The 72,089-nt window shown below is 41.8% G+C and overlaps 1 protein-coding gene across 1 annotated transcript; it reads left to right on the forward strand.

The window, feature by feature from the left end:
• The first annotated feature begins 32,154 nt into the window (after window positions 1–32,154).
• SUB1 (SUB1 regulator of transcription) lies at window positions 32,155–54,640 on the forward strand. Its single transcript, XM_030843606.2, has 5 exons — window positions 32,155–32,253; window positions 34,742–34,814; window positions 36,947–37,069; window positions 49,283–49,391; window positions 51,596–54,640. Exons 2-5 carry the CDS (start codon window positions 34,743–34,745, stop codon window positions 51,673–51,675), a joined length of 384 nt encoding a protein of 127 aa, XP_030699466.1. The 5' UTR covers window positions 32,155–32,253; window position 34,742; the 3' UTR covers window positions 51,676–54,640.
• Window positions 54,641–72,089: the final 17,449 nt, after the last annotated feature.

Here is a 72,089-nt window from a genome sequence, read left to right on the forward strand (position 1 = left end):
CTCCACCTCTTGCTTTCTATTTCTGTACTCAAATCTCCCTCTGCATTCCTCTTCTATGGACCCTTGTGATTACCTTTAGGACCCGCCCAGATAATTCAGGATAACCTCTTCATCTCAAGATCCGTAACTTAATCACACCTGCAAAGTCCTTTTCCTTATGTAAGGTAAGATTTACAAGTTCTAGGGATCAGATCATGGATATCTTTAAGGTATCCTACTTGAACACTCAGTCTGCCACAGTTGTTAAGCACCCAGGCTCTTCTCATTTTCCGGCTCTGCCATTCTCAGTGTTTTGGTGCTATCTCCCTTCGTGGTTTTAAAATCACTTTGGGTTCCAAGCATCACATCCTCACCAGGCCTTGTCTCCAGCAGCAAGGCATTCCCATCCTGCCTCTTCCATTATTAAGGAGGACCTGCTTTCTCAGAGCTTCTCAGCAGAAGCCACAGCAGGTCCCAAGACTAGGTCACCTGCCTGTGATCTAGCTGCAAATGAGCCTGACAATTTGCTGGCCTGGCATGTTTAACATCTACAGCAGGACATGGGTGCTGCTTCCAAGAGGGAGAATAACAGCTGGAGAGGCAACTACTCACTCCTGAAAGTCCTGCACGAGTTTCCACAAGCATGAGCATCACCAAAGAGCCCTTGTCTCTGGGCAGCCATGAAAAGCACATGTGCCCAGAAGATAATCACGTTTACTGTATTTACAAAAGAATATTCTATTTAACCGTCAACAATGAATGGAAGGAAAGATGTTTAATATTGGTGTGTGTGTGTGTGTGTGTGTGTGTGTGCATATATGCAAAGCACAAACATAATGTCTAACAATTTTGGTCACTAAACGCAAGGATAAAGTGTGACAATCAAGTTGTCCTTTTATTGATTCAACCAGCATTTGAATCACCTTCTCTGTGCCAGACTTCTCCTCAAGGGCTGAAGTTACAAATATGAATAAGAAAAGATCCCTGGTGTCAAGGAGGTCCTGGATCATTGTGAGAGAGACAGACGATCTAAGTGAAGGAAGAGCACAGCTCTGATGGAGACAGAAGACGCTGGGGTGATGCACAATGATGATTTGTGGAACCCAAGTGTTGTCAAACTTCAAGAAGTATGGAAGCAGGAAATGAAGTATCAGGAACCAGGACTGGAGGGTCATTTCTCACTTTCCCATTTCATGGGTTCTTCCCTCCATGCCTTCTTTCCCTTTCTCTTTCTCTGTCCAGCCGCCTTACAACTAATGGGCCCCCCTACAGTGGGCTGTCCCACTATAGTGTGGTGAGGTCATACTATACTACAGATGCTACAGCCAAAGCAGGAGGCTTGAAAGGCACCCACAGGTACCTCTCAGAGATGATGAAAGGGGAAGAGGAAGTGGAGGACAGGCAGAGGCAGGGGTTGTAAGCTGAGCCACTTAAGTTAGCTGTCTGTACCCACTTTCAGGCAGCTCGCTTCACTTCTTTGAGCCTGGAAAAGAGTGAAAAAAGACCTTGCTGGGTTTGGAGGAGGAGGGAGCCGCCCACTGCTCTCTCTAGGGGGCACCAACAGAGGCTGCCATGTGGAGGCTCAGGGCCAGTGTAGAGATGGGGGCTGGCACAAAGCCAGAGCCTGTGGTTTTTTTTTGGATCCAGTAGGAAAAGTTCCTGCCCAGAAATAACAGAGACTGGAGAGTGTGTGTGGGATTTTCTCTTACCCTCAGCACGTCTCTACCTCCACCCTGGCCTCACTTCAGGAAGGAGGAGGTTGCAGTACTGTTGCTGCTAGCAGGCCACTGTTATTTCTGGAGCTTGTGTACAAGTTTCACTTCCAGGACCAATTACAAGGCAAATGCTTTTAGTAGGAATTAGTCTTTTGTGGGTAGACATTTCAGGTTGCAAAGGCCCTGAATCTTTAGGAAAGCTGACCTTTGTCATTGGAGAAGGTGAGAGGGGTAGAAATGGGGACACCATCTTAGCTGTGATTAGCTGGCATTTCTCCCAAAAGCTAACATGTATTTCACCTCAACTTCATTAAAAATGATGTTGGTAAGAATACTTGGGTAGAGTAGATGAGAAAACTTATTTTGTTTTAACATGGAAACATTGCCCCCTTTCTCGGCTGTCAGGAGCATCTCAGGCCCGCCTTACCTGGGAGGGAATTCACAGGGTCTCCTTTCCCCTCCAGGGAGGGAAGGTGAAGCCCTGTGTTTTTAAAAACTGGCTTCTCCCTGCCCTGCGGGGGGAAGCGCTGTTTCTTGCTGTTGTTTAGGATCTTTATTTGAAAGGGTTATGGAGGTCGTTCCTGCTGGGGTGTTAAAGGCAATTTTGAGGAGAATGAAAGAAGGAAAGAAAGAAAGGATGGAAGGAAGGAAGGAAGGAAGAAAGGGAGAGAGAGAGGGAGGAAGGAAAGAAGGAAATAGAAAGAAAGAATGTCTCTATGTGTATAACTGAATCACTTTGTTGTACAGCAGAGATTGGCCCAACATCGTAAATCAACTATACTTCAATTTAAAAAAATTTTTTAAAAGAAGGAAAGAAAGGAAGAGAGAAAGAAAATAAGATGTTCAGGGGGCAGAGTTGGGGATTCGGAGGAGAAAATCTGGAGGTAGTGGTGAGAGGAGTGGCTGTTAAGAGGTGTCACGTGAGGGGCCCCCAGAAAAGGGCCATTTGGAGGCTGTTCTTGAGTTCAAGTCTTGCCAGCCTTCCATGTAGCTCATACAGTTTTCACCACACATTCTGGCTTCCTTTATTTTCTATAACAACTTAATTCTAAGTGCCTAATCCTCTGGGGCTTCACACTTAATACCCCTCCGCTTCTACTGGCGCCCGCCATTGTTTTGATTATTTATTTAAATCTGCATCTGCAGGACTTGTTTTGTTTTGTTTTGTTTTTGTGGTTGACAGGCCTCTCACCATTATGGCCTCTCCCGTTGCGGAGCACAGGCTCCGGACGCACAGGCTCAGCGGCCATGGCTCACGGGCCCAGCCGCTCCGCGGCATGTGGGATCTTCCCGGACCGGGGCACGAACCCGTGTCCCCTGCATCGGCAGGCGGACTCTCAACCACTGCGCCACCAGGGAAGCCCCTGCAGGACTTTTGATGGTGGCAGCGAAGGCCTGTGTGATCTTCAAGGCCTCTGTCCGGTAGGTGTCTGCCCGGACTGTCCCTCCAACATGCAGGTTCATGCAGGTTGCCCCTGGGATGCTCCTCGTTTCTGTCCACTTGGTTCCTTCAAGTCCCAGGGCCTTTTCTATGCTATTCTGTGAAGGAATAGGAATCCCCCAACACAGGAGCTTCCTCTCTGCAGCAATCAGGACACAGAGCCTCAGTCTCTGGGCCTCAGGGACATCTGTCCAGTGACAACTGCTTGTCCCTCCTTTCCCCCAGCATGAAGCAAATTCTTTCTGGTGTGGAGCGTCCCCTTCTCCCCCAAACCCACTTCCAAACATTCAGTATCACCATGAGCTTTAGGCTTTCAGAAGCCACTGTCAGGAAGAAGTCTGTCTGTCTCTCATTCTCTATAGCTTTCCATCCTCTCATATCCCTGCCAGATGGCCATGGGCATGAAATAAATTATCTGCTGGAAATGGGGAAGGGGCAAAAGAGAAAAATATGTGGAAAAATTAGTTAAGGCTTCAAAGTATTATTCTGCACACATGGAGGTGGGAACCTCATGTCCTCATCCCAGGACTAAACCAGTTGGAACCCCTGGAGTCAGAATCACCTATTCCTGAGTTGTACTTTTTCTCAAGCTGGTTCTGAGCACCATTTAATGTGTTCAGATCACGCGGGGGTCTTGTTCAGTTGGGTGATGGGACCTGAGATTCTGCATTTTTAACAAATACTGCTGGTGGTCGGAGGACCACACTTTGAGTGGCAAAGTGCTAGCGTGGAGAGCTCGTGTGTGAGTCTGCGTGGCTCCTCTGTGACACGCCTCAAGTCCCCGGCGGCGGTGGTTTGCTTGCGCTGGGATTGGACATTGCTACACCCTCACGGATACTGTGCTCTGTGGACTGGGCTTTACCGACTGGTCATCTAGACCCACGCTGCCTCCTTGCTTCACCCTCCCCTCCCCTCACCCACGCCCTACTCCCACCCTCACTGCTACCCCTGCGCTGCCTTTAGGGCCAACTCTACTGCTACACCCTGGTCTTCCTCACTCTGTGGGCCTCCTCTGACTGTAGATAAATAACTGAACAGCTCCAGAGAATCTTTAAATGTGCTAACACGATAAAGTCCTTCTTCTTTCTGGGAGAAAAGGGGAAGCGAAACTTGAGCACGCAAGTAAAGGTGAGTCAGGAGTTCTTTTTTTCTCTCTAGGTCCACTGTCAGTGGAAAAAAAATTACAACTTTCTACGCTAGCCTTGGCTTTGAGAGAAGAACTTAGCCTGTAGGGACTCCTGCCCCATTCTGATAGGTGGAGGGAAAAGAGAACTGACCCCATACGTGCTCGCATGGCCTGTGTTTGTCCCTCAAGTCCTTGGGGAGCAGTGGGGAGAGTTATAGAATATAAGTGGTGAGATTCTTTTCTGCAGCCATGGGGAACTTGTGGTGTTCAAAGTAGCATGGCTTTAATCTCTGTTACTTAATAATAAGAAAGCAAGTCTAAAGTAGAGGGATAGGAAAAGACTGACTTGTGGGGCTCTCCAGACATGGAGAATCATCAGTTGCATTGAAAGATCTAATGGTTGGAGTGAAGCCAGCAGTGGCCAGTGGACTGTAATGCCAGTGGATCCAGAAAGAGACCCCTGACATATGGTTGCTGAACTGTGGTCCTGGACCAGAGTGAGAACCCCTAAGGCCTGAGGGGCGGGGTAACCATTAAAGTCACCAGCCCTGTGGCCAGACAAACAAAGAGAGCATTTCTCAGAGTCGAGGCACCCAGACTAGGGTCTTCAGAAATCTCCATCAATATCACCAGGGGAAATTTGATAACAGTGACCTTAGTGCCTACCTTAGAGAGGCTGATTCAGCAGGGCCCAGTAAAGAATATTTTTAAAAATACTGTTTGGGCAATTTTTGACACGCAGTCAGTCAATGCCTTAGCACACGATTTGCCAAATTCTTAGCAGAAAAATTCATTTACTAGATAAGTACTTATTGAATAACTACCGTAAGCCATGTATTGTTCTAAGTCCTGGGCAAGCTGTGAACAAGACAGATTCCTGGAGCTTCGAAATATGAAACAAATAAAAATGAGGAGTGGATTTTTCAGGAATTTGAAATATTCATTGTTTGGCAGAAAATGCTGGTTTTTTGCTGAGCCTCTGGAGCACCGCCAGATTCTGTGACACATCGTCTGAGTAACATTGCCACGGAGGCCCAGGAAGTGGGTTGGAGCAATAAAACTAGCCCAGGTGTCAGTTTCTTGGCCGATTAGGTGGGACACTCTATGGTCTTATTCTGTGCACATAAAGCGTGGGATACAGCACACAGCCTCCAGAGGGCCCTCGTGGCGTTTTTGTTCTCTTTCCCTTCTCTTTGCTTGGGGGCAGGTTAGCTGATCTACAGGGAAACTAGGAGGAGGAAACAAGAGCATAACACCTGGAAGTGTGTTGCAAGAGAGATCTGCAGATCAAGTGGGATGATGAGGGGCACAAAAGGCAGAGGCCAAGAAAGGGCCCAAGTGCTGCCATAGCAAGGAGCACCCACAGAGCCAAAGGGCGCAGCTGCTGTGGGAAACGGTCTGGGAGCTCCTCAGAAAAGTGAAACATAGTGTCACCAAATGACGCATCAAATCCATCCCTAGTTATATATCCAAGAGAAAGGAAGACACACATCCACACAAAAACCCGTACACCAAAGTTCACAGCAGCAGTATTCACAATAGCCCCAAAGTAGAAACAACCTAAATGTCTATCAAGTGATGAATAGATGAGAAATATAACATATCATAGAGTGGAATATTATTCAGCCATAAAAGGAATGAAATACTCATATATGCAAGAGCATGGATGAACCTTGAAAACATTACAGGAAGTGAAAGAAGCTGGTCACTAAAGACCAAATGTTGTATGATTCCATTTATATGAAACGTTCAGAATAAGAAAATCGAAAGAAACAAAAAGTAGATGAGTGGAGTCCAGGGACTGGGGGAAGGAAGGGATGTGGAATGACTGGTATTGGGCATGGGGTTTCTTTTGGGGTGATGAAAATATTCTGAAATTAGTAGTGGTAATGGCTGCACTTCTTGTGCATATACTCAACCCCCCTGAACTATACACTTTAAAAGGATGAATTTTATGGTGTGTAAATTATATCTCAATTAAAAAAAAAGAGAAGAGCAGCTAGAGAGAATAAAGACAACCCATGTTCTGTGGCTAAGAACTAAGAAGATGCTCAGAGCCTTTTGCACCACTGGTAGAACCCACAAGAGGCTGCAGAAAGGGACCCAGGGCTCAGATGACAAAACTGGTGATTGCCTTTCTTTGCTGGGGCTTGAAGAACTTATCAGTCTCTCAGAAAAGAGGGATCAGTGATTCACAAAACTATGCCTGTTATAATAATCATTTTTTTCTGGGCCTACATTGCTTACATATGTTTATATTCCAGTCTTTGGAATGGTTTGTTAATTTTCAAGTACTCAATTTTTCAAAGACCCAGTTCTAGAAGCCCATTCAGGTTGTTAGAGGAGTTGAATGCTGGGTCTGGTGCAGTACAGGTTGGTGGTCTTGGGGACTAGACATAACCTTCAATGCTAGCCCACCAGACACCAGGATACAGGTCTTGATGGTAGAGAGCGCTCCTAGCACAAGTCTCATAGGCTCCTGTTGGGTGGATGAGGAAAGTATCTTCAGGAGAAGCAACTTAAAATTTACGTGCTGTATGAAAATGCGTTAGGAGGACAGAAGGTGTTTTTAAGCATGAAACGTTTGGCTCATTGATGGGAATAAAGGCCTGCCAGTGTGTCGTAATTCCACTTTCTGGCTCCTGATTGCCTTGGGGTTTTCTCCCGTGGTTGGTTCTGACAATGTGCCATTTTACTGAATGTGTCACTGTCACTTCCAAGCTGCCACATATGCTCTGCTACACATCTGGGATTATGGCACAGGTTTGCAAAACTGATAAAACAAAAAAATCTTCTGAAGTTTACCTTTAGTGTTTTGCAAGGAGGTTGCTCACCACCTGCTTGTTTATACTCTCTAGTGATTGTTTTGCACATTATCCATGAGTAGCATGCAATTACATTATTATAATGACAAGTAGTAAACTGAATACCCAGCAGGGTGTTTGTGGGGGAAGATATGTACTCTCTCTCTAGTCCTAGTGCCCTGAGGAGACTCCACAGTTAGACAAGCCAGTGGCTTCAGGGAGATAAGCGTCCTGTGGTCAATTGCTAAAGCCTGGGGATTCTAGAAACCCTCACCAGGCCATTAGGCAGCAAATCTCAAAGGCTGATGGGACTGCCAGACTGCGGTTTGCCAAGAGGACCCAACTGAATGTCTTGCTACCCGTATTTCTGACCCAAATTATTCAAGATAAACCTCCTTTCTGGAATTGACACTGAATTAAAATGATCCCAATGATATGGATATAATTAGAATCTGATTTGTTCATTCATTTTTTAAAAACAGCTTTATTAAGATATAATTCATATACCATAAAAGTCACCCTTTTAAAGAGTACAGTTCAGTAGTTTTTAGTAGTTGTCGTTTTTAGTTTTAGTAGCTTTCCTAACCCCTGGAAACCACGAATCTACTTTTTGTCTCTATGCATTTGCCTCTTCTGGACATTTTAGAAACAGAATCATACAGTAAGTATCTTTTTGTTACTGGCTTCTTTCACTTGGTCTAATGTTTTAAGGATCATTCATGCTGAAGCATGTATCAATACATTTATTCATTAAACCTTTTAAAAAATTGTGGTAAAATACATTTAACATAAAATTTACTATCTTAACCATTTTTAAAAAATGATTGCATGTTTTTTTAGATTTATTTATTATTTATATATTTTATTTATTTTTTGGCGTGTCAGGTTTCGTTGAGACGTGCAGGATCTTTGTTGAGGCATGTGGGATCATTCGTTGCAGTGTGCGGGCTCTTTGTTGTGGTGCACGGGCTTCTCTCTGGTTGTGGCGCGCGGGGTCCAGTGCGCGTGGGCTCTGTAGTTTGCGGCACGTGGGCTCTCTAGTTGAGGCACGCGGGCTCAGTAGTTGTGGCACACGGGCTAAGTTGCCCCACACCATGTGGGATCTTAGTTGCCTGACCAGGGATTGAACCTGTGTCCCCTGCATTGGAAGGCGGATTCTTTACCACTGGACCTCCAGGGAAACCCCCTATCTTAACCATTTTTAAGTGTGTTGTTCAGTACTATTAAGTACATTCACATTGTTGTGCAACCAACCTCCAGAGCCCTTTTCATCTTGCAAAATTGAAAATCTACAGCCATTAAAAAGCAGCTCTTCATTCTTCCCTCCTCCCAGGTCCTGGCAACCACCAGAAGAAACCGACTACCAGAAACCATTCTGCTTTCTGTCTCTATGAAAATGACTACTCTAGGTACCTTATATGAGTGGAATCATCCAGTATGTATCTTTTTGTGACTAGCTTATTTCACTTAGCATAGCGTCCTCCAGGTTCATCCACGTTGTAGCATGTGTCAGAATTTCATTCCTTTTTAGGGCGGGATAATATTCCATTGTATGCACATACCACATTTTGTTTATACATTCATCCACGTTGATGGACACTCGGGTTGCTTCCATCTTTTGGCTATTGTGAATAATGTTGCTATGAATATGGGTGTACAAATATCTGTTTGAGCCCCTGCTTTCAATTAATTTGAGTATATACTCAGAAATGGAATTGCTGAATCAGATTTTTAATTTTTTGAGGAATCACCATACTGTTTTCTATACTGGCTGCACCATTTTACTCTTCTGCCCATATGCACAAGGGTTCCAGTTTCTCTTATATGTCTCCAGCACTTACTATTTTTTTGGTAGTAGCCATCCTAACGGGTGTCAGGTGGCATTCATTCACTCTTAATGAACATCTGACATATCAGGCAAGGTGGGTGGGAAGGGGGCTGTCAGTAAAGAAAACATGTGAACAAGATAGTAAACATAGTCCTTGCTTCAATCTTAGAATCCATTTAGGGAAGTAAGATCATAATTTTAACTTCAACAATTTTAAATGAATTACTATGTGCCAGACACTGTGCTAAGTTCTTAATGTGTTTTCTCTCATTTAGTCCTTTCAACAGCCCTGTGAGGTAGATACGATTGCTGCCGTCTAAGAGGGCAGGAAACTGGGACACCGCAGTGATTTGACAAATGTTTCCAGGCCAGAGTTCAAAGCCTAGGTGAGCTACCTCTCACTCTGGAGCCTCTTTGTTAACCAGAGGATGAGGTTAGCCTGATCTTGCAGGGCTGGAGGGACTGGCCTGGCCTTCAGAGGTAAAGGACAGACAGTGCCAGGGCCCACATTCGACACATTAATTGTCTGCTGTAATACACTTTCATCCCACTATCTAGAACTAGAGCAGAATTTATTTGTAAGTAGGTAGGGATGGAGAATTCACCTAGATGCCCTCCGTTCTCTCCATTGCTATTTTTGCAGAGGAGGGAAAAGGACCCCAGGTCTCTAGCTTGTGTCTTAACCAATGTCATATAGATACACACAGGAGAGGTGGGGAACCAGGACCTAAACGTTGGCCTATTGACAAGGCTGATTTTTGCTTAATCTAGGATTGTATTGTTGATTCACGCTTCTACTGATATATATGTATTTACCCTGTGAGCCCTTTCCTTCCTTCTTTGGTCAGCTATCACAGAGGTACCCAGAGGTGAATCATGATGGAACCCATTTCCCTTTCTCAGGATTAGACTAGGGATGGGAGTGTGACCCAATTCCAGCTGAGAAGATAAAGGGGAAGTCTGTTGATAATTAATAATATAATAAATAATAATAAAATATAATATAAATATATATATTAATAAATAAATTAATATATAATTAAATAAATATATATAATAAAATATAATAAATAATAATAATAAAAAATTTTTCCTTTAAGAAAAATATTGGAGCCTGTCTTGCAAAACTCTTTTTTTTCCTCATGCCTCTACTTTCCTTCTCAGAGCACTAGCGTGAAGATGTAGAGATTGGAGTTGTAGCAGCCACTGCATGACAATGAGGTGACAAACCTAAGGACAAGAAGCCTAAAGGATGTTAGAAAGAGGATGTGTCTTGATGACAGCAGAGATCACTGAGCCCCAAAACCAGCTCCAGGACTGCGGACTTCCAGACTTCTTGTTACTGCAGATAAACCAAGGTCTACAAGGCTTAAGCCACCGTTGCTCAGGAATTCTGTTACTTGCAGCCAAATATATCCTAACTGAATTTTTCCCCAGCTGGGTTTTAAGTTCCTTGAAGAAGGGATACTGTTTTAAATTTCTTTGTATCTGTCATAATACTATGGAAGGTTTTCATCCATAGGGTAGGCACAAATGTATTGAATTAATACATGAATAGACAGAAGAATAAATAATAGCTATCGAAAATGCTCCCTCCTAAAATATGGGTCAGGTTGGGCATGGATTGGGTGGGGCATCCTGTAGTCAGAGGCCACGTGCCAACGCGCTAATGGAATCAAAGAATCTTAGAGCTACAGATCACTGGGCCTACCCCTATCATTTTACAAACAAGGAAACTGAGGCCTAAAGATGTAAAATGCTTAACTGACATTTGTCAGTGACAAATATGGGGCTAGGTTGCCCTGCTCCCAGAATAGCGGTCTTTCTGTTCCACTGTATTTCTTATCTTGGCTGGTGAGCCCAACCCAGACCCCTTCACCCCAGAATAACTCCAGGCTCCTCACAGTAGCACTGCAGTAATTTTTGGCCTAGAATCACTTGAAGGCTGTAGCTGACCCTCCTGACTTTGAACAAGTGAAAAGGCTAGCAAGCCCACATGCAGGAGGGGTTTATGCAGGCTTTGTGAGCACTTGGGAAGGAAATGGGGGGCTCCAGTAGGACTTAAGTTGTAGAGCCGGCTTGAACAAAATGGCAGTGGAGGGACTTCCCTGGTGGCACAGTGGTTAAGAATCCTCCTGCCAATGCAGGGGACACGGGTTCAAGCCCTGGTCTGGGAAGATCCCACATGCCGTGCAGCAACTAAGCCCATGCGCCACAACTACTGAGCCTGTGCTCTAGAGCCTGCGAGCCACAAATACTGAGCCCACGTGTTGCAACTACAGAAGCCCGCACGCCTAGAGCCTGTGCTCTGCAACAAGAGAAGCCACCATAATGAGAAGCTCGCACACCACAACAAAGAATAGACCTGCTTGGGGCAACTAGAGAAAACCCGTGTGCAGCAACAAAAATCCAACGCAGTCCAAAATAAATAAATAAATAAATTTATAAAAAGAAATTAAAAAGATGGCAATGGAGAAGGCATGTGGAAGGCAGAATCTCCCATTTACCCATGGGTTCCCCAAACCCAGACCATTACAGAGAGGCTCCCTAGAGGCAGTTGCCTGTACCTCAGCTCCAATTCAAGTCCTATTGAATCTAGTCCCATTCCACTAGGTAGGATTGTAGGACTGCCGTGATGGTCAGTTTTATGTGTCAACCTGACTAGGCCATGTCTAGGTCAAACACCAGTCTAGATGTTGCTGTAAAGGCTTTTTTAAAATGAATGAATGAATTTATTTATTTTTGGCTGCATTGGGTCTTCGTTGTTAGGTCTTCATTGCTGCACACAGGCTTTCTCTAGTTGTGGCGAGTGGGGTCTACTCTTCGTTGTGGTGTGCAGGCTTCTCATCGCGGTGGCTTCTCTTGTTGCAGAGCTCAGGCTCTAGGCACACAGGCTTCAGTAGTTGTGGCACTCAGGCTCAGTAGTTGTGGCTCGTGGGCTCTAGAGTGCAGGCTCAGTAGTTGTGGCCCATGGGCTTAGTTGCTCTGTGGCATGTGGGATCTTCCCAGACCAGGGCTCGAACCTGTGTCCCCTGCATTGGCAGGCGGATTCTCAACCACTGCGCCACCAGAGAAGTCCCAAGGCTTTTTTTTTTTTTTTTTTTTTGGGGGGGGTACGCGGGCCTCTCTCTGTTGTGGCCTCTCCCACTGCGGAGCACAGGCTCCGGACGCGCAGGCTCAGCGGCCATGGCTCATGGGCCCAGCCGCTCCGCGGCATGTGGGATCTTCCCGGACCCGGGGCACAGACCCGTATCCGCTGCATTGGCAGGCGGACTCTCAACCACTGCGCCACCAGGGAAGTCCCAAGGCTTTTTAAAGATGTGATTAACATTTAAATCAGTAGACTTTGAGTACAGCAGATTACCCTTCATAATGTGGGTGGGCCTCACCCAATCAATTGAAGGCCTTAAGGGCAAAGACAGAAATTCCCCAAGGAAGAGGGGATTCTGCCTGCAATCTGCCTTTGTACTCAAGACTGCAGCATCGGCTCTTCCCTGGGTCTCCAGCCTGCCTTGCAGTTTTCAGACTTGCCAGCCCCCAGAATTGCATGCGCCAACTCCTTAAAATAAATCAATCTCTCTCTGTCTCTCTCTCACTACTCTTTCCCTCCCACTCCCCGCCCCCCCCGCCCCCCCCCCCCCCCCCCCCCCCCCCCCCCGCCACACACACTATTGATTCTGTTTCCTTTGGAGAACCCTGACTAACACAACTACCCTAAAGTCCAAGGATATATGGCTTTTGTTCTCCCTATAACACGGTGTTAGGGAGGATATTTACAGCTGGTGGGAGTGGCTTAGCTCTCAGGCCTGGTCTCACTGGTGACAAGCCTGCAGGAAAAACCAACAGGAGGCATGGAAAGAAATACAATGCACATTGACAGCTCAATTTAAACAGTACCAGGAATGTTTACAGCAGCCTGCAGCAGCCTGCTTTGAAAGAACCTTTTTTTAAAAGTCTTTTTCCCCATTATAGCTTTCTGTCTATTCATCCTTCTGATGCTGTTTTTCCCACTCTTGTGGGGAATCCGCCATATAACACCCCCCCCTCCCAGGCTTATTCATGGGGTAGAGTGTGAAGGCAACAACGGTCCATCTCTGTTCTCTGCTAGAGCTCATCACCAGGCCAGCTGTATAGGAGGCAGCAGGGGAAGTGCTTTAAGGATGCTCAGACGCCTGGCTTAAAACAACTTAAATTGATGTTCCTGAGAGGAGAGCTGCAGAGTGGCAGCTGCAGGCAGAATCAGGGAGGGAGGAGACTGGGCTGGCACAGGGGGCGGGAGGGAGAAGGTGGGCCTGGCAGGCCTGGGCCTCTTTTTGAGCAATGTGATTACGTTGAAAGCCGTGAGACAAGACACAGGGGCTGCAGAGGGGGAAAGTCTGACAGGCAATCTCTCCCCCTGCACATCCTTTCTGGGGATAGAGGCGGTTAAGGAGCCATTATCCCTGTACCATCATGGATGCCAGGTGCACAGAAGTGACACTTTCTGTGTCACTTTCCTGCCTTACTGTGAGCATCTAGTGAAATGACTGTGTCGAAGCACCCGAAGCTATACCAACGCCATCCATTTTACTATTACCTTTGGTACCCCGAGGAAAACTAGCTCCTGTCGCCGGATTGCTATAGCAACATACAAACAATACTATCTATCTATCTAATACTATAAATATAGATATGTACTAATGTATCTATAAAGTTCAGTACTTTAAAAAATTACCACTTAGCTGATGATTTCCATTGAAATTCTCTGATTTATAAATTTTGAAAGATTATTAGTTGTAGCCGTTGACATCATTTTTCAGACAAGAAGTGTAGGATGAGGGAACGTTTGTGGTGCGTTTTTGTGCATGGAGCAGTATGTGGTGTTTGGAGATCTCTCTGAGGGGCTAGCAGGGCCCCTTACTCTTTCCTCCTCCACTCGGTCAAAGATCCCATATAATATGTAAAATAAACACTTGTAATACTCTTCTGGATATCATTTTAGGATGACTAGAATGATGAGTTACTGTTCAGTGATATGTCATCGTCAAGAATGCTATCTCCTTTCTTCGCATCCAGAATTCACAGGAACGTCCTATAATGGGAAAGTCACTTTGCTTAAGTCAGCTGAAGCCCTGACAACCCCCTAAAACTGGAATTCTCAAGCAGGGACTATTTTGCCCTCCCACTCCTGGCGGGGGGATATTTGGCAATGTTTGGAGACTTTGGTTGTCGTGACTGGGGAGGGAAGCCATCAGCGTCCAGGGAGTAGAGACCCGGGACATTGCTGAACATCCTGCAGTGCACAGGACAGCCTCCACAGCAAAGATTCATCCCGCTCCACATGCAACACTGCCGGGGCTGAGAAAACCTTCCCAAGAACAAATCATCAGTCCTTCATAGTGGCCCCTCTTCCCAGTCCTTGTGGGAAACATGAACTTAAAGTGTAATTACAAACTTCCCTGGCTTCTCTCTTTCTCCTGCATTTTTGGCCTCTCTTCTCCTTTCTCCAGGACAGCCTCCTTAGCAGAAACTGCCAGTTTTTAAAAGGAATATAAACAAATACTCCTATTTAGACTTTGATACCTTTAACCCTTATGTCTTTTTCAACTTGCTTTGTTTTGCCACTGAATCAACAAATGAGCCGTGCACAGGCAGTCCGCGGGATCAAGGTCACGTGGGGGTGTGAGCAGCCAGGCTTCCTACGTGCCTCCCTGGGTCCTCAAAGAGAAGTGTGCAAGGGTCCTGCAGGCCCCAGTGCAGGGAGGAATCCATCAGGCTGGGGCTTCCTTTTACCTTTTTTTGGGCTGCGTTGGGTCTTCGTTGCTGCACGCGGGCTTTCTCAAGTTGCGGTGAACGGGGGCTACACTTCGTTGCGTTGTTCAGGCTTCTCATCGCGGTGGTTTCTCTTGTTGCGGAGCATGGGCTCTAGGCACGTGGACTTCAGTAGTTGCAGCACGCGGGCTCAGTAGTTGTGGCTCGTGGGATCTAGAGCGCAGACTCAGTAGCTGTGTCACGGGCTCTGTTGCTCCGCGGTATGTGGGATCTTCCAGGACCAGGGCTCGAACCCATGTACCCTGCATTGGCAGGTGGGTTCTTAACCACCGCGCCACTAGGGAAGTCCCCCTTTTACGTTTTATGAAGGCATTTGAACTTTGAGGAAAGTTAACTTAAAGCAAATGGCAGGAGACATCCAGCTTTTGTTTGAGGGCTCCCCTGGGTGAGGGGATGCCTTGCCTCATTAAATTGTCTAGACTCAGAAATAAAGGCGTCTGTCAGGAGTCATGATGGGGGGGAGGTTGATAAAGTATACAGCTTAAAATATCTTTCTCGACATTGCTCAGGCCTGGGTATACTCCTCAAAGCCTAAGCAAGCCTTGCTTATCTAGAAGTTCCCAGGGCTGGGACCAGGGTAAGAGAAAGTGAGGTGTCTAGGGCACAAAATTAATGGAGGCACTCAGTCTCAGGGTCCTGCAAGTTCAGGTTCAGGGCAGCACCAACCTGAGAGTGCCCCAGGCACCTCTCTTGTTTCATTCTAGTCCTGACCCTGAGGTTCCCCACCTTCACAAGGGGCTGGAGCTGCCTTATGCCATTGGCAGAACATCAGAGGTGCTTATAAGCAGACTTCCCCAGGACTGTGAGTGATCTCAAAATTCCTTTTGTCCAGCTTTGGAGATAAACCCTAACACGGCTCTCAAATTCTTCCTTCCAGCTCTGACACATCCTATTCTTTGTCCAGGATTATTTTACTTGGTTCCCTAAGATGTCTGTATTATCTTTCCATTTCCAAATTGTTTATACTCCTCTTTCTGACTATCCAAGCAGTATTTCTCTTTTGATCTTCTGAATCCCTGTGGTTCTCAGTTTGTTCCTTATTCAAGGCATTTGCCAATGTTGTCATCCTTTTTTTCTGGCACTTATTCATTTCTAACTTACTGTTTGTAGTAGGCTAAATAATGGCCACAAAAAAAAAAAATCTGTGTCCTAATCCCTTGAACCTGCGCATTCTACCTTATGTAGCAAAGGAAGGGACTTTGTGGGTGTGATTAAGTTATGGATCTTGAGATGGGAGGTTATCCTGGATTATCCGGATGGGCTCTAAATATGATCACAGGTGTCCATATAAAAGGAAGGCAGAGGGAGATTTGACTGCAGAAGTAGGAGATGTGATGGTAGAAGCCAGAGGTTGGAGTGACTTGAGGAAGGGGTTTGAGCCAAGGAATGTGGGCAGCTTCCGGAAGCTAGAAGTGAGGAAAACAAGGAAACAGATTCTCTCCTCAGAGCCTCCAGAAGGAAACTGCCCTGCCAACACCTTGACTTTAGCTCAGTGAGAATGATTTCAGACTTCTGGACTGCAGAGCTGGAAGAAAATAAATCTGCGTTGTTTGAAGCCACCAAGTTTACGGAAATTTGTTACAGCAGCAACAGGAAACTAATACGCTCTCCTTGTATTTTAGTAAATGGTTTTACTAGACCGTGAACTCAGTGAAGGAATCAGCATAGTCCAGGGTTAAAAGTACTGGTTTGGAGGCAATCAAACCCGGGTTTAAGTTCTGGCTGACCCCTGTAGTAGACTTTTGCCAATATTTGGTCTACCAGGCTTTAACTTTCTTCCTAAATAAGGCAGACAGTGTTAGTTGTTCATTTTCCACTTTTCATTACAAACAGAGCTCTAATTTTGTATATGGTGGTAAGTGTGACTCTTTTAAAAATAATCACGTTTCACAGTCTCCCCTGAGGCTACAAGCAGCTTCTTGCCAATGGTCATCTCTGGGAGGGATTTCAGAGAAAGCTCTTTAATAAGGGGTTGCGGGTTGATGTATCTGGCATGCTCCTTTGTCCTTATCCTTCTTAGAATGTCACATGCTAAAGATGGTGGAGTGGAAAGGTAGACATATCTTGGGTCCTGAATGGAATCATGGAGACAGTGTTCCAGCCCTGGTCTTCTTACCTCCAGGCGTCTTGCTTCCTGAGAAGAATAAGCTCCTTCTTTGGTTAAGCCCCTGTTTCCATGTTCTCTGTTTCATTAACTCTATGATTCATTATTTCTTCCACTCTTGCGGAACTTATTCATTTCTATCTCTGATTCTAGTATTCTAGTACATTGTGCAGGGGTCTCTCACCAGGTTCTAAACAACTTGGAGGAGGCAAATTCCCAGTGGGTAGGAGCACAGGCTCTGGGGTCCTGTAGACCTGGTGTATCGGATAGGATGAGTGGTGCTAGGTGCCACAACAGGTGAAACTCAAAGTCTTTGTGGTCTCAACAATAGAAGCTCACTTCTTGGTCCTATGAAGCCCTTTGTGGTACACACTGTCACTCAGGGAACTAGGCCCTTACTGTCTTGTAGCTCTTTACAAATGCCTAATCTTGTTAGAGTGGTTTTCTGATGTGTGCGATTAAGAACTTGGATAGATAGAGCTACTTATTAGATTGAGTTGTAAGAAACTGACATTTGAACACAAAAGTAGCCTACAAATGGCAGTTTCATATGATTCTACCCAATTTTACATGTGTGATTTTAAGCAAAAGACTCTCTACATCCATTTCTTTAGCTGTAAAATGAGGCACTAATACTCCCTTCCTCTAGGGAGGTTATAAAGATTAAATAAGAGGGTGAATGCAAAGGACACACAGTAGGAGGCTCAAAGGATTAATTATTTTTTACCCTGTGCCTAGCACAGGATCTCTGGCACATACTAGCTACTCCTTAATTACCTTTTTAAAAATTGAGATATAATTCACATACCATAAAATTCACCCTTTCAAAGTGTACAGTTCAGTGGTTTTTAATTTATTCATAAAGTTATACAGAAATCATCACTAACTCCAGGACATTTTCATCATCCCCCAAAGAAACATTTTAGCCAGTTAGCAGTCACTTTAATTATCTCTTGAATGAATAACCTTTGTCTCAAAATGGCTGAGAATATCTGGCTCATAGGACTCACTCAATATTTATTGATTTTATTGGCACCTACTATAGGGTTAAAGAACAGTCCTTGTTTATTCAACAATTGGGTAACCTAATTTTGTGTGTGTGTGTGTGTGTGTATAATCACAAGCATCCCACATTTAAGCTCAGGAAATCAGATTCTCGCACACCAGAATAATAAAAAGACAAAATAGTAAAAACAGCCATAATAATATTGATAGTAATCCTGGCTGTGGATTGAAGACTACATGAGGAAGCTGTTGTGATGCTGTGAGGCTTCGGGACTCTCCTCCTCCACGTCGGGGAGACAATTCCCCAGGGAGGTTGGAAGGAAGAGCTCCAGTTTCTAGATTCTTCTCACCTGCACTGACCTCCTTCTTATTCTCCCGCTGGCAGTCACTGCAGCTCTTGTGGCTGCAAGAGAAGAAACGGAACCAGTATTCAGGAGGGTACCTCGAAAGCTCCTCAACTGTATTAATCTTTCACTTCAGAACATTTTATAAATAGCTCTGTTTTGGGCACACACAAAGAAGGGCAAGTCAAAGTGAAAATAGCCTACTTCTTCTTCTTAGCTAAGAATGCTTACTTTCCACACCTGTCAGACTGGACAGGATGTGTCACTGGGGGAGTTTGCCTGATTCTGTTCAGAGTGACAGCTGCAGAAGCAGATGCATTTTTGCCAATTTACATTCTTAAAGAAAGGTCATCCTGGAAAACAGCCCGCTTTAGTATTTATGCTACTCTGCTCTGGTGATGGTTCCAAAAGGTTAATCACTGTCCTATACTTATTTTGGAGACGGTTCATTGCTCTTATTTCGAAACAGCCCAGTTCTCTTTTGCACCTGCTGTGGCTACCAGGGCATCGTTCCGGCTTGGGTCCTTCCTTAAAAGTGCGAGCTGCTGTCACCCTAGAAGGAGCAGGAAATACTGTGCACTGCATGAAAATTGAAATATAAGCATACCTCAGAGAGATTTCGGGTTCAGTTCCAGACCATAGCAATAAAGCGAGTCGTGTGAATATTTTGGTTTCCCAGTGCATATAAAAGTTATATTTACACTATACTGTAGTCTATTAAGTGTGCAATAGCACTATGTCTAAAATAACAATGTACATACCTTAATTTAAAATACTTTATTGCTAAAAAGTGCTAACCATCTGAACCTTCAGCAAGTCGTAATCTTTTTGCTGTTGGAGGGTTTGAAATATTGTGAGAATTACCAAAATGTGACACAAAGACGTAAAGTGAGCAAATGTTGCTAGAAAATGGCACCAATAGACTTGCTCAATGCAGGGTTACCACAAACCTTCAATTTGTAAGAAATGCAATATGGGCAAAGCACAATAAAGCAAAGTACAATTAAACTGGTTACGCCCGTAGTTCCATTATCTTAACACCTGGTGCCTGAGAATGAACAGATACAACAAAGAAAACTTTAATTGTGGATGTGACCAATCTAATGGCAAAACATTAAAAAAAAAGGTACAATCAAAATAAAACTTACACACCAAACAAAGAAGCAAAAGTGAAAATAAAAACAGCCCATGGTGGATCCAGCCAACTGGTTACACAGTTGTCTGGAATCACACGGAATATGTCGTCTGACTGTTGACAGAGCAGGAAATTGAGGCTCAAAGGGGTGAAATGACTTGCCCTATCCCTTTTCTGGTCAATATCACTTTTGGCCTCTGGACTCGGCTCTTTAGCATTTTTCTGTCACTCTATACAGCTCCCCATGTATCAATTCTGAGTGCCAATAACACAGAGTTTGGGTACCTGTAAGCCTTCTTACCTTGAATTCAGCTAGCTTAGTACTTATGTTCAGCTGATGAAGCCTGGAGCAGCCCTGAGTAGGGTTGGGAATCAGGTGGCAATAAAAACCCTTCTTGGTATCATGGACTATGGGTTATGCTTGATATTTGGGTAGAGGCAATTGAGATCTAATTCCAGCACCTTTGTTCACCAGCTGCGTGATGCTGGTGTTTACGTGTCCTAGAGTTGCCAAAAACAAATGACACAAACTGCGTGTCTTAAAATAACAAACACTTATTCTCTCACAGTTCTGGAGGCTAGAAGGCTGAAAGCCAAAATCAAGGTGTCGGCAGAGCCATGCTACCTCTGAAGCCTTCAGGGAAGGCCTCTTCCTTCAGGGAAGAATCATTCCTTGCCTCTTCCAGCTTCTGGTTACTTCTAGCAATCCTTGGTGCTCCTTGACTTGTAGATGTTTTATTTCAATCTCTGCCTTGGTTGTCACAGGCTTTCTTCTCCATGTCTCTATATACACATTTCCTCCTCCTTTTTCGTATAAAGGCACCAGTCATTGGACTTACCTAATTTAGGATGATTTAATCTTAACTTGGTTACATGTGCACACACTCTATTTCCAGATGAGGACACATTAACAGGTACTGGGAGTTAGGACTTGAACATGTGCTTTTTGGGGACACAACTCAACCCACAAACTTGGGTAACTCCTTTTGCCAACCTGGCTGCCTTTCCTTTCTTTGTAAGGAAGGGATAAGGGGATAAAATACCATCCTTCCAGGGGCTGATGTGAACACTCAATGAGATAACATGTGTAATGTGCCTGGCACATAGTAGGTCCTTTATCCATGACACCAACTTCCCTTGACTCTAGGAACAAAGGCCTCTTTGTTCCTAGAGTCAAGCTCCATGACTAACACAGAGAAGGTACTCAGTAAGTTTACTAGTGTTTGGTTTTTCAGATCAGAATGGTTAATTCCTGGTAGACTAGGCACCAGAGGGCCTGAAGAAGGACCAGCCATTCATTCTCTAAGTGTCTCTTCACAAAGCATGACTCTCCTAGTCCCTCTTGGAGAATTGCTGTTGAGACACATTTTCTGGTTCTACATCCTTTCTACATCAGATCACAATGGAATAAGATCCTTTTTGCAAATCTAAGGTTCTGCTTGGATTTGGCAACAACACTTTGATATTATATTATGAGGAAGAAATCTCCACTTTCTGTGTAGAGCTGACACAAAGACATTTGCACTATTGAGTTAGGGCTCCTAATTTGGCTTTATAGGTGAGTCTAGGTTCAGAATACTAAAGAATTAATTTAAATTGCATAAATTTTAAAATTGCATAAATGACCTAAAGAAATGTGAATTAGTATAGTGTTTAAAATGGGCAAATTTTATTAGAGAATTGTCCTGGAGAAGAACTGTTCAAATTCATAGATGAAATATCTCATTTAAAAAAATGATCTAGATTTTCAGAGCAAAGAAATTAGTAGTCTGAGTAATGAGTAATCTGCTAATATTTTAGCAGAATCTAATATGGTAAGATGTCTCTAGAAGTTCGTTTGGAGGCAAATTTTAAGCAGCAACTAAAAACAAGGAAAAGCAGAAAAGTAAACAGTAGATTAATAGAAAGGAGAATTGTTCAAGAATTTGTTTCAGAATTATGACAGTTGATGTTCTTTTAGAGAATACATTTGAAAATCTATCTGGGGAGAAATTATTTACCAATGTTTTTTAAACCATTTAAAATAGCTTTTTATTTATTATTATTTACCTAAAATTTTATTTTTTTAAATTTTATTTATTTATTTATTTATTTTTTTGCAGTACGCGGGCCTCTCACTGCTGTGGCCTCTCCCGTTGCGGAGCACAGGCTCCAGACGCACAGGCTCAGCGGCCCTGGCTCACGGGCCCAGCCGCTCCGCGGCATGTGGGACCCTCCCGGACCAGGGCACGAACCTGTGTCCTCTGCATCGGCAGGCGGACTCCCAACCACTGCGCCACCAGGGAAGACCTTACCTAAAATTTTAAAAAATTTAAAATTTATTTTATTGAAGTATAGTTGATTTACAGTGCTGCGTTAATTTCTACTGCACAGTAAACTGATTCAGTTATACATATATACATTCTTTTTCGTATTCTTTTCCATTATGGTTCATCCGAGGATACTGAATATAGTTCCTTGTGCTATACAGTAGGACATTGTTGTTTATCCATTCTATATATAATAGTTTGCATCTGCTAACCCCAAACCCCCAATACATCCCTCCCCCACCCCTCCTCCCCCTTGGTAACCACAAAGTCTGTTCTCTATGTCTGTGAGTCTGTTTCTGTTTTGTAGATAACTTCATTTGTGTAATATTTTAGATTCCACATATAAGTGATATCTTATGGTATTTGTCTTTCTCTTTCTGACTTACTTCATTTAGTATGATAATCTCTAGGTCCATCCGTGTTGCTGCAAATGGCATTATTTCTAAAATAGCCTTTTAAATAGGGTGAGAAAAATCATTCATGTTTTTCATCAAAAATAATTAAAACAGAGATGATGGTGTTGATTTCTTTACCTTGCTATGTCCCTCTGTGTGTAGGTCCATGTTTTCCTAATTGGTTCTATCCCAGTCTGACTTAGACATACTTATACTTGACTTTGCAAATTCAGCATCATTGGGGATATAAAGCCTAGATCCTACTGTGGAAGAACAAAACTATTTAGGTCTTGCAGTCTAGGCCTGGTAATCTAGCAGAAGTCTCTGAGGGATAAGGATGTCCCTGTAAGGTGTCACTAAAAAGTAGGCCTTTTAAAAAACAGACACGAGAAGCTATACACTTATCTTGCTTGATTAAACATAGCTAAATTTTTGAAACTGAAAGTAATAAGCTGACTTTTTCGAACAACACATGTTTACTAAATAGTGATGTGAAAAGACCACAGTTCTGAATGAGATAAAGTGGCATTGTCATCTTGACCCTGGGCTGTTGGTTTCTGTGATGGTCCAGAGTCAGATATCCTATGTAGCTATCCTGAACTCCAGTATTCTGAGGTGTTGTCAGATTGGGTTTTTTTGAGTTTTCTCAGCACAGGCATCATTCAGCCCTGAGGTCTCGGGTTACGTGCCTTTGCAGGGCTGTTGGTGGATTGAGTTCTTGTTTCAACAGAGACCACGACAGTATTTGATTGTCTTTTTAATCACTGTGCCTAACTTGTTGGCTGATATAGTTCATGCTGTGCTTCCGGACAGTCTCCCTAGGGATATGATGGTTACCCAACCACGTAAATTCTAGCATTGGGCCCCAGGTAAGAGGAGAATGCTTGGATTCGATTTTCATATTGGTTTCATTGACTGTCACAGGCATAGCAACATAGGATGTATGTTAAGTTTTGAGCACTCCAAAAAGTTTACCTAAGCAAGATGACATCTAAATGGACTGTCCTCCACGGTAAACTCTTGGGAGGTTGTTGAAACACTGATAACACATTTACAATCACCATTTTTTTTTTGAATTGCCAGCAGGGCCATTAATGATCCATATAAAAATATCATTTTATGAATGTCTTAATTACTTGTATTACTGATCATGGATCTGAGAAATTTTTTTTGCTTTTTACAAATATAAATTGACCTCAAAAGCTAAAGATTTCCTGTCACAAGTGACATATAAAAAACCATGTGGGGGGCTTCCCTGGTGGTGCAGTGGTTGAGAGTCCGCCTGCCGATGCAAGGGACACGGGTTCGTGCCCCGGTCCGGGAAGATCCCACATGCCGCAGAGCGGCTGGGCCCGTAAGCCATGGCCATTGAGCCTGCGCGTCCGGAGCCTGTTCTCTGCAATGGGAGAGGCCACAACAGTGAGACGCCCGCGTGCCGCAAAAAAACCCCAAAAAACAAAACAAACCACGTGGGAACATATGTATATGTATAACTGATTCACTTTGTTATAAAGCAGAAACTAACACACCATTGTAAAGCAATTATACTCCAATAAAGATGTTTGAAAAAACAAAACAAAACAAAAAACAACAAAAAATCAAAACCATGCCTCAAGCTCTGACAGCTATTCTTAAAACAGAGTTCTAAAATTAACTTTGACCAATTTCAGAGTCATTGCGATGACTATATAGCTTCCAAGAAGATGACTTTTGAAGAGGAAAACACTCAGCTGGATGTAAGTTATGGCATATGTTCTAGAAACTAATTATATTGTTTTATTGAACATTAAAGAAGTCAGGTATAGATAGTAAGATGAGTTATGCTATTCACCTAGTAAAACTGGTATGTTTATTTTTGCCATTATACAATGCATTCTTCTATAAAAGGTGACAATGAAAGTTGGATCTAATGAAAGTTGGATCTAAGGATAGCTCTACTACCAAGTTCAGAAAAGTCACCCTAGGGGAAAAATGCTTAGCAGTTTGTATTTAAGTAGCTTTCTTAAATATATTCCTGTTACTCGTTGCATATGACCTTACATATAATTCATGTTTCTTTATAATTACTTGAGTAAGAAGGAGTATTAAACTTTTGGAATTACAAATTATTAACTTTAATAGTGTATTATGAAAGTTAATTTCAGCAGATACATAGAAGGCCTGCAGCAGCTTGTTTGATAAGAAGGGAATTTTAGTGAGTAGGTCTTAGCCCTGCCCATTTAGGAGCAAATACAGCCCTTCCTTCTCCTGTCTCATTCATATCATCTTGTTCATTTTGGTCTTCAGATGACCAGCATTACGTATAGCTGCTGACAGAGGAATTTTGCTCTCTTTGCTTTTTTTTTTTAAAATTTTTTTTTATTGCGGTACGTGGGCCTCTCACTGTTACGGCCTCTCCTGTTGCGGAGCACAGGCTCCGGACGCGCAGGCTCAGCGGCCATGGCTCACGGGCCCAGCCGCTCTGCAGCATGTGGAATCTTCCCAGACCGGGGCATGAACCCATGTCCCCTGCATCGGCAGGTGGACTCTCAACCACTGCGCCACCAGGGAAGCCCTCTCTTTGCTTTTGATTGCTATGGCCCATTGAGTTGAATTGTTATGTCCCATTGAAGCCAAGCCCACATAACACCAGGTAAATATTCTTGCTGGTTCCTCCTTCCCATTCGGTCTCTAGGCCTAACTCTCCAGACTTTTAGCAGGATAGGAAAGGGAGATCTCCCATCTCCTTTAAAGCCTGTGAAACATGACTTTTTTCCCTTAGCTTTTGCTCACTTCACTGTGTCTGAGGAATGTAAATCATACCCTGCAAAGATAGATGCTTCCTTTTTACCAACCCCTTTACATTGTACCTCTCCCTTCCCAACTCTTGAGAATCACTGCACTGGAGGGATGCCCAGGGCTCCCTGTCGTTTGTTTTCCCATTTGCATGTAAGATCCAGTTGGCCCCATCCTAGGTGTTCCCAAGGCCTCTAGACTTCCAGAGCCACCAATCCTTTAATATTCAAATGGAATGATTGTTGTTTCCACCTCGTGTCCCATGGGACCTCCAGCATTCTCCCTTAGTTTTCCAAAAATTTTTTGGAGAGAGTTAAGATCTGGTCATTTGGTGCTATGGTCTGCTTCCCTGTTTTAGCCTAAGTGAGGGGCTACTGGCCTCCCCCTGTGCCCACACCATCCCTCGCACACAACACTGCCCCTCTTCCTTTATTTCTTGCTCTCTCCTCTTTGTAGGTTTCAGGTGTGGCTCTCATGTTACAAACTCAGGCTGAAGAGAAAGGTGACTTTCTTAATTTTTCTACGATTGAGTCTCGTGATCACCATTCTATCTAGTCAGAAGCTTCATCTTAGCCCATTTCAGGTTAAACTCATGATTTATCCCCTTCTGTCTTTCTCCCCTTTAAATTCTGGGCAGGGGTGGGGTGGGCTTACATGGTGTCAGAGCTTCGAGGGTGGTGGTGGGGTGTGGCCTTTCTTCCCCCATCTGTTCACACTGGTCTTCACTTGAGCTTATCTTGTCTGGTTTTGTCCTTCTTACTTCTTCACCCTGGCATTCGTTGAGATGTTCTTTGTTCTGTTCACTCTCTTCAGATCAAAGCTGGTGAGATCTCCTTGCCCTGACTGCAAAGCTTCCAGGTCTGCTGCTTGTCGGTGCCACAACTTTGCTACTCTTGGCCAGTGAGGAAGATAATTCTGCTGAGTCCTGCAGCGAGGAGTCCCAGGATTCAGTGAGGCTGCCTTAGGCTTGGCATCCTTGATGTGTCACATAGACATCTCTACCCACACCCTGGGGGTGCAGAGGACCTCTAAGAGGGTGCCCATCTGGAAAGCAAGGCACTGGTTCGCTTTGCTCCCAATCCCCAAGCTCTGCGGGGATCTTCCCCAGAGCTGGTCTGGGAACAGGGAGCAGAGATGTTTTTCTTTTCTTTTTTAAAATATTTATTTATTTTTAGCTCCATTGCGTCTTCATTGCTGCGCGTGGGCTTTCTCTAGTTGCGGCGAGCGGGGGCTACTCTTCATTGCGGTGTGCGGGCTTCTCATCGCGGTGGCTTCTCTTGTTGTGGAGCACGGGCTCTATGTGCATGCCCTTCGGTAGTTGCACCATGTGGTCTCAGTAGCTGTGGCACGTGGGCTCTAGAGCGTAGTCTCAGTAGTTGTGGTGCACAGGCTTATTTGCTCCGCAGCATGTGGGATCTTCCCGGACCAGGGCTCGAACCTGTATCCTCTGCATTGGCAGGAGGATTCTTAACCACTGAGTCACCAGGGAAGTCCAGAGCTGCTTTACAAAGGCACTAAAGAAAAGTTTCATTTCTCTTCTCTCTGACTTTCCCTTTCCCTAGTCCAGAGAATAGGGAAAATCTCGAAGTGGGAGTAGGGGCAGAAGGAATAGAATTTGACTAATTACATGTTATTTAAAATCTATAATTTATGCCTGGAATCCTAAGATTTTAAACGCCAAAAGCCAAGAATCTGACCCCTTTGCTCTGCTCCGACATCCTTCTCTTTGTGTAATGCTGGAGCTGAGAATGTGGGGATGTGGGAGGAGGAAGGTCAGAAAGGAGGAAGTGCTGGAAATGGAGCCACAATGGGTAAGGTTTCAAAACAATATCCTGCTGCTTGTATAAATCTTTTTCTGAACTTTTGGGAGAAATGAGTAATGGAGGGTGTTAACGGCACAGTGAAGGGCAGGGAACCACTTAAAAGTCCCCCCAACCTCTCCAGGTCTCCAGGAATTTCTCGCTAGCTGTCTCTTCCTCAAGTTCTGCTCTTTCACAGTTCCTGAGCTGTTGCCCTCACTCTTTTTCTTCTCCTCCCATCTCTCCAAGCCGCCTCCCTTTCTGGTCTACCTACAGATACTCCAAGTTCAATTCATTTACTTAGCCTCCTTTTTGTATTATTCACTGCTTCCAGACCCAGTCCTGGATGGGGTGGGGATGGAGGGGAGTCCTTTCACATCCAAAGATTCCCTCTAGGAATTTTCTGTAAAAGGAGCAACTCCCCACCCTCATCCTCTGCAAATGCACGTGAATTATGCCTTCCTCTTATTTGAAAGCAACTGCAGTTCTATTTTGCTGTAAATAAAATTTCCCCTTTCTCTTTCACTCAAATGTAAACATTTATTTTTGTTTAGTTTTTGAATTATATTTACTTAAAAGTAATGGCAATCACTTCTGAACAAAGATTTGCTAATAGTTTCACCAGGAACCACAGCCCAGGAAAACGGAGCCAACTAAATTTGCATGCAAAGCAACACATCTCCCTGCTTCTAAAAATTCATACTTCCTTAACCGTTCTCCACCTCCTGGGGCTCAGAGAATTGAAACCCAAACCTACCACAGGCACTCCGCCCAGTTCCCTCAGTGACACAGAAACTGAATGAAAACTGCTGTTAAAGGGGCAAGAGACGGAGGCGCCGAGGACGTTATATTCATTTACGTGTTCTTGGTTTACCTCGAATGTTAAGCATGATTTTGAAGTGGGCCAGATATGTCACCCTAAAATATGCCTTAAAATTGATATCAACGTTATTTTGAGCTAAAGGCACTTTAAAAACCAGCAGGTACAAGAAGGATACTCTGATCCTCCCTCCACTTTTTCTTTCTAAAAGCAGGGGATAAAACCCTCATATGGAAGATGTCTTTCCTATACCAGAAGGAAAGTAGCCTACCTGTCATCAAGCCTGGAAATTGAGACTGAGAAAATTCATACAAATAGAACTTGTTCAAATAATTCTTATCTTCCTTTAGCCTCTCCGCGTAATTTAGTTATTTTGCCACAATTACCCCTAATTCAACCTCGTATAAAAGCATCTAGATCTTGCCACTTCCTTGGGTCTTCATTTCCTTTTGAGGGGTTCTGTGTCATGTAAATCGTATGCTAAATAAATGTGTATGCTTCCCTCCAGTTTATTTATCTTTATTTAATTCTCTGGCCCAGTGAAGATCCTAGGAGGGTGGAGGTAAACTTTTGCCTCTCCTACAATTTCTTTAGGTAGGTGCGTGTGTGAGAGAGGGGTGAAGGTGTGCAGGGGCCCGAGCCAGCAGACCAGCTCAATGTTTATTTTCATGGTCTTTTTCTTCCCTATTTCTTTCTTTCTTTCCTTCATTTTTTAATTGAAGTATAGTTGATTTACGACATTGGGCCAGTCTCTGCTCTACAGCAGCAAATGACTCAGTTATACACATATAGACATTCTTTTTTTTCATATGCTTTTCCATTATGGTTTATCACAGGATATTGAATATAGTTCCCTGTGCTATACAGTAGAACCTTGCTGTTTATCCATCCTATATATAATGGTTTACATCTGCTTATGGTTACTTTATTTCATTATGATTCAGAGTTCCGCAAAATATATTTTTTAAGGAATTAATTTGTATTTTTGTCTGCATTTATTCTTTTGAAAGTCAAATAGCTCTAGAAGGGGAAAGAGTCTGGGGAGGGATGTTTTCACATTAATATTCAGACTTCGACTCAGTCTCCTGCAAGTCTATTTGCCCCTCTATCTCTTCACACATACCATCCCCTCTCCGACTTTTCCAGAAAAGATACAACTCCCTTTCTCCTATGAGGGTGGGGTGGATGGGCACCATGGATATAATTGCTCCATATGTAGACTCAGTTGTTCACCTCTTTATTCACCCACATCCCCTGCACCTCCCAGACTTCCACAGCATCTCGTGTTTGTATTCTGAGCTTCTCAGGATTCTGCTTCTACTTTGCCAAATCCCTAACCATCCCTCTACCTGCTGTTTCTCTTCATATTTTGGGCTTCTGCACCACATACATTTACTGCTATAGTGGCCATGAGAAGGCTCTTCTTGTATCTCCCACTGCTGGGAGTGAGATTGATCCAGGGCGTGGTGGTCACCACTGAACACTGTTTTGACCAAGTGTTGTCCTGCTGGGGTCCACGGCCTCCTCTCTCTCCTGGGTATGGAGTCCTCTCTTGTTGCACACTGGGGCCTAGGAATTTATTTTTGGTGGCCGCCTTGAGCCCACACAATTCTACAGCTGTGCAGTAAGCAGTGGCAAAGAAGGAAGGTTGCCTCGCTCCTCTCTGCATTCAGGCCAATGGGTTTCAAAGCAGAGTTACTTGGACCTAGTGGTTTAAGTTTAGAAGAACAGATCTTTCTTTGCCTTTCTTTTCTTTCTTTTTTTTTTTTTTTTTTTGCCGTACGCGGGCCTCTCACTGTTGCAGCCTCTCCCGTTGCGGAGCACAGGCTCCGGACGCGCAGGCTCAGCGACCATGGCTCACGGGCCCAGCTGCTCCGCGGCATGTGGGATCTTCCTGGACCGGGGCTCGAACCCGTGTCCCCTGCATTGGCAGGTGGATTCCTAACCACTGTGCCACCAGGGAAGTCCCTGAATGTCCTTCTTATATCTGCTGTTTCTTAAGTAATTTTAATTCAAAATAATCGATGGGCCAAAGTGGCATATTTTGGGGCTGCCTGCAATCTTTATATCACCCAAGACATTCCACACTCACTCTCTTCTTTTTCACATGGGATAAAATCCAAACTCCTTGGACTTCATTTAGGGCCCTTCACCATCTGGCTTCACCCCACTTTTTCAGATGAATCTCCTACTCTTCCTCTATGCGAACTCTACACTGACAGAATTGACTGCTCATGGACTCTCAATGTGCCTTACTCATTTTGTGGTCATACCTAGCTCAGAGTTTTCCTCTTTTCCCACTCCAAATGTTCTCTCTCATCTCCCTAGGTCAAGCTTAAGGCTGTTCTCTTCAGAGCATCCTCAGTCTATTCCAATTCAGAGGTCCAGCTCTCTGTGAAGCATTTGATAGCATTTATGGTTGTAGCTTTCAGTTGACAATTATACAGAGTCTTGCACTATTTCATGTATAGTGATACCTCAAAAACCAAATTCTCGGCTGACACAGATCTATTCTTCTGAGCACAGATCCAGCTAGAGGGAAGCTGCGGGATTCCTTGGTGCTAATTAGTAGTAGTAATAGGTGAGGAGGAACAGGTAGTGATAGGTGAGGAGGCGCTGTCTTGGATCTTGGAGAAAGGCCAGAACTGGGCTCCTGTAACTCTGCAGAGCCAGCGCTTCTTGGGGCCTGGGCAGCCCTGGCACTGAGCCTAGGGAGCTGCTGTGTGGGCTCCACCTCTGTACAGCCCGTGGTCTCCAGTGGAGTTCTACGTCAAGAGAATTTTCCATTCTTTAGACTCACCTAAACCCTGGGGTCTTTGCACAGCTGCTTTCTCTGCTTGGAACCCCCAGCACCCAAATTTTACCCTGGCTGCTCTTTTCATTAGGATCCCTGCCCGAATACTCCCACTTCATCCCTTTCAGATCTCAATTAACCTCATCCCAATACTCTGCATCATCCTGTTTTTCTTCTATTTCTTATAGCACTTATCTGAAATTACCAACTCTATTTAATTCTTTACTTGCTTATTGTCAGCTCCACTGACAGTGACCCTGTCAGTCTTGTTAATTCCTGAATTCCCAGCACTTAGAACAGCACTGGCATAGAGTAGGTGCTGAATACATTGTTTATGAAATGAGTGAATAAACTGGGGAAGGACCTTCGGGCAGTTTCCTACACTTGAGTAAAGAGAGTTGTAGCTCTTTCTTGGAAGATAGGGAGAGGAGGTTGTGAGTCACATGACTCCAACCAGTGCCCTGAACTCTGTCTTTTCTCATCCAGCATCCAGATTTCGAGAAAGAACCATATCCATGGCTACCAGGGCCCAGGCCACATGCTGATCTTCTAGTTACCCCACTGCATGAGCTCATCCAATCAGACACCCCCTACAAAGTCCAAGGGAACTTAGGTCAGCTGGCCATAGTCATTGAAGGTGCTTCCTTAACTGCATTTGGGTGTGTAAACTTCAGGCTGGCAAGCTACAATGCTGGAACAGTGGTTCCTGAGTGAGTTTCATCTTTTTACAGTCTAATTTTCATATTTTTATTTTTGACTCTTTCATCTTTCTCATTGAAGTGTATCATGTAAAATGCACGAATATTAAGTGAAATTTTTACATCCGTACATGCCTAACCACCACCCAGACCAAGATGTATTCAACATCCCCACAGGTTCTGTCATACTCACTCCAAGTGCTATCCCCCAAGGGTAACCTGACCTAGATCCCCATGGATTATTTTTGCCTTTTTTGGGAATGTTGTATAAAAGGAATTAAACAGCAAGTGTTTCATTTTTAAAAAGTGGTCATCTAACCTGACACTGAATGAATAGAAGTGGCCTAGAGCATTTGCAATCTGCCTCAGTCTGCAGCAGTGTGACTCCGGCAGTGCAGGGTTTGAATCATGATTCACTCCCTGTATAACCTAGAGCAGAGCTTATTTAAACTTTTTGACCCTTGGTTTCTTCATCTAGAAGATGGAGAGAATAATCATTCCTACGTTGGAAAGTGCTTGTTAGGATGATAATTATATGTAAAGTGCCTCACTGCAGTACCTGGAACATAGTGAGTGCCTGATAAATGTGTGTTGAATATATATTCTTGGCTATAGTCGGCATTCATTAAATATAGTTTCAAAGACTCTATTAGCCATATTCCTGTTTGTAGTATGGATTTCTCTTGCCTTCTGTGAACTACCTTACACCTCCAGGACTTCAGTTTAGGTACCTTTTTTTTTTGCCCAGCGGCTTTCCGGATCTTTGTTCCCTGACCAGGGATTGAACCCAGCCCTGGCAGCGAAAGTGCCGAGTCTTAACCACTGGACCGCCAGGGAATTTCCCAGGACTTCAGTTTAGGAATGTGTGTGGGTGTGTGGCCAAGGACTTCTGCAAAGACTTTTCTTCGCACTTTCTGGCATTAAACGTTATGACTTTGGCTTCCTTCCTTCGGATTTTGTTAGCCAGGGTCAAATACCAGAGTAGGGGGTGGCGGGCAAGGATCCTTTCTCGGAAAATGGGCCAGAAGTGTTGATCTTTTTCAGACATTTCACTTTATTACAAGAAACATTTATGGAGCAAGTGCAAAGCTCCGTGCTTGTCATTCATGTTTTATTCGTTCCCTCACTCACTCACAAGTCAAATCCAATCTTCGCTGCATCTCACTTTCGTGGCATCGGTTCAGGATGAGGGGCGGTCCCTTTAAGGCCCTGGAAAGGGTCTCGGTGTTGGTTTCCGCGGGGAGGCCACGCCCCATCACGTGCGCGTGGTCTCAGCGGGGCGGGGCAGGCGTCTCTTTGCTGCCGTCACTTCCGTTTCTCTGTCAGTAGCGAGCGGGCGAGCTGGAGGCAGTTCGGCTATCGGAGCGGAGCGTGAGTGCGCGGACCCCGCCCCCACCCCCTCGAAATCGCCCTCGTTCGGCCCTCACCTTGCCAGCCTGGCCGCTGCGCGCCTGCAGCCCCGGTCCCTCTCATCGACGACGGCCGCGGGAAATGGCGGCGCTGCCTGATGTCCCCCATGCTTCCTCGGCCTTCCCGGACCCCTCCTCATCCCCGACCCCGCGCCCCACGCGCTTCAGGCCTCGGCCCCCGAAGCTGGCCCCCGGGAACGGCCCAGGGACGGCGGGGGAGGCGGCGCCGGGCGGGGGCGAGGAGCCGCGGGAAGGGGGCCGGGGCGCCCCCGGGACAATGCAGCGGCGGCCCGGGCGGGGGCGCGTGCGGGGCCTGCGTCTACCCAAGGTCTTTCCGGGGTCCTCATCCCTGCCGCCAGGAGCGGGGACCCGGTCAGAGGAAGGCAGGCGGTGCGGCGGGGGCGACTGGCGCTGGGGTAGTGAATGGCTGCTTTGCTGGGGGGCAGTGAGCTCTTCGAGGGAAGAAAATGGCGCTTGGTGCAAGTCCCTCCTCTCCCACGCCGTCTCCTCCGCATTTCGCCGCCTCCCACGCCCCCTCCGACCGACCTGTCTCCCACCGCCCAAGGCGTTGTCAGCCCCGGGGTTCTGGCGGCTGCCTGGCGTCGCGCGGCCCCCTTCCTCCGTTTTGGTGCTTATCACCCTCGTGTTGTACCGAATTCGCGTGCCTTTTAGTCCTAGTTTATTTTCACCTCTTGTTTTCTAATCCCTCCTTCCCCATGGCTTCATCAGAGATCGGAGATTTTTAAGTTGTGTTTTGTATATATTCCACACCAGCGCTTAGTAGCGCCTCGCCAGAATTGCGAGCCTGCCGCCCTCCCCCCCCCCCGCTTTTTTCCCCTTGAACGGTAAAGGCTCATTAAGTAAAAGTGAAAATATATTTTGTTACAAGTTCAAACAAGCTGGCTTTAGTTACCGTTACCTTGTTTTCGTGTCGGATGGACTTATGTGGGTTAAACACGAGGTGGTTCTTTGAAATGATCTTAGGCCCCCAGGAACCTTTCATGAACAGATGGTATAGTTATGCCTGACCGTTTCAAAGTGAAAAACAGGGTACGTTCAGTTGGATTACCTTTAAAAAAAAATGCTTCTTGGCATTATTAGCATGAAAAACAACTAAATTGATTTTGGAGATAAGGTTGGAAAGCGGAGCAGTAACAGGATTAATGTATAAAACGTGGCTATAAATGTTGCTTGCTCCCCTCTGAATTTACTACTCTTGGCATCAAGAAAGTGCCAGATAAAATCAACATGGCTGGCTTGGGCATGGTTTGAGCTTTTTGAATTTAGTGGCTAGGCTAGGGATGGCCCATTTCTTTTACCTTGACTTCCTGTTTCGGGATGCATTCAGTGCCCTTGTTAATGGCAAGTTTAGTCGAGATCTGGATTGTTTATGGGTTTTTTGAAGTCTTTTTTTCCGCTTTTTTCAGCAAACATTATAGTGTATGTTGTGTATATTGGATCCTTTAGGGCATACAGAAGTTAATAGGACTCAAGTCTCTTCTGAGATGGAGGTGGAGAGAGCAAAAGATACTTGTTTTGAAAATAAGCATTTTACCACTTGGTATTATAAGTGCTTTGAAAAGAGTTACAGCGTGAAAGTCCTTGAATTTTGGGAAACATAGAAGCACGAGACTCTGCCTTGCCCTCAGGCACTCTGTAAACATCCACAGGGAAAGCAAGGTACTGGCCTATGTACCTCTGTCTGGGGGGACCTGGGGAACTAGGGTCATAGTAGGAGTTGGAGGAAAGGTTTTGCCCCTCCCATAAGCAGATTCTTCAAATTTTAGTTGTATTCCAGAGTAGAAAATCAGTGTAAAATGTAAATGAACTGTGAATTATGTATAACTTTGATTCAGTACTTGCTCCTTTGATTGGCATGGTCAAAAAGCCAAAAAAATTAAGAACATATACAAAATATGAAAAATAGGATTATAATGGTAAAATTAATTAAATATCGACATCTGTATAGTACAGTTGTTCACCATGCTGTGTGTAAGTTGATATCAGTTCCGGCAGTGAATAATTGTACATAAGTCTCCTCAGTGGCAAGTATAAAGCAGTACTGAGAATTAATTCATATTTCTTCTTGGTTTTAACAGGGATTGCTGTCAGCTGCCTTTTTGCAGTTTACCCTAAACATAAACATCTAACCCTGCTAAAATGAAGTATAAAAAACCCCATTGACTTTGAGAAAGAGAGAGGTGTAGGAGTATGAGATGTGTATGACATTTAGTTCTTCTTGCTGGGTTCAGAACTCTTCACTTTGCATGTTATTTTCAACTTGGAAGAGCATAGATTAAGAGCATAACTTCTGTGCTCAGTGTAACAACGCCAGTACCAAAAATGGTAGAAAGAACTGTGGAACTTCTTGAATCTTTGATTGGGGGAGAGTTAATTTGAAGGTAGTAGAGCAAATTATGAATTATTTACATAATGTATTTTTCTTTCAGAATGCCGAAGTCAAAGGAACTTGTTTCTTCAAGCTCTTCTGGCAGTGATTCTGACAGTGAAGTTGACAAAAAGGTGATATACACCATGTGATTTTTGTGATACTTAATTCAGCAGTATTGCCCACATCCAGTTCTGAAGGACTGCACAGCATATCAGAATCTTAAAATGAGAGCCTGGATGGATGTTTCTGAAAGTGCAGATGGCCCCTGAACCACTTGACTAAAGTGCCTAGGGTGCTTGTTGTACACGCACACGCCAAGCCCCGACGTCAGACTTGAGCAAGTCTTCTGACATTAACAAGCTTCCTGTTGTGGCTTTTTAGGACTCTGTAAGGCTTCCTAGGGGAATAGCACTAGATTTAGGCCAAAGCCACTATTTGCCATTATTTAGTAATCTTCCTAATCTGTAGGTATCTGTGTAGTTGTTGAGCCAAGTTATCTGAACTCCTTGAAAGCAGATGTCAGTTTGACAGTCTTCTCAGCCTTGTTGTTTATCTAGCCTTCAAGGATTACATAAAATTTGGCTTGGTACATTTTAAATTAGAATGTTACTTACTCTGGTCCCCTCCTTTTAATTAAATCAGCACCCAGCAAAGCTAACATGAAAGTACCCATTTTGATAGAAGAGGGTTTTTCTGCGTTAGGTGATAATTGTGCTATAAGCTTAACTGTGCATTCTGCTTAACTGAGCATCTCACACTGTAGTCAGGGCTTCTTCCACGCAGAATTGTCCTTTATCTCCTAAAACCTTACATAGTTGTGTCTCTGAGCTCAGTTAGCAGTGTTAGTTAAAAGAAAAGAGAGCTTATATGAGAGTCTTGGAGGAGATGGACTTTTATAGGAAAGTACATAGTATAATATCACCTGGAAGGTTGAACAAAAACTTCAAAGAGCATGCATGGCTATATTCAAGAAGGGAATGTCTCTTAGTTTTTTAACTTGCACATAGTATAGCATTTGAATACATTGATTTAACAAGTTTTTTATTGAGCTTTTATGTGCCAGGTATGTGCCATTCCACAAGGACTATATAGACCCTGATAAAAAGAATAATTGCTTTCTGCTTATTGAGCTGAGGTAATTTTTGCTATTTATCCCAAATAATACTGTTAATCCTGTAAGGACTTATGTTAAATGAATCCAGTCTTTCAGTTTGTGTACGTAAATACATACATTATATCAGTATTTACCTAGCATCACATAATTTGGTAAAACATTAATAGTTTATATACCTTCCACTGAGGAACATGACTGCCCTCTACTGTTTGGATTGGGAACTCTACTGGATTTCATGGACTGTTGGCTCATTTTTTAAATAAATAAATAAAATTAATTAATTAATTTGGTTACACCGGGTCTTAGTTGTGGCAGATGGGCTCCTTAGTTGTGGTTCCAGGGCTTCTTAGTTGCAGCATGTATGCGGGATCTGGTTCCCTGACCAGGGATGAAACCCAGGCCCCCTGCATTGGGAGCGCAGAGTCTTATCCACTGCGCCACCAGAGAAGTCCCTGTTAGCTCATTTTGAGAATGAAGCTATATGAAAAACTTTTAGAGTAATGCTGCTTTTAAAACATTGTTTTGATTTTGAATGCTAGTGTAACACATTACTGTTTATCTTAAGTGATTTTTTTGTGATGAGGAAGTTTTGTGATGAGTTGTTGACCTCTGGTGCCCAGTACAAAATACCTTTCTTAGCTTTGCCTACTCATAAACTTGCTAAGACAACTTAAGTCCTTTTTGGAATAAGCAGGCATAAATAATCATAAGTTGGTTGTATTCTTCCTAATTAGTACATTTTCTTTGTAAAAATAAGTAACTGACTAATTTACTAGAGTGGTTTCCAAAAGTTTAAGTTTATTCAAAAGCAGCAGCCCCCATACCTCCATCTTTTTTCTCTCCCAAAGGAATTTTATGAGGGATCCCAGTCTATAAATAACTGCTTCTCTGCTGAATACCACTCTAATGCCTGAAGTATCTTTTGGGTTTCTGAGAGCAGTTTGAAAACACTGCACTAGATAGCAGTGCTAGGTTAGTTTCATAGTTCTGTTGTCAAGTGAAACTTGCTTGTGTATATATTTATGATTTTTTTATTAATAAATGGAGTGTTTTGATCCTTTAAGTCTTGAAAAGTAATGGAATCTTTTGAACCTGAGATGTGTTTTGTTCTTATGCAGATTTTAACCATATTCTTGTTTTTCTTTCAAGTTAAAGAGGAAAAAGCAAGTTGCTCCAGAAAAACCTGTAAAAAAGCAAAAGACTGGTGAAACTTCAAGAGCCCTGTCATCTTCTAAGCAGAGCAGCAGCAGCAGAGATGATAACATGTTTCAGGTAAAGTGGGTTATTTCCTTAGTTCCAGAGGGATTATTACCTGGCTTGATCTAAAGAATGTTAAAAGTACCTTAATCTGATAATGCATAATAATCTTTTATGTATGTTACAATTCTCTTGACTAAGGATATTCCTTGAAATATGAGAACAAGTTAGTAGAAATGAAAGCAATTTATATGATGCTAGATGATTGTTAAAATCTAGAATTCTGTAGTTTTGCTGTATTTAAAACAATGGGAATTTAAAAGTTAGAGAAATGCAAAAAAAGATTGAGAACTGCACGTTTAGAGAGCAGCTTGGAGGAGATAGGTCTAGTATTGGGCTGTGAAGTATGGATAGGATGTTACTGGAGGGGAAACAGCAGTATGACCTGCCCAGTTTTGGCTTGATAACAGAAAGGGTGAATGGGTTTACTAAAATGGGCCCTCAGTTTATTTGTTGTGGGGATTAAGGTTGAGTAGTGAGGTAAAGTGAGGGAAGTTCATTAGAGGGCTTTGATGAAATTACTCAGGACTGGCATAGCTTCTTTCCTTGGGTTTCTTATCTTGTTTTAGGGAGACTTGTTATTGGCATCATGGTACAAGAAGGATTTATGGGAGAGGCAGTGGGGATAAATTATGTGAGGTGGTAAGGGCTTAGGTGGTTTTCCCAGAAGATGAAATAGTGATGATTAAGATCGCTGGTGAGGAAGAATGGACTAGAGGAATGAAGCAATCAATGAAGACTGGTTTTAAATTTGAGAGACAATAGAGATGAAGGTTTCATTGATAGATAAGAGGAAAATAAGTTAGTTTTAATGGCAGAAGTGGTTAAGTTTGGCCTTTTGGATCTGATTGTAAGTGTGATAGTCTCTGCTTTAGAACCTAGAAGGCTTAGTTGGGAACTGTTCATGTGGGTCATTAGTATGGTTGACTGAAACCTTCCACTGAAGTAAGTATAAACCAGAGGGAGAAGAGGAGGTGACTGAGGACATGCCTTGTGATATTCAGGATGGAAGGAAAAAAGGATATAGGTTAGAGAAGGTGAAGGAAAATAGGAAGAGTACAGTAATGGGAGGAAGAAAAAAATAAGTGCTTTGTGGGAGCATAAACAAGATAAGCGTTTCAAGGAGACATTAGTATTAGTCGAAGTCAGAAGGTTGGACAAAATGAAACTGCAAACATTTACTTGACTAGAAAGTAAGGCTTGTGTGTGTGTGCACTTATTTTTTTTTTTTTTAAAGCTTACTGATGTCCTTGAAAGACAGTACCAGGATTAATGTGAGAATGGGAAAATAGAAGTTTTACTCAATTTTGTCTTGTTATAACTCTAGATAAAGAAATAGACACATGCTAGCTATGCTTAATACTGTATTGAACATTGGAGATGTACTAAGTAGATTTTCAGGCACACTGATCATACAAAAAATGGTAAGGATAAGGAGATGATATGTTAGCTTGAGTGTAGTAGTCTTTCACTCGGAATATGTATATTGAATCATGTTATAAATCTTAAATACATACATTTTTTAATTAAAAATTATGTAAAAAAAGTGACAAAATGCAGATGGATTTTTATGGGTTTTGGTCTTCTGAATATTTTAGAGGAACTAGGAGCAGATTAGATTAATTTGACAGAGAATGTGCAGATGCCTTGAAGTGCGAAAGAGCTTGGATTGTGCAGGAATTATGAAGCCCTTGTGCCTGGAGCCTAGAAGATTGGCTGAGAGTGTAGGTAGGAGGTCTAGTTGATGAGGAAGGTGAAGGCCAGATCTTTCAGGGCTTTCCTGTTGGGAGACCAGTTTTAGGAGTTTTAGTTTTATTCTAAGTGCAGTGGGAAGCTATTTTAAGGGGCAGAATGAAATGTAAAATCTGCAAGAAAGTATCCCTTCCTTTCATAGACTTTCCTCCTATATAGAATGAAGGACTGCTTTGGAATATTTCAACTTAATGTTTGTACTAAAGGTAAAAACTTTCAAGTATTTGCTTGGCAGTTATCTTGGGCTTTTCTCTGATCAATTCTGTTCACTGTATGCCTGCTTGTACTTGGATAATAGAGCATCTGTGGTCTATTAATGGATTTCATCTTGTCTCCCTTACTCCTGATTGTACAGATAAAGAAACTAGGGCCCACATTTAGAGATTTTATTCTATTAGAGCAGTTTTGGGAAACCAGTTCTTTTTTTATAGGGAGGTTATCTCACCAAAAGAAGTGAGTTCAGTTCTTAAGCCCTCATTTGGGAGGTTCCCAAGCCTCAAAAGCTGTTAGACTCCTCACCCTTTTGAAAGTGCCTTTAGGAGGATCATATAGGCCTGATTTTCAGAGTGACTTTTCACGGACCTAGTGAATATATTGGTTATGTAATTTAAAATGAGGATTTCATTTTTATTAGTAATAATGGTTTGATAATTTAGGAAAGACAGGTGAAGGATGGGGTTTTTGGAAGGAAAGTCAGTTATGCTCATTGTGTTCTGTAAAGTTTTTAAAAAATCTATTTATTTAATTAAAAAAATAGAGATATGTATTTCCTATATTTTTTATTTACCAAGAAAATGCCTTGAAGACAGCTCCCAGAGTGGAACTTTTTTAGACATTGCTAGTATCTTTAAGGACCTGGGTTATCAGGTATACTTTACCAAAGACAAATCAAATCTAAATTAAAGTTGTTTGAGTATTGCTTAGCAGCCATAAGACAGGGTTTTTGTTTTTTTTTTTCTTTAACCTAAATACCCATCTCTTGAGAATAGAACTGGAGGAAATGATCTTAAATTTTGGTAAAGCAATGTGGATCAAACATAAGCAGCTCTCTAAATGTAAAATTTGAAGAGAATTGTGCCCAAGGAAAGTCACTATGCTAATCTTTTAAGCTGTGGAATGATTTGGGCAGATTCCTGAGTAGAGAGGGGATACTACTAGATGCTTGCTTTTGTCTGGTTTCTTCAGCTCTGAATTTTGAGAATTTGGTTCCGAAGGGATATAATTTACCTGAGATGACTTATGTGATGTGGATTGGAGAACTGTCTTGTAATTACTTAGTACCTGTGTCTTAAAAGGTCAGAACGATTGAGGCAGGGGACTTTGATCCCTATTCTTCTTCAGAGGGATCCCTATTCGTCTTCAAAATTCAGCACAAAGGATCAGTAATACTGCTTTAGTTGATTTGATGATTTTAAGGATAAACCTGTTACTTTTAAATTATGTTATTACAGAGCCAGGTGTTCTTTTTTTTTTTTTTTTTTTTGATAGATAAGAAGTGATTTATTAGAATAGACGCTTGTGAGGTTTACAAGTGGGTGGGCAAGAGGTGCTGCCCGAGAACTTAGTGGGGTACAGTTTTATTTTTATTTTTTTTTTTAAACATCTTTATTGGAGCATAATTGCTTTACAATGGTATGTTAGTTTCAGCTTCACAACAAAATGAATCAGTTATATATATACATATGTTCCCATATCTCTTCCCGCTTGCGTCACCCTCCCTCCCACCCTCCCTATCCCACCCCTCCAGGCGGTCACACAGCACCGAGCTGATCTCCCTGTGCTATGCGGCTGCTTCCCACTAGCTATCTACCTTACGTTTGGTAGTGTATACATGTCCATGCCTCTTTATTGCTTTGTCACCGTTTACCCTTCCCCCTCCCCATAGCCTCAAGTCCATTCTCTAGTAAGTCTGTGTCTTTATTCCTGTTTCACCCCTAGGTTTTTCATGACATTTTTTTTTTCTTAAATTCCATATATATGTGTTAGCATACGGTATTTGTCTCTCTCTTTCTGACTTACTTCACTCTGTATGACAGACTCTAGGTCTATCCACCTCATTACAAATAGCTCAATTTCGTCTCTTTTTATGGCTGAGTAATACTCCATTGTATATATGTGCCACATCTTCTTTATCCATTCATCCGATGATGGACACTTAGGTTGTTTCCATCTCTGGGCTATTGTAAATAGAGCTGCAATGAACATTTTGGTACATGACTCTTTTTGAATTATGGTTTTCTCAGGGTATATGCCCAGTAGTGGGATTGCTGGGTCATATGGTAGTTCTATTTGTAGCTTTTTAAGGAACCTCCATACTGTTCTCCACAGTGGCTGTATCAATTTACATTCCCACCAACAGTGTAAGAGGGTTCCCTTTTCTCCACACCCTCTCCAGCATTTATTGTTTCTAGATTTTTTGATGATGGCCATTCTGACTGGTGTGAGATGATACTCATTGTAGTTTTGATTTGCATTTCTCTAATGATTAGTGATGTTGAGCATTCTTTCATGTGTTTGTTGGCACTCTGTATATCTTCTTTGGAGAAATGTCTATTTAGGTCTTCTGCCCATTTTTGGATTGGGTTGTTTGTTCTTTTGTTATTAAGCTGCATGAGCTGCTTATAAATTTTGGAGATTAATCCTTTGTCAGTTGCTTCATTTGCAAATATTTTCTCCCATTCTCAGGGTTGTCTTTTGGTCTTGTTTATGGTTTCCTTTGCTGCGCAAAAGCTTTTAAGTTTCATTAGGTCCCATTTGTTTACTTTTGTTTTTATTTCCCTTTCTCTAGGAGGTGGGTCAAAAAGGATATTGCTGTGATTTATGTCATAGAGTGTTCTGCCTATGTTTTCCTCTAAGAGTTTGATAGTTTCTGGCCTTACATTTAGGTCTTTAATCCATTTTGAGCTTATTTTTGTGTATGGTGTTAGGGAGTGATCTAATCTCATACTTTTACATGTAGCTGTCCAGTTTTCCCAGCACCACTTATTGAATAGGCTGTCCTTTCTCCACTGTATATTTCTGCCTCCTTTGTCAAAGATAAGGTGACCATATGTGCGTGGGTTTATCTCTGGGCTTTCTATCCTGTTCCATTGATCTATATTTCTGTTTTTGTGCCAGTACCATACTGTCTTGATTACTGTAGCTTTGTAGTATAGTCTGAAGTCAGGAAGCCTGATTCCTCCAGCTCCATTTTTCGTTCTCAAAATTGCTTTGGCTATTCGGGGTCTTTTGTGTTTCCATACAAATTGTGAGATTTTTTGTTCTAGTTCTGTGAAAAATGCCAGTGGTAGTTTGATAGGGATTGCATTGAATCTGTAGATTGCTTTGGGTAGTAGAGTCATTTTCACAATGTTGATTCTTCCAATCCAAGAACATGGTATATCTCTCCATCTATTTGTATCATTTTTAATTTCTTTCATCAGTGTCTTATAATTTTCTGCATACAGGTCTTTTGTCTCCTTAGGTAGGTTTATTCCTAGGTATTTTATTCTTTTTGTTGCAATGGTAAATGGGAGTGTTTTCTTGATTTCACTTTCAGATTTTTCATCCTTAGTGTATAGGAATGCCAGAGATTTCTGTGCATTAATTTTGTATCCTGCTACTTTACCAAATTCATTGATTAGCTCTAGTAGTTTTCTGGTAGCATCTTTAGGGTTCTGTATGTATAGTATCATGTCATCTGCAAACAGTGACAGCTTTACTTCTTCTTTTCCGATTTGGATTCCTTTTATTTCCTTTTCTTCTCTGATTGCTGTAGAGCCAGGTGTTCTTAACCTGGGGGTTTATTTTGGGAGTCCATGAAATTAATATTTTTTTTTGGATTTTTTGTATTGAAGGGATTATTTATAACCATCAGTACCCCAAAGGGGACAGGAAATCAAAAAAAATTTAAAAATCACTCTTCTGTATGACGTACATATTATTTTTCTCTTGTTAATCTCCAGATTATGTGTGTGTGAAAATACATGCATTCTGTTGTGTCATTGTTTTCTCCTATGACATGTAAGTGCAGTGATCTTTATTCTTTCTACTTTTAATTATATCTATACTACTACCTCCTCATTTTTCTGTGATAGTTTTTTTGGTTTTTTTTTTTTTTTTTTTGGTAAGAATTTGTCAGCTTTATTTCTCCTCAAGGAAGAGGTGACTATTGGGCAAGTTCTTTTCTTTTTTTAAAAATAAACTTTATTGAGATATAATCCATGCACACATTTAAAGCATAATTTGGTGAGCTGTAAAAAACGTACATGCTTTTTAAAATTTTATTTTTGTTTTAATTTTTATTGGAATATGGTTGATTTACAGTGTTGTGTTAGTTTCTGCTGTACAGCATAGTGGATCAGTTGTACATATATATATCTCCACTCTGTTTATTGGGTTGGCCAAGAAGTTCTTTCGGGGTTTTCCTAACATCTTACAGAAAAACCCGAACGAACTTTTTGGCCAGCCCAAATAGATTCTGTTCCCCTATAGGTCATTACAGACTACTGAGTAGAGTTCCCTGTGCTATACATATACAGTAGGGTCTTATTAGTTATCTATTTTATATATAGTAGTGTGTATATGTCAATCCCAATCTGCCAATTTATCCCTTCCCTCCCTCCCCCCCACTTGGTAACCATAAGTTTGTTTTCTACATCTGTGACTCTATTTCTGTTTCGTAAATATGTTCATTCGTACCATTTGTTTAGATTCCACATATAAGCAGTATCATATGATATTTGTCTTTCTCTAAACGTACATGCTTTTGTAGTGAGGCTGTTTCCATCACCTTGGAAAGTTCCCTCTAGACCTCCCTTTATAGTCCATTCCCTTTCTCCAGGTAAGCACTGATGTAATTTCTGTCCCTAGAGATTTATTTTGCCTGTTCTAGAGCCTCATATAAATGGAATCATACAGTCTGTATTGTTTTGTGTCTGACATCCTTTGCTCACCATAATGTTTTGAGATCATTCCTTGTTTCAAGTATCAGTGGTTTGTTCTTTTTTATTGCTGATTGGTATTCCATTGTATGATTGTACTACAGTTCGTTTATCCATTCATTTTAGGTGGACATTTGGGTTGTTTCTAGTTTGGGGATATTAGGAATAAAGCTGCTGTGAATATTCTTGTACAAGTCTTTTTGTGGACATTTTCGCCTTTTGGGTAAACACCAGATGTATTTGCTGGGTCATAGGCCAAGTGTATGTTTAACTTTAAGAAGCTGTCAGACTTTTCCAAAGTAGCTGTACCATTTTACAGACCCACCAGCAGTGTATGAGATTCCAATTGCTGCACATCATCACTGGGTATTACCAGTCTTAAAAATTTTATCCACTTTAATTAATGGATGTGTAGTTTTACTTTGTATTTCCCTAATGTCTGATATTTTTGTTTGAAGATTCTGTTCAGATCTTTTGCATATTAAAAGGTCATTTGATTTATTGAATTTGAGGGATTTTAAAAAAATATTTTAAATACAAGTCCTTTGTCAGATACAAGTATTGTGAATATTTTCTGAGTCTGTGGTTTACTTATTTTATTTAAGTATCTTTAAAAAGCTTTGATTTTGAAAATGTCCATTTTCATCAATTTTTCGCTTTTTTGGTTAATGCTTTTTGTTTCCTGTTTAAGATATAGTTCTCTACCCCAATGCCAAAAACAAAAATTTTGCCAGTGTTTTTTTTTGCTGCACTTTTTATAGTTTTAACTTTCATGTTTAGGTCTCTAATCCATGTAGAATTAGTTTCTTCTGTGTATAATGTGAGATAGGGCTTGAGACTCATTTTTCACCCCTGTACAGATAATCGAGTTATTCCAGTACCATTTGTTCAAAAGACTATTCTTTTCCTGTTGAATCACCTTGGATGTTTAAAGAAAATCAGTAAATATACAAAATATTTATCTATTTCTAAACTCTGTTGTAGTCCATTGATCTCTATGTCTGTCTTTAGTACCACACTTTCTTAATTATGATTTTATGGTGAGTCTTGAAATCAGGTAGTGTAAGCCCTTTAACACTGTTCTTCACTTTCAGAATTATTTTTGCTATTCTATGTATTTTGTATTTTCATACACATTTTATAACCAGCTTGTCAATTTTTATCAAAAAGTCTACTGGGATTTTGATTGGGATTGGGTAAATCTGAAGATCAATTTGGGAAGAGTCGGAACTTGACAATATTGAAGTTCCTGTTCATGAATATGGTATCTCTGTCCATTTATTTAGATCTTTTTTGATTTCTCTGTTTTGTGATTCTTCTGGTATGTCTTTTGCTAAATTTATTCCGAAGTATTTTGTGTTTTGATTCTATCGCAAATGTATTGTTTCTTTTTTTTTTGATTTATTTTCTTTTATTTTTTTTAACATCTTTATTGGAGTATAGTTGCTTTACAATGGTGTGTGAGTTTCTGCTGTATAATAAAGTCAACCAGCTATACATATATCCCCATATCTCCTCCCCCTTGCGTCTCCCTCTCTCCCACCTTCCCAATCCCACCCCTGTAGGTGGTTACAGAGCACTGAGCTGCTTTCCGCTAGCTATCTGTTTTACATTTGGTAGTATATATATGTCCATGCCACTCTCTCACTTCGTCCCAGCTTACCCTTCCCCCTCCCTGTGTCCTCAAGTCCATTCTCTATGTCTACGTCTTTACTCCTGTCCTGCCCCTAGGTTCTTCAGAACCACTTTTTTAAAATGTGTTGTTTCTTAACTTCATTTTCCAGTTGTTCATTGCTAAACAATATGTACGATATTACATAATATATGTAAGTATACATATAATATATATTCTATATTTTATATATTTACATGTTATATATGTATTTTTTAGGACTTCTTAGATTTCTCTGTTGATGATGATTTTTGTTTTTACATCATCCTTTTCATTCTTTTTCTTGCTTTATTGCTAGTATTTTCCAGTACAATATTGAAAAGAAGTGGTGAGAGCAGACATCCTTGCTTTATTCCCGTTGTTAGGGGCAAAGTATCCTTCTGACTCTTCTTTTTCCTCTAGTGCCTCTATTGCTTAAACTCTGGAATGAATGTGCATACTGTGGATTTGGTGCTTTGGGCTGGGAGAATGAAAAGTCATGGGATAAACATGGTGCCGTTTTCTGTAGGGCCCATCTTTATTTGAAAATTCACGTTAAAGCTTTTTATGCTAAAATGAACACTGGAGAAAAAAATTAAAAAAAAATAAAGTGAACACTGAATATATTAAGGGGCAGTATACAAAAGAAAACGCACAGTAAGTTTTTGGTTACAATAAGGGGTTCAGATGTTGGTAGAGCAGCATCGGTCTGTGTCCTCAGGCTTCCCGTCCTTTCACCCCCACAGTTCTTTGGTGCTGGTGTTCCCTGAATCATTATTGCCAGATTTTAAGAGAGTCAGTTTATTGACCTATAACTTTTCCCTACTTTGTATAATTTCTTATTTATAATAGTCAAACACAAGTTATTTGAAGAGTGATTAGGGACTTCAAATTGTAAATTCACAAAGTTTTAAGTATGTGGATGGTCAGTCACGTTTGGGAGAAAGAACATGCCTCTTTTTAAGTTCCTCTGTAGCAAACAAACATTTATACACACCTCATTGAAATTGTGGGTGAAGAAGCTTGTTAGAAGTTTCTAGGGATCGAGGGTAGAAGTGAAGCTAGCTAACAATGTGTTGTGTTAACTGTATTGTACCATGCTTTTTACATAAAATAACTGAGTACTTGTTATTACTAATTTAAGACTGATAAAATGCCGTTCATATACTGTTTTTTTAAAAAAGGTTGCTTTCAGTCTTGATCTTTAACTTTTTTTCTAGTGAAATTTTAAAGTTGTAACCCTGTTTTTCTGCTTCTGGTTTTCTTTTTTTCTTTTTTGTCCATAGTTCAGGGACCTATAAAGGCTTCAGAATTCTCTTCCTGGCTTTTCAAGTCCTTTTCAGTATAGCTCCATCTATTCAGCCTTTTGAATCTCATCAGTATTGTATCTTTCTGCTTTCCTTGGTCTATGTCATCACTTTTTTCTCCCTTTTGCTTAATTAATGGGCTGTCATTTTTCAAGGTCAAATTCCACCACCCGAAGTCTCTTGCAGTACTCAAGCCCACACTGAATGCTTACTTGACTTACCTAATCAGTATTACTCTAGTAGGTTTTCAGTGTATTTTAATTTTATCTAATCATCTGTCACATGGGCTTACCTTAAAAACCAAAATGAAACAATGTTCAGTTCAGTGCTGTAGGTGCCTAAGATACTTAAAAATCTGTCAGGTATTAAATCAGTGTTATAAATCACTATTGGGAGTTTCACTGTGATAATTATTTTGGTCTTATTTATTTAGTTCATCCATTAAAACAGTTTGCTTGCTAGGGGACACAAAGGACTGTAAAAAATAAGCCGTTAAAAATGACAGTAAGATCACTGGTGACTTTAGCATAGGCATTGGGAGTTTAATCAATGGAAACAGCAATTCTTGCCTTTCAAAGATTAGCAATAAAGGGAGGAAGGAAACATGAGGAAAGTTATACAATGCTGATTAGGGAAAATGCCTTATAGAAAGAGGAGAATGAGCATGTTTGGAAATGGTAGATAAGAAACCAACAGAAAGGGAAAGAATGTACAGTTGACCCTCAAATAATGCAGGTTTGAACTGCCTGGGTCCACTTATACACAGATATTTTTCAATACTAAATACTGCATGGTTTGTGGTTGGTTAATCCTCGGATGTGGAGGGCCGAGGTATAAATTATACTTGAATTAACCTCTGAGTTGTTCAGGGGTCAGCTGTATACGCAAGAAATGGGATACAAAAGGTAAAGAACTTAAGAATTGATGAAGATGTGGGTAAGTACTGAGAAGAGAGATTTGAAGGCACTTAACCATACCTGATGGACTGTATTTTCTCCATAAAGCATGAGGCATACCCAGCAAATAGGGGGCACACCAGTGGGATGAGAAATTTGAGAACGAAAATGAACAAGACCTGAGACAAGAAAAAGCAGCCTGAGAGGACATAGGCAAGATGGAAGCCGTAAATGTGTACTTGTATCAGCACAACTGTCCTTCTACTATAGCAATACTTGATATCCCAATAAAAGGGATTATTTAATCATTAAGGGACCCAGGTTTATAGGGAAAGCAACTTTTACATGATGATGTGTTTCAAGCACAACATCACAGCTAGTATTTAAGTCAGGAAGATTGAAGAGTAGGTTTAAAGTGAGTCAGATAGGTAGAGGTAGAGGTTTTGATCAGCTATACTGGAAAGTGCTTATAGACACTTGGTTGAGTAAGCCTTTTCCTTCCCTGTGCAATCTGTAGTTTGTGTTAACAGCAGTAGAAGGTTTTTGAAAAATAGTTTTCTGTGGACAGTTTTAAGTTTTCAGTTTGCGACTGTAAGTGGAGTGTATTAAAGATGTTATTTGAAATGAATGTCTAAAAGGAAAAGTCATCTCATGTTACTGTTGACTGGAACTTTGGATTCTTATATTCAGAATGGTTGCTAAAGCAATGTAGCTAGCTGAGTATGGATTCCTACGGTTGTGGTTTGTGCAAGATTTTGCTTTGTAATGATCTTTATGGTAAAAAAAAAACACTTAACATAAAACTTATCATCTTAACCATTTTTAAGCATACAGTAATGTTAAGTATGTTCACTTTATTGTGAAACAGAGCTCCAGAATATTTTCATCTTGTAAAACTGTTACATAACAACTCCCCTTTTCTCCCGATCTCCCCCCAGCCCCTGGTAATCATTCTACTTTCTATCTTAATCTGACTATTCTAGGTACCTCGTATTTTTTTTTTTTAAGTATATGAAATTTAAAAAAATTTATCTATTTTTTGGCTGCGTTGGGTCTTTGTTGCTGAGCGGGGGCTTTCTCTAGTTGCAGCGAGTGGGGGCTACTCTTTGTTGCAGTGTGTGGACTTCTCACTGCGTTGGCTTCTCTTGGTGCAAAGCACGGGATCTAGGCACACGGGCTTCAGTAGTTGCAGTGTGTGGGCTCAGTAGTTGTGGCACAAGGGCTTAGTTGCTCCGTGGCATGTGGGATCTTCCTGGACCAGGGATCAAACCCATGTCCCCTGCATTGGCAGGTGGATTCTTGACCACTGGGCCACCAGGGAAGTCCCTAGGTACCTCATATTAAGTACTGGAATCATCCAGTATGTATCTTTTTTCGTGATGAGCTTATTTCACATAGCATAATGTCCTCAAGGTTCATCCTTGTTGTAAATAGCACGTGACAGAATTTCCTGCTTTTTTAAAGCTGAATAATACTTTGTTATGTATGTCCCAATTTAATGTAAAAGTGATTGGAAACGTGAGATGGGCTTTTTTCATCTTTTTAGAAAGATTTTAACAGTGATAGTTCCTTTGGTGTAGTTTTGATATTGAGAATAGTAATTATTTTTGTGATTAAAAGTAGAGTGAGTGTGCAGCAAGTGTGAATATAAATATGGATGCCATTGTTGAACACCTTTTTATGTTTTGTTTCTTTTGCAGATTGGGAAAATGAGGTATGTCAGTGTTCGGGACTTTAAAGGGAAAGTCTTAATTGATATTAGAGAATACTGGATGGATCCGGAAGGTGAAATGAAACCAGGAAGGAAAGGTAAGATTTAATTTCCTGAATTTGGTCCTAATGTTGGGACTAAATTTAAAATTATCTAAGCTTGAAATTGTTTGGACTTTATTTGAAATTGAAATAATGTTGATGGTGCGTAGGGCATGGGAGATCCTCCTTGAGTTGATTCTCTTTATCTTCTGTAGCCTTTTTTGTTTTTTTTTTGTTTTTTTTTTGGCTACACTGTGCGGCATGCAGGATCTTAGTTCCCTGACCAGGGATGGAACCTATGCCCCCTACAGTGGAAGTGCGGAGTCTTAACCACTGGACCACCAGGGAAGTCCCTGTAGCCTTTTTGGACAAGACACTTAACTTATTTTAATGAAATGTCTTAAACAAAAGCTTGTTGAAATATCTCCCTCCCTCCCCCCAATAATACCCCTAATATCACTTCAGTTGGCTGCTAATTTACTTGAATATACCTTTAAAAAGATTACATCAATTCTGAAGTAGAATGGGGGCACTGGGAAGGTGTAAAATCAGGAATGGAAAATCCTGGTTTACAGTGTTTCCTTTTGGTTCATCTCCAAACAGATATTCTTTAGGGTGGTATCCTTTAAGTGGGTCTTTGTCCTCCTTCCATTTTTGCTTCATCCAGTCCCAAGCATGTCATCATCACAGAAGCATGCTTTATTCATTCACCAAATAGCTACAGAACATTTGTGTACCAACAGAAATTCATATATTTGGCTGGTTAGCTGCTTTAGATGGATCCTTAGTTAATGAAAAAAATGCCTCCTTATTTTCTTCTACTCTGCCTGCATGTCATTTTGAAAAGTACCACTTGTTTGCTTCATGTAATTTTTGACTGTATTAAACTTAACCTTTATATGCTTTCGTACCCTTTTCTTCTTCAGGCTACTTCTGGATTGATCATTCAAGTTGTCCCAGTGTAGCCAATGCCAGATTTCTTTTCTTTTTCCTGCAAACATTTACTAAAATGATTTGATTAGCCCTTCCTAAGTATTGCCCTAATATATTCTCCTCTTTCCTCTCAACTTCATGACCTCCCAGCAGTTTTCTGAGAAATTCATTAATCTTCCAATTCTAGTTTATTTCTGTGCTTATAAGGGTCAGGCATTAGAACATTGTAAGTTTAAAGCACAAAGTACTTTCTGTTCATACTTTTATGTCTTAAATAGGAACATGTCATTAGCTAATGTTTTTAATGTTTATGTGTCTGGTGATAGGCTGAGATTTTATTCACATTAGCTAATTAATTATTCACAACAACCCTTTGAGTTATAAGCAGCATTTTACTGATGAGGAAACTGAGGTTTAGAGGTAATTAATTTTTTAAAGGCCATAGAGTTAGTGACAGGCTGGGATTTGAACCCTGGCAGCATGACTCCAGAGTGCACTCTTTTTTTTTTAAGCAGAGGTCTGAGAAGCCCATATGATTTAAATTTATTTCTTTATTTCTTTATGGCTGTGTTGGGTCTTCCTTTCTGTGCGAGGGCTTTCTCTAGTTGTGGCAAGCGGGGGCCACTCTTCATCGCGGTGCACGGGCCTCTCACTATCGCGGCCTCTCTTGTTGCGGAGCACAGGCTCCAGATGCCTAGGCTCGGTAATTGTGGCTCACGGGCCCAGTTGCTCCGCGGCATGTGAGATCTTCCCAGACCAGGGCTCGAACCCACGTCCCCTGCATTGGCAGGCAGACTCTCAACCACTGCACCACCAGGGAAGCCCCAGAGTGCACTCCTAACCAGTATGCACAGTCTAAGAAGTCCTCTTTGGATCGTGTCTCAGGGATTTTTCCAAAGTGAAGTGAGTGCTTCTGGAAGAGCTCAGCACAGTCATTCATGCTGAATTCCTGTGGAAATTTTGAGCAAATGTTGGAAACAACTGGTTGTAGAAATGGGGTGTCACATACCGAATCTGGGTCTGGCCACATAGCCTGCTAGTTTGCAAGCACTTGTGAGATAAATCTTCAAATCATCATTTGCGCTCACTGGGTATAATAGGCATTATGCAGGATGCAGTGTTGAAAGTAAAACTGGGTATAAGATTTACCTGCTAAGGTAATTGTGATGAATGTGTAATTAACAAACGTAAGGGATTTGATTCTTAATGTACTATTGTGCCATTCAAAATGACAATTTAGATAAAACAGTATTTTATTTGGAAGTATGAAAATCCTCAAGAGAGCTTAAGTAGATATTCAATTTTTGATTTTTAAACTTTTTTTTTAGGTATTTCTTTAAATCCTGAGCAGTGGAGCCAGCTGAAGGAACAGATTTCTGACATTGATGATGCAGTAAGAAAACTGTAAAATCAGAGCAATGTAAAACCTGTACTGTTTTAGTTGTTTTAATCTGTCTTTTTACATTGGCTTTTGTTTTCTAAACATTGTTTTCCAAGCTATTGTATATTTGGATTGCAGAACAATTTGTAAGATGAATACTTCTTTTTAAATGCGCATTATTAAAAATGTTCTGAGTGAAGCTAATTGTCAGTTTTATTAAGGAGGATTGCTTTTGTGTCCACCACCTAGTGTAAAATAAAATCAAGTAATACAATCTTAACTGTTGTGGCCTTCTTTGATCAGAAAAGTTGGTACTATTTAAGGCCAAAAGTAACAGTTTATCGACCTTTTAGTTTCAACTCAGCTTTTACGTTCAAAAGGATTAGCATCGTATTGAATTTAGAAAATTTGTGAAATTCATGGTTAATCTGTTTCCTTCTAGTCAAATATCTGGACTTGTTTGATTTTTTTTCTTTTCCCCCCACCCCAATGATATTTCACTTTCCCCTTTTTTCCTTCACTTCATTTTCCTTTTAATAACTTGTTATGTTCAGTTTTCGTTTCGCTTTTTGCTTTTTCTTGAGTATATTATGCTAATTTGGAAAGTCTGAAACTGTCAAAATGTTACTTATCTCAATAAGGTACCTGTAAGTAAAATATTATATGAGAACTACAATCACTAATTCTACTGTATTAAATATTAGGAGATATAGTTTGATAAACAACATGGCTTGTATGAAAACTCCGAGCAAGTAAATGTATGTATGTCATTACCTGTAGTGTTCTGTGTAGTTGTTATCTTATTGCTTAGTCTGCAGAAAATAATGACTTAGATGTCTGATTTGCTTTCACTTATTAAACATATTCACCATGGGATGATGTCTATAAAATCAGATATTGTTAAATTAGACTAGGATTTAATAAAAATTGTGAAAGCTTACTGGCCTAACATTTTATTTTATAACATTGAGTATGGATTATATATAGCCAGAGATGTCACTGAGCTTAAATGTCATAGTAGATAATGTGGTCAATTTTTAGGGGAAAGAGCACAAAGAGCACATACTTGTGTTTTTTAGCCTTTGCTTCAGTAGACTTGGTTCTTTTGCAGTTCATGTATGGGACAATGGCATTCTAGACTTAATGTTACTAAGTTTTAGCAGGCACTCTGAAGTGATTTTCATTGAACCATAATGATGAAGCAGACATAGGTTGAGGCACAGATTTCAGGGGCTTTGCAGCAATAAATAGGACATGGTGTGCCTTAGGAGAAGAATGTGAAGAAACTATAACTGAAATTACAAAAGGTGGCCGTGAAGAGGAAGGAATTCTCTTCACACTAAATGATAACACATGATATCTTGATCACATTGATAGGACACAGTTCTAGATAGAATAGTGAAAAGAGAGGTTTAAAGACACGTAAAAAATTCTTGCTGACATTTGGTAGCTAATCTCAAATGGTTGCTACCATATCAGAGAGTTGCACTATTATAACAAGTTTGATTACTATGTCTAAAACATTTTATAGCAGAGTTGTCAAGGACTTGATTTCGAAACCATCTGCCAGGCCACAGAGTTATCAGTTTTTTTTCTGGCAGCTGTTCTAAGTGTTTCTTTTACATTTTTAAGATTTTTAAAAAGTGTTTTTTTAGCAGTAACCCTAATATGTGCATAATTGGGGAAATAAATCCTCTTTTCTGGTATTTTAGCCTTCATCACATAATAGATATTAAAGTGTTCAGAATACGTATTCTAGACAAATCATACTTGTTTGAAAACTTTCCCCTTGTTTGGGAACATATTAACTGAATTGGGTAGATTTGTAAAGTATTCCTTATTGTATGTACAGAAAGGGTAGTTAGAACACAGAACTCTGGTTTTGGTGTAGATGAAGAGGGAGTAATGGGTAAATTTCCTAGGTTTATGTGAAATTACAAGGTGTATGCATTTTGAAACAATATGCTAATACAGAGATGTGCTGCAATCTGTTACCTAGGCATTTTCTAGCTGTTTAGTATTATGTCATTCAAACTTTGAAATAAGGAGTGTTTCTCTGGCAGACTTTGGTAATGTTCTTGGTTAATTCATTTCAGTACATTACTGGATATGTAATATACAGAAATTATTAATCTTGTGTGTGTGTAGAAAAGGATGAGAACTGGGTTAAAAGAAGAGACTTTTTAAAATAACTTGTGCTGGAAAGAAAAGATAGGGTATATTGTTTTCTATTTAAACTTTACCTTCTTGGTAAGATTTCTTCCAGGAAGAAAGTGTGACATTTTCAGGCAATGGTTTCTTAGCCTGGTAATGCCAAAATGAATTTAATTCACGCCAGCCCACGAATCTGTGCAGTAGCAGGGCCTTTCTAGTGGATTTTTGTCTTTTTAAAGTACAAGCAGCATTTGACCAATTTCTAATGCTCTTGGCGTTTAAAGAACAACCACTAAAGAAAAACTCATAATTTTATTCTTTTTTATTTTGCTTCATAAATGCTTAAGAACTTCTTTTGAAAGAAGAATATTCCTACCTCATTAGCTAGTCAAGATGCTCTGATGGTCAGCCTATTCTTCATAATGTGTTTAGGAAAAAAGACAGGAAAAGTAAGTTCGTTCTGGCTTGGCTATTGAGGGGAAAGAGAAAGAACTGAGTATTAATTATTTAAATGTTCCTTATGGCGGTATGTTAGAAGAGAACTATAAAAGTTTGAAATTTTAAAAAAGTGCTAATATTTAGGTATCTCTCCTTAAATTCTTTGCAACTCACTTTTTATGGAAAATCCAGTGAAACACTCAAAAGTTTTTGCTTTTTTTCTTTAAAGTGGTGTTTTTCCAGATAAACTCTAGGGGTAAACATTCACATAGTAACAAATATGTAATTCTGTAATTGTGGAATACCTGTCTGCTCTGTTTGGTACATCTTCCATGGAGATGTCAATGAATATACTGCATCTGTGAATATTTTAAATGTTGAAATAAAAACAAGAAATGTGCCCTGTGTGTCATCCCAGTTTCACAAACCCAAAGATGAATCGCTAAGTTATCTGTTGAATGGGTTTTATTAACAAATAGGATACCTTTCTTTGTGAATGCTTTGGGATGTGAATTAGCCTTTGAGTGTTAAATCTTCTGAGGACCTCTGGGACTGGGTGCTGTGGCCTCATTTTTTTCATCTACTTGATCCAAATGAAAAAATGCAGATATTAAGCTGTACGTGGCCTCTTTTACTTTACCTGTATGAGTGCTTTGTGGTCTGATTATTCCTTGTTAAAATTAATGTATAAAGTCTCTATTTTTCCCTTCTTGATTAGTAGTTTTGCTTATTAGTTAATATTGAGATCTCTCATTGTTTAAATTTCTATTTAGGGAAATTTACACAGGGATAGAGAGATCCATGGAAGGTTACTTATAACTCTTGTTTCACTTTGAATTTTAGTGAAAGACATTGACTTAAAAATCTAGTCAAGAAGAAAATAGTACTGGAATTTATACAGTTAATCACTGACTTTTCCAATTTTGTTGTATGGTTCAAAGGGGTTACGGGATGGAAAAGGAGTTTGAAAAGTGTGAAACATTAAAAAAATTATGTGAAATTATTTACTCTATAACATTTTATTCAAGACTTATGGCCATCTGTGTCAAAGATCTTGCTACACAGGCATTCCCCTCTTCCCCCACTCACTTCGTGTAAATTCATCACAGAGTTCAGACCTTCCCAGACCTCCTTTTACAGCCATTTAGTCCTGGACTAACAACGACCTCCTGTTTCTGCCTAAAGTGAAGCACTCCTCTTATTTCACCCTTTGGCTCTTGATAGAGTTTAAATAGTATATCTTTCTGCTAGATAACTTATTTTAGCATGGAAATGATTTAGGCCGCTTCCTTTTTCTAAACTCTGCTAGAAAAAAAAAGCACTTATCTTGAATCTCAACAGTTGGATACTAAAACCTACCTTGGTAACAGAATGCTGTATGCAAGGGGCTTCTCCTACCAGCCAAGCCAGAACTTAACTAAAATTGTGTGTATTTTGGAAAGTGGTGTGAAGTTCCAGTTTGGCCCTCTTCTAATTAAGCCCAGTGTACTGATAGCTCCCGCTCTGGCTTTGTTTCTCAAATGAGTTATTGCAAGAATGATACAGAGAATTCCCATATATCCCTTCACCCAGAGATTCCATTCAGATTTTGCCAGTTGTTCCAGTAATGTCTTTATAACAAAAAGCTTCCAACCAATTTTGTTGTTAGTCTTCACTCTGACACAGTTCTTCACTTTTTCCCTTGCTTTTACAACACTGACGTTTCTGGTGTCTTGGAGGTTCGAAGGTCACGAGCGATGTTGACAAGGGTGGACAAGGCCTAGAAGCTGGTTGACTGTGGAGTTGGAGACTTAGCTGGGTTGTGAATGAAAAGTGGGATGGCAGCTGTGGAAGCATGTGGGATCAAGGGCGGGTGTCTGATTGAAAGAAACACAGTGTGTGCAACATCTGTGACATGCAGAGTTGGCTGCGTTCAGTACATGTTTAAATTGACCTTTGATGTCAGCTACAATTTCAATCACTTCCCACTTTTGTTTTCTGGTGACTTTTTCTAAGTGTCACCTGAACTGTGAGTACTTTTAATAATTTTTTTTCAACATTTAATTGGAGTATAATTGCTTTACAATGTTGTGTTAGTTTCTTCTTTATAACAAAGTGAATCAGTTATATGTATACATATATCCCCATATCCCCTCCCTCTTGCATCTCCCTCCCACCCTCCCTATCCCACCCCTCTAGGTGGTCATAAAGGACCGAGCTGATCTCCCTGTGTTATGCAGCTGCTTCCCGCTAGCTATATATGTCAGTGCTACTCTCTCACTTCGTCCCAGCTTACCCTTCCCCCTCCCCGTGCCCTGAAGTCCACTCTCTACATCTGCGTCTTTATTCCCGTCCTGCCCCTGGGTTCATGAGAACCTTTTTTAGATGCCATATATGTATTAGCATATGGTATTTGTTTTTCTTTCTGACTTATTTCACTCTGTATGACAGGCTCTGGGTCCATCCACCTCACTACAAATAATTCAGTTTCTTTTCTTTTTATGGCTGAGTAATATTCCATTGTATATATATGCCACATCTTCTTTATCCATTCATCTGTCGATGGACACTTAGGTTGCTTCCATGTCCTGGGTATTGTAAATAGTGCTGCAAAGGACATTGTGGTACATGACTCTCCTTGAATTATGCTTTTCTCAGGGTGTGTGCCCAGTAGTGGGATTGCTGGGTCATGTGGTAGTTCTATTTTTAGTTTTTTAAGGAACCTCCATACTGTTCTCCATAGTGGCTATATCAATTTACATTCCCACCAACAGTGCAACAGGGTTCCCTTTTCTCCACACCCTCTCCAGCATTTATTGTTTGTAGATTTTTTGATGATGGCCATTCTGACTGGTGTGAGGTGATACCTCATTGTAGTTTTGATTGGCATTTCTCTAATGATTAGTGATGTTGAGCATCCTTTCATGTGTTCGTTGGCAATCTATATCTTCTTTGGAGATTGTTTATGTCTTCTGCCCATTTTTGGATTGGCTTGCTTTACTGATATTGAGCTGCATGAGCTGCTTGTATATTTTAGACATTAATCCTTTGTCAGTTGCTTCATTCGCAAATACTTTCTCCCCTTCTGAGCGTTGTCTTTTCATCGTGTTCATGGTTTCCTTTGCTGTGCAAAAGCTTTTAAGTTTCATTAGGTCCCGTTTGTTTATTTTTGTTTTTATTTCCATTTTTCTAGGAGGTGGGTGAAAAAAGATATTGCTGTGATTTATGTCAGAGTGTTCTTCCTGTGTTTTCCTTTAAGAGTTTTATAGTGTCTGGCCTTACATTTAGGTCTTTAATCCATTTTAAGTTTATTTTTGTGTATGGTGTTAGGGAGTGTTCTAATTTCATTCTTTTACATGTAGCTGTCCAGTTTTCCCAGCACCAGTTTTTTTTATTTTTAATGTTTGTAAAGCTTGTTTATTTTAAAATTTTATTTTTTTTTAGCTGCGTTGGGTCTTCGTTGCTGCGCGCGGGTTTTCTCTACTTGTGACCGGGGGCTACTCTTCGTGTGGTGCGCGGACTTCTCATTGCAGTGGCCGTTCTTGTTGCAGAGCACGGGCTCTAGGCACACGGGCTTCAGTAGTTGTGGCTCATGGGCTCTAGAGCACAGGCTCAGTAGTTGTGGTGCACGAACTTAGTTGCTCCGCGGCATGTGGGATCTTCCCGGACCAGGGATCAAACCCTTGTCCCCTGCAGTGGCAGGCAGATTCTTATCCACTGCACCATCAGGGAAGCCCCCAGCACCACTTACTGAAGAGGCTATCATCTCTCCATTGTATATTCTTGCCTCCTTTATCAAAGGTAAACCCACACACACATGTTCACCTTTTCTCTGGGCTTTCTATCTTGTTCCATTGATCTGTATTTCTGTTTTTGTGCCAGTACCATACTGTCTTGATTAATGTAGTTTTGTAGTATAGTCTGAGGTCAGGGAGCCTGTTTCCTTCAGTTCCGTTTTTCTTTCTCAAGATTGCTTTGGCTATTTGGGGTCTTTTGTGTTTCCATACAAATTGTGAGATTTTTTGTTCTAGTTCTGTGAAAAATGCCAGTGGTAGTTTGATAGGGATTGCATTGAATCTGTAGATTGCTTTGGGTAGTATAGTCATTTTCACAATGTTGATTTTTCCAGTTCAAGAACATGGTATATTTCTCCATGTAAATAGTATTGTCTTTAATTTCTTTCATCAGTGTCTTATAGTTTTCTGCCTACAGGTCTTTTGTCTCCATAGGTAGGTTTATTCCTAAGTATTTTATTATTCTTTTTGTTGCAATGGTAAATGGGAGTGTTTCCTTAATTTCTTTTTCAGATTTTTCGTCGTCAGTTTATAGGAATGCAAGAGATTCTGTGTATTAATTTTTTATCCTGCTACTTTACCAAATTCATTGATTAGCTTTAGTAGTTTTCTGGTAGGATCTTTAGGATTCTCTATGTATAGTATCATGTCATCTGCAAACAGTGATAGTTTTACTTCTTTTCTGATTTGGATTCCTTTTATTTCTTTTTCTTCTCTGATTGCTGTGGCTAAAACTTCCAAAGCTGTGTTGAATAATAGTGATGAGTGGGCACCCTTGTCTTGTTCCTGATCTTAGAGGAAATGGTTTCAGTTTTTCACCATTGAGAATGGTGTTGGCTGCTGGTTTGTCTTATGTGGCCTTTATTATGTTGAGATAGGTTCCTTCTGTGCCCACTTTCTGGAGTTTTTATCATAAATGGGTGTTGAATTTTGTTGAAAGCTTTTTCTGCATCTATTGAGATCATATGATTTTTATCCTTCAGTTTGTTAATATGGTGTATCACATTGATTGATTTGCGTATATTGAAGAAACCTTGCATTCCTGGGATAAACCCCAATTGATCATGGTGTATGATCCTTTTAATGTGCTGTTGGATTCTGCTTGCTAGTATTTTGTTGAGGATTTTCTTTTTTTTTTTTTGCAGTACGCGGGCCTCTCACTGTTGTGGCCTCTTGCGTTGCGGAGCACAGGCTCCGGACGCGCAGGCTCGGTGGCCATGGCTCACAGGCCCAGCTGCTCCGCAGCATGTGGGATCTTCCCGGACCAGGGCATGAACCTGCGTCCCCTGCATCGGCAGGTGGACTCTCAACCACTGCGCCCCCAGGGAAGCCCTGTTGAGGATTTTTGCAACTATGTTCATCAGTGTTATTGGCCTGTAGTTTTCTTTTTTTGTGACATCTTTGTCTGGTCTTGGTATCAGGGTGTTGGTGACCTCGTAGAATGAGTTTGAGAGTCTTCCTCCCTCTGCTATATTTTGAAAGAGTCTGAGAAGGTGTTCGCTCTTCTCTAAATGGTTGATAGAATTCACCTTTGAAGCCATCTGGTCCTGGGCTTTTGTTTGTTGCAGATTTTTAATCATAGTTTCAATTTCAGTGCTTGTGATTAGTCTTTATATTTTCTCTTTCTTCCTGGTTTAGTCTTGGAAGGTTGTGCTTTTCTAAGAATTTGTCCATTTCTTCCAGGTTGTCCATTTAATTGGCATATAGTTGCTTGTAGTAATCTCTCATGATCCTTTGTATTTCTGATGTGTCAGTTGTTACTTCTTTTTCATTTCTAATTCTGTTGATTTGAGTCTTGTCCCTTTTTTTCTTGATGAGTCTGGCTAATGGTTTATCAATTTAGTTTATCTTCTCAAAGAACCAGCTTTTAGTTTTATTGCTCTTTGCTGCTTTTTCCTTCATTTCTTCTTCATTTATTTCTGATGTGATCTTTATGATTTCTTTCCTTTTGCTAACTTTGGGGGTTTTTTTGTTCTTTCACTAATTGCTTTAGGTGTAAGGTTAGGTTGTTTATTTGAGATGTTTCTTGTTTCTTAAAGTAGGATTGTATTGCTATAAACTTCCCTCTTAGAACTGCTTTTGCTGCATGACATAGGTTTTGGGGTCATCGTGTTTTTATTGTCATTTGTCTCTAGGTATTGCTTGATTTCCTTTTTGATTTCTTCAGTGATCTCTTGATTATTTAGTAGCATATTGTTTAGCCACCATGTGTTTGTATTTTTTACAGTTTTCTTCCTGTAATAGCTAGTCTCATAGCATTGTGGTCGGAGAAGATACTTGATATGATTTCAATTTTCTTAAATTTACCAAGGCTTGATTTGTGATCCAAGATATGATCTATCCTGGAGAATGTTCCATGAGCACTTGAGAAGAAAGTGTATTCTGTTGTTTTTGGATGGAATGTCTTATAGATCTCAGTTAAGTCTGTCTTGTTTAATGTGTCATTTAAAGCTTGTGTTTGCTCATTTATTTTCATTTTGGATGATCTATCCATAGGTGAAAGTGGTGTGTTAAAAGTCCCCTACTATAATTGTGTTACTGTGGATTCCCCTTTTATGGCTGTTAGTATTTGCCTTATGTATTGAGGTGCTCCTATGTTGGGTGCATAAATATTTACAATTGTTATATCTTCTTCTTGGATTGATCCCTTGATCATTATGTAGTGTCCCTCTTTGTCTCTTGTAATAGTCTTTATTTTAAAGTCTGTTTTGTCTGATATGAGAATTGCTACTCTAGCTTTCTTTTGATTTCCATTTGCATGGAATATCTTTTTCCATCCCCTCACTTTCAGTCTGTATGTGTCCCTAAGTCTGAAGTGGGTCTCTTGTAGACAACATATATATGGGTCTTGTTTTGGTATCCATTCAGCCACTCTATGTCTTTTGGTTGGAGCATTTAATCCATTTACATTTAAGGTAATTATCAATATGTATGTTCCTATTACCATTTTCTTAATTGTTTTGGGTTTGTTTTTGTAGGTATTTTCCTCCTCTTGTGTTTTCTGCCTAGAGAAGTTCCTTTAGCATTTGTTGTAAAGCTGGTTTCGTGGTGCTGAATTCTCTTAACTTTTGCTTGTCTGTAAAGGTTTTAATTTCTCCGTCAAATCTGAATGAGATCCTTGCTGGTTAGAGTAATCTTGGTTGTAGGTTTTTCCATTTCATCACTTTAAATATGTCCTGCCCCTCCCTTCTGGCTTGCAGAGTTTCTGCTGAAAGATCAGCTGTTAACCCTTATGGGGATTCCCTTGTGAGTTATTTGTTGCTTGCTGCTTTTAATGTTTCTTCTTTGTATTTAATTTTTGATAGTTTGATTAATATGTGTCTTGGCATGTTTCTCCTTGGATTTATCCTGTATGGGACTCTCTGTGCTTCCTGGACTTGATGACTATTTCCTTTCCCATATTAGGGACATTTTCAACTATAATCTCTTCAGATATTTTCTGAGACCCTTTCTTTTTCTCTTGTTTTTCTGGGACCCCTGTAATTCGAACGTTGGTGCGTTTAATGTTGTCCCAGAGGTCTTTGAGACTGTTGTCAATTCTTTTCATTCTTTTTTCTTTATTCTGCTCTGTGTTAGTTATTTCCACTATTTTATTTTCCAGGTCACAACTGTTCTTCTGCCTCAGTTATTCTGCTATTGGTTCCTTCTAGAGAATTTTTTATTTCATTTATTGTGTTGTTCATCATTGTTGGTTTGCTCTTTAGTTCTTCTAGGTCCTTGTTAAATGTTTCTTGTATTTTCTACATTCTGTTTCCAAGATTTTGGATCATCTTTACTACCATTACTCTGAATTCTGTCTCAGGTAGATTGCCTATTTCCTCTTCATTTGTTTGGTCTGGTGGGTTTTTACCTTGCTTTTTAATCTGCTGCATATTTCTCCATCTTCACATTTTGTTTAACTGTGTCTTGAGTCTCCTTTTCGCAGGCTGCAGGTTTGTAGTTCCCGTTGTTTTTGGTGTCTTCTCCCAGTGTGTGAGGTTGGTTTAGTGGCTTGTGTAGACTTCCCGGTGGAGTGGACTGGTGCCTGTGTTCTGGTGGATGGGGCTGGATCTTGTCTTTCTGGTGGGCAGGGTCACGTCCGGTGGAGTGTTTTGGGGTGTCTGTGAACTTAGTATGATTTTAGGCAGCCTCTCTGCTAATGGGTGAAGTTGTGTTCCTGTTTTGCTGTTTGTTTGGCATGGTGTGTCCAGCACTGGAGCTTGCTGGCCGTTGGGTGGAGCTGAGTCTTAGCATTGAGATGGAGCTCTCTGAGAGAGCTCTCACCGATTGATATTACGTGGGACCTGGAGGTCTCTGGTGATCCAATGTCCTGAACTCAGCCCTCTTATCTCAGAGGCTCAGGCCTGGTAGCAGGCCAGATCACCAAGACCTTGTCAGGCACACTGCTCAGAAGAAATGGGAGAAAGAAAAGGAAAGAAAAAAATGAATAAAAAAATTATTCAAATAGAAAATAATAAGAATAAAAAAGAGAGCAACCAATAAGGAAATCCACCAATGATAATAACCAATAAAGAAACCAATAAGGAAATCCACCAATGATAATAAGCGGTGAAAACTATACCAAGATAAACATAAGAATCAGAAACAAATCAGTCACAGACAGCAAACCCCAAGTGTATAATTTCTCCCAAAGTCCACTGCCTCAATTTTGGGAATGATTCGTTGTCTACTCAGGTACTCCACAGATGCGGGATCCATCAAGTTGATTGTGGGGATTTAATCCCCTGCTCATGAGGCTGCACAGAGAGATTTCCCTTTCTCTTCTTTGTTCGCACAGCTCCTGGGGTTCAGCTTTGGTTTTGGCCCCTCCTCTGTGTGTAGGTCACCCTCAGGCATGTTTTCCTGCCCAGACGGGACGGGCTTAAAGCAGCGGCTGATTAGGGGGCTCTGGCTCACTCCGGCCGGGTTGGGGGCGGGGGAGGGAGGGATACGGTAGTTAAAATTGGAATGATGGGCAAGCCTGCGGTGGCAGAGGCCCGCCTGATGTTGCAACAGCCTGAGGCGTGCCGTGTGTTCTCCAGGGGAAGTTGTCCCTGGATCACGGGACCCTGGCAGTTGGCGGGCTGCACAGGCTCCTGGGAGGGGAGGTGTGGATAGTGACCTGTGCTTGCACACAGGCTTCTTGGTGGCGGCAGCAGCAGCCTTAGCGTCTCATGCCCGTCCCTGGTGTTCGCGGTGATAGCCACGGCTCACGCCCGTCTCGAGCTCGTTTAGCCGGTCCTCTGAGTCCCCTCTCCTCGCGCACCCCGAAACAATGGTCTCTTGCCTCTTAGGCAGGTCCAGACTTTTTCCCGGACTCCCTCCCGGCTAGCTATGGCGCACTAGCCTCCTTCAGGCTGTATTCACACAGCCAACCCCAGTCCTCTCCCTGGGATCTGACCTCCAAAGCCCGAGCCTCAGCTCCCAGCCCCGCCCGCCCCGGCGGGTGAGCAGACAAGCCTCTCGGGCTGGTGAGTGCCGGTCGGCACAGAGATCCTCTGTGCGGGAATCTCTCCTCTTTGCCCTCCGCACCCCTGTGGCTGCGCTCTCCTCCGCGGCTCCGAAGCTTCCCCCTCCGCCACCCACAGTCTCCGCCCGCGAAGGGGCTTCCTAGTGTGTGGAAACGTTTCGTCCTTCACAGCTCCCTCCCGGAGGTGCAGATCTCCTCCCTATCCATTTGTCTCTTTTTTCCTTTTTCTTTTGCCCTACTCTGGTACGTGGGGAGTTTCTTGCCTTTTGGGAGGTCTGAGGTCTTCTGCCAGCGTTCAGTAGGTGTTCTGTAGGAGCTGTTCCACATGTAGACATATTTGTGGGGAGGAGGGTGATCTCCACCTCTTACTCCTCCACCATCTTGAAGGTCCCCTACTTTTAATAATTTTAAGGAAAAATTTATTACCTACTTCACCCTGTTTTAACATCAGGAATCTGATCATTTTGGTTCTCAAACCACTCCCTGCTACTCCCCAACACACACACACACACACACACACACACACACACACACACACACACACACACACACACACACACACACACACACACACACACACACACCCTGCACTTCTTAATTTTAGACCATGGACTTGCCCAACACTGGGCAGCTGTGTGGTCATGTTTGCTGTGTGAGCCAGTCATGAGCTTCCCCAGTTTATTGTTTTTTAAAACATAAGCTCTGTTGCCTCTATTCACTATTGGCCTTGGAAGATAGAAAGAAAACATTTTCATTTATTCACACCTGAGTGATCCAAAAAGATGAAAGGGTAGTGAGAATATATATAGCAGAAATCTGAGGATTTTGAGGAGTTTAAGAATTTCAGCCCTCGATCTAGGATCGTGGTGGTGAGGTTTGAAGACTAACTCTTTAAATTTTTTTTTGTAAATATTTATTTATTTATTTTGGCTGTGCCGGGTCTTAGTTGCGGCATGTGGACTCTTAGTTGCGGCATGAATGTGGGAACTAGTTCTCTGACCAGGGATTGAAGCCAGGCCCCCTTCATTGGGAGCGTAGAGTCTTACTCACTGGACCACGAGGGAAGTCCCTTTTAAAATCATTAATTGAAAAATAATTTCAGAAGCCCTATGGTTTTCCTTAAAATTCTTGGTTCAGAAACAAAGGTCCTTTGGTATCCAAGCACTCATAAATAGGTTCTTTTTTGATCTGTAACTTTTTTTCTCCTGAATATGGAGAAATGCTTCTTGCTCACTGCAGAGTAGTTAACTGGTAGGCAGAGAAAGCTCTTAGAAACAATTGAGAACATTTCCAACACTTTGGAGTCCTGTAACAATGGTTCTTGAATTTTTAAGTTGAAAGAAAGCTATTACTTGCTGTAAAGAAGTATTCAAAACAGTGTTGTCAGCAAGCCACTTCCATTAGAAAACTGCCTCCAGAAGGTTAATGGGTGTGATAACTTTAAAAGAAATTAAAAAATACTTTATAGTCTGTGTTTTGCAGCCTTTTTTTTTTTTTTTTTTTTTGCGGTACGCGGGCCTCTCACGGCTGAGGCCTCTCCCGTTGCGGAGCACAGGCTCCGGACTTGTAGGATCAGCGGCCATGGCTCACAGGACGAGCCGCTCCGCGGCATGTGGGATCCTCCCGAACTGGGGCACAAACCCGTGTCCCCCTGCATCGGCAGGTGGACTCTCAACCACTGCGCCACCAGGGAAGCCCTCAACCTTTTTTTTTTTAAATTTAAATTTTTTATTTTTGGCTGCGTTGGGTCTTTGTTGCTGCACGCAGGCTTTCTCTGGTTGTGGTGAGCGGGGGCAACTCTTCGTTGCAGTGCATGGGCTTCTCATTGCGGTGCTTCTCTTGTGGAGCATGGGCTCTAGGCATGCGGGCTTCAGTAGTTGTGGAATGCAGGCTCAGTAGTTGTGGCGCACGGGCTTAGTTGCTCCACAGCATGTGGGATCTTCCTGGACCAGGGCTCGAGCCCATGTCCCCTACGTTGGCAGGCGGATTCTTAACTACTGAGCCACCAGGGAAGACCTGGGTTTTGCAACCTTTTAAACTCTAGCAATCTCTAAGGGGGGAAAAACTAGAGTGCTTACAACTCTTTCCTATAAGTATTGGAAAGGATTTAGGTTAGACCCTCCCATGTTTGAAAATTTTTTATGTTTTTTATCTTACTGTACTGTAAGTTTATTTAAACCATTCCTTATCGTAAACTACCCAGTGGAATAATAACTCCCATTTGTTGAGTGCTGAGGTGGAGAAGTGTCGACGGTGGCAGATATTGGGAATTTTATTTATTTTTCCATTTAATACTCATCATCCTATGAGGGAGGTACTCTCATTACTCACATTTTACAGGTGGAAATGAAGGTTTCCAGGGAATAGTTGATTTGGTCAAAGCGACACAGTAAGTTGAAGAAGCAGGATTGGAATCCACATCTGGCTGATTCCAAAACCTGAGGCTGTGTTTACCTCACTGTGTTCCTATGGTATATACCTTGGACAGTGGCAGAATTCTCTCGTGGTTAACTGATTCAGCAATGGACCCTATTGGAAGTAACCCTCACCCTGATTTCCCCGGTGCTCATAAGCTAGAATTAGTGCCTGACCCAGCACTTCTTGTTGAGTTTCTCAAAACCATTTCCCCACATTCCCAGCAGCAGCAGAAGGGGCTGTTGTCCATACCTGCATCCTCAGCACCTGGTAGCGTGTCAGGGTATGTTAATTTGCTGAACCCTTTAATCAAGGCTAAACTCTAAGAAAGTTGGTGTTGGTTTGCTACAGTTAGATTTTGCCACTGGCCACAACTCCTGAAACAGGTTGAATTCTTCTTGAGTATAGTGACTAGGATTTCCTTTTGGCCACCAACTTGAGGTACCACAGGCCTTGTGACTGTGTAGGAAAAGCTTAACTTTTATGAAGACACTGGGAAAAAGAAGAGAATTATGTAAAATCAGACTTGATTCTCTTTCCTCCCAACTTTTTAATGGTTGTAATGAAATTGGAGCCTAGAGGCTTTGTATACCATACGTGGGCTGTCTTCTGGGCACCTTCAGATCCACTCTCCACCCTCCCACTCTGGTTCGCTGGCCTGGATGGACATGGCAACAGGCTCCCCTGCTTTCTGGCTCCTGGCTGGCTTTGGCCAGTGTAGAGCCCCACTAGGAAATTGGAGAGATGGAGGAACGGAGGTCAGATATTTATTCCTCTGGCTCTCTCCTTTCAAGGTCACCTTGGGCTGGCTGTGTCCCTCAACTAAATATGGCCTCTTAAGGGGGCCTCTACCCAATTCTCTTCTGATTTCCAGTAGTCACTCCCTTCCCTGTCCCTCTGAGCCTAACGTATTAACTATCCCTTTGGTTTTCCTATACTCATATTTGTAATTGGTCTCATAAAGTCTCCTCAAGGGCTTCCCTGGTGGCGCAGTGGTTGAGAGTCCGCATGCCGATGCAGGGGACACGGGTTCGTGCTCCGGTCCGGGAGGATCCCACATGCCGCGGAGCAGCTGGGCCCGTGAGCCATGGGCGCTGGCCGCTGAGCCTGCGCGTCCGGAGCTCGTGCTCCGCAACGGGAGAGGCCACAACAGTGAGAGGCTGGCGTAACGCAAAAAAAAAAGTCTCCTCAAGTCGTGATTTGTGTGCCATCTGCTTCCTGTTGATACTGTGACTGCTACAGTAATAGGCACCAGAGATGGCCCCAGGAAACGTCAGAGTGGGCCAATGGGACACTAGTAAACTGTGGTATATGGTGGTGTCACAACCACTTAAGCTAATTAGTGTGGTAGCGTGGAAGGCTTCCAGTTGGAGGGCAAGACTTCGATAGACCAAATGGCTGTGGCACCTCGTCACTATGGCTAGTTGTGACTATAAAGATTTTGCAGACACCTCGCTTTTGACAGTCCTGAGAAGGCACCTGGGGAAAGAAGAAGTAAAAGCTGTGAACATAGAAGAAGTAAGACACATGAGGAGCTAGAGAGCCCCTATGGCAGCTTTGAAGGGGTCCCTCATATGTGGTCACAGCAGTTCGGGGACAAGCCCAGGCTTGGTAGCAAGGGCTGCATAGTTGTAGCACCAATTAAATGCTCAGTCCTATGAGACCTCTTAAGTGCGCTAGTTGGGAAAGGAGGTGGCATTTGGGCTCCAAATCTCCCTGGGCCTCTATTGCCTGCAGAGGCAGGCCACACTACCCCTACTGCCTCTAGTTCCATAACTCCCAACATGTCCCGGTTAGACTTACAGGGCCTGCTCCCGGAGGAGAACCTATAAACAGAGGAAGACATTTGAAGATTTCTTGTCTACTGGAGGAGCCTAGAGAGCCTTTGTGGGAGTAGCTGCTAAGTGTGTGAGATCAGGGGGGTCATAGGTGGGAGTGGCTCCTTACATCTAGTGACCACTTGAAGAGTGTTTATTCCATCCCACTGACCTTAGACTTGAATATCTCCCTCCACATATTTTATTTTGAAACTTTTCAAACCTACAGAGAAGTCGAAGAATAGTAAAAGGAGCACCCTTATATCCTTCAAATATTAATTGGCAACATTCTGTTTCCCTTTTTGCTGGACCGTTTGTAATGATGTTTGGGTTGCAGTATGTGAAGAAAATTCAGCCTCCCAGAAATATGTAGTTGGAAAAGGGAGGAGTATTTTAATAGACTTTTCAGATAATTGTGGATACTCTTTGATAACAACCACAGAACTTGACAAGTGGTGGTTTTTCAAAGGTCAGTTGCACTATGTAATTTTTGCTCCAAAGCGTGAATTACACCATTGGCAACAAATGCTGTCAGTTGTTTTCCTTGAAGTGAGGAGTTCAGTTTGTTCCTTTTTGAGAAATGTCTGCTAATTCCACAAGTCAGAGTAATCATAGTTTGTCAATTGTTCTTGCAAATAAAAGTGGTGCTCCGTAGAAAGAAACAGTAGTTCAGTTCATGTTCCAGACAGCTGTGTTTTCTTTTCCTGTGCTTAGGCTTTTTCAGCCATTGAACTTCAGTGTCTTTCCCAAGAATAAAGACATTCTTCTACTTAATCTATTAGCACAACTTGGAAAAATTCAGTAATTTTATCTAATAATCAGTTTGTATTTAAATTTCCCCAGTTGTTCCCCCAAATGTTGTTTCTTCCCCGATGCAGTATCTAATCAAGGTTCATGCCATTCGTTTGGTTATTAGTCTCTTTTAATCTAGAATAATTACCTACTATTTATGTTTTCCATAACATGACTTTTTAGAGTCCAAGCCAAGTATTTGGTAGGATATCCCACATTCTGGATTTGTCTATTTCCTCGTGACTCAAGTCAGGTTAAATGTCTTTTGCAAGAATACTACAGAGGTGAGGTTCTGCACGTCGTGCCTCACACCGGAAGGCACATCAGGCCAGGCTGCTTCACTCTGTTTGATCACTAGGCTAGTTAAGGTGGGGATTGCCAGATCTCTCCATTTTAAATTAAGATACCTTCTTCCTTCATCCTTTTTATTAAATTCTTTGAAGAACATGTGAGTTTTGGGGACTTAGTGTGGAGGGGAGGAATGGTTCCAATGAATTGGCAGTGGAGATTACCCGCAGGCCATCTCGTGCTTCTCATGCCACTGACTAATAATAGGCAGAATAGGGAGGTTTTGTATAGATTGAATTGATTGATCTTGATTGTATCAAGGAAACTAGGCTGTGGAGAACTATGTTTGGAAACCAGGGATTTATTGATCTTTTATTTTATACTCCCTTGACCAGTTGTCCTGGTGAGTAAAAGACTGCAATGACTCACAGAGAAAAGACTTCCAAGAACACAGACACTGTAGCAATGAAGAGTTTGGACTCCCCATCTGGTAAAGAACCCTGGTCCAGTCAAGATGCTGGGAGAGGTTAAGGGGCAGATGGAATGGGCAGTGGGAAAAGCCAGCAACAATGACCAACACAGACCTTTTGATGTCAGGAGTGTCACAACAATGTTTTATGTAACTTAATTGTTTCTTGTCTCCCTCCCTTTCCTCTGAAATAAGTTATATGGATAACAGCAATGCTGGCAAAGTTTTAGGGTTTTGTTATTTATTTAGGCTGCACCAGGTCTTAGTTTTGGCACACGGGATCTTTAGTTGAGGCATGCAGGCTTCTTAGTTGCGGCATGCGTGAGGGATCTAGTTCCCCGACCAGAGATCTAACCCAGGCTCTGTGCACTGGGAGCGCGGAGTCTCACCCACTGGACCACCAGGGAAGTCCCAAGTTTTAGGTTTAGATGGGAGTATAAGAAAATTGATACCAATTTGGTATCTGACATGGTAGCTGATAGAACTTCATTCCCACTCTGTGATGGGGGCTCAATCTTGCCATTAGATGAAGGACCAGAAAGGATGCTGAGGGCAAAAAGGCGTGGGTGGTATCTTTAGCTCTAGCTCTGTATCTCATATCTATCTACCAATCATCTGTCTATACTGTGAAGTGTATACATACATACACACACAGACACACACACATATATGTATATGTAGATATGTTCTATCTCTCCAGATCCATTGTACCTGTTCTATGTCCTGGGAGGCTTCTATGTATAGATTACATCAGTGGACTGTGCCCTCTCATTTCTGGTTGGGATTGGTCCACGGTGAAAGGAGACTGAGGTGGACTTTGGGTCACACCAGGCTCCTCCTATGTGAGTATCTTGTGTTGGGCTCCAGTACCTGCTCCTGTCCTTCACATTTTGGCTGTGGAATGGTGACAGTTCCTCCATTATTAGTAGTCCAGGGTTATACCATGGTTACCCTTTGTTTTCCTGACCTTTACCCACACTTTTGTAAATAATCTATTTTAATAAACATACTCCTTGAATTAGCTTAATTTGAGTATATCTTTTCAAATTGGGAAACTGGTAATTGGCAAATAGAATTAGCAGAGAGAACTGTTTTCGGGAAGAATCTCTGTTGCCTGGCCCTCTGAGTGTGTCTTCAAATCTCTGGTCTTAAAGCAAAAAAACTTTGTTCACTTATTTTTAGAGTATTTGTTCCTCTCGTGCTATGTGACATCTAAAAACAGTCATATATTGGGCTTCCCTGGTGGCGCAGTGGTTGAGAGTCTGCCTGCTGATGCAGGGGACACGGGTTCGTGCCCCGGTCCGGGAAGATCCCACATGCCGCGGAGCGGCTGGGCCCGTGAGCCATGGCCGCTGAGCCTGCGCGTCCGGAGCCTGCGCTCCGCAACGGGAGAGGCCACAACAGTGAGAGGCCCGCGTACTGCAAAAAACCAAAAAAACAAAAAACAAAAACAACAAAAAAAACAAAAACAGTCATATACATGACCATAAATATCTCCTGAAATCATCAACCAGAAATCAGTCCAAGAAAGAAGAGTTTTTCAAAGTTTAGTCCCCTAATTGAATTAGGCAAACTCCTCTCTACCCCAAAGCTACATATTCCCTTTGGCCCATCTCAGTACCAGAGAGAATCACAGCTGTCAGGGGGAACACGAGATTACTGGCAATCACTAGGGTGACTGCCTGCTGCTGTGCAGGGATGAATGCCAGGGGCTGCCATTCCACTGCACACGTCCCTTGACGGAGAAGCGGTTCCCAGCATGTTCAGCCCCCAAGGTTGGTTGCCAAGTGGCTCAAGCCAATGTGGTCAGAGTTAGATAGGGAGACGAGGACGTTTCTGAGTGCTTGAAAGGTGTGGGAGATGTTGGCCATCTTGAAGCGTGGCCAGAGTAAATCCCCAAGGCGGGCACCCAAGTCGGACATCAGAATCCCAGTCTCAAGTGGCAGACCTGGAAGCCTGGATAATTTATTACATGAGGTGATGTCAACTTTTGGCCGCAGACAGGTTTTCATTCTCCTTGTCTGCTACATGGGTATAAGTCTTTTTACAGGGGAGGAATGTACTGAAAGCCAAGGCTTTGGCAGTTTATAAAGCCCAGCATCTTAACCATTAGGCCACCAGGGAATTCCTACAGCCTGTATTTTTAAATACAGGAATATTCTGTGAGTGGCTTCTGAGGGAGTGGCAGTAAGTGTCACGGAGAGCCATGATGACAGCTGTTTTAACAGCTTTAGTGTATAGATATGTTCCTGTGCATGCGGGAGACCTATCAACAACTGGCGAAACATTATATATATGAACATCCGCATCTTCCTTTGTATCAATCAATCTCAACATTTACAAATGTCCCATGCAAGAGTGACTGAATTGCCTTCTCTATGGGCTTGACAAATAGGAAAGTTCTGACAATTGTGCCAGGCTACACTGGAAACGTTTGTAGCATATGAAGTGCCTTTTTACTTCTCCATTGGAGGTGCCGTTCCAGAGGTCACGCAAGCAGTCAGGGAGAAGATCCTTGGTCACCACCTAGTGGCCATCTAGGGAATGTCGAGGGTGATAGCAGTAATGCTCAAATTATCTGCGGTGAAAGACGTCATTTCCAACCGGTCGTGGACCAATACTTCTGTAAAATACAACAAAAAATTGTTAGGAAAGTTATGTAAAAAATACAAAATGCAAATTGCAATTTTTTATTCGATTCAACACACAACATTTTAATAAATGTAATCAGAACAAACAAAACACAGGGAAATGAAAATAAAAACTGTACATGTAGTTCATTGCAAGTGTAAACAAAACTAAACAGAGTGAAACAGCTCTTTCCCCATGTTAAATGCCTAAATGCA

The sequence above is a fragment of the Globicephala melas genome, chromosome 3, assembly GCF_963455315.2.
Source record: "Globicephala melas chromosome 3, mGloMel1.2, whole genome shotgun sequence".
Lineage (NCBI taxonomy): Eukaryota > Metazoa > Chordata > Mammalia > Artiodactyla > Delphinidae > Globicephala > Globicephala melas.

Coding starts and splice junctions, on each gene's coding strand:
- SUB1 (XM_030843606.2), top strand. CDS start 34,743: ATGCCGAAGTCAAAGGAACTTGTTTCTTCAAGCTCTTCTGGCAGTGAT. Junction 34,815..36,946: donor ACAGTGAAGTTGACAAAAAG/GTGATATACACC, acceptor TTTTCTTTCAAG/TTAAAGAGGAAAAAGCAAGT. Junction 49,392..51,595: donor AATGAAACCAGGAAGGAAAG/GTAAGATTTAAT, acceptor CTTTTTTTTTAG/GTATTTCTTTAAATCCTGAG.